This window comes from Musca domestica, unplaced genomic scaffold (assembly GCF_030504385.1).
Source record: "Musca domestica strain aabys unplaced genomic scaffold, Musca_domestica.polishedcontigs.V.1.1 1, whole genome shotgun sequence".
In the NCBI taxonomy this organism is placed as follows: Eukaryota; Metazoa; Arthropoda; class Insecta; order Diptera; family Muscidae; genus Musca; species Musca domestica.
Window position 1 is genome coordinate 44,604,275 of NW_026712114.1, and position 72,089 is coordinate 44,676,363.

At 34.6% G+C, this 72,089-nt stretch overlaps 1 protein-coding gene across 1 annotated transcript; it reads right to left on the bottom strand.

Moving 5' to 3' along the window:
• Positions 1-10,659: 10,659 nt before the first annotated feature.
• LOC101897136 (basic-leucine zipper transcription factor A-like) lies at positions 10,660-48,616 on the bottom strand. Its single transcript, XM_059132335.1, has 5 exons — positions 47,539-48,616; positions 18,342-19,339; positions 14,695-14,830; positions 13,339-13,472; positions 10,660-10,665 (listed from the first exon to the last, which is right to left on the bottom strand). Exons 1-5 carry the CDS (start codon positions 47,591-47,593, stop codon positions 10,660-10,662), a joined length of 1,329 nt encoding a protein of 442 aa, XP_058988318.1. The 5' UTR covers positions 47,594-48,616.
• Between the last annotated feature and the right edge of the window lie 23,473 nt (positions 48,617-72,089).

Below are 72,089 nucleotides of genomic sequence, written 5' to 3' on the forward strand. Positions count from 1 at the left end.
TCATACACTCCATCATTGACCCTTATTCCATATTTAAGAGTTCTAGCTCTATTGCTTTCTAAAATACAAAGAGTACCATATTTAGTACCATTTAATGTAAACCTAGCCTTATCTGACCCCTTCAAACCAAGTGTGACCCCCACTCAAAAAATTGAAGATTCTAGCTTAAGTCGTTTCGTCGTCAATTACTTTCCTCTTTTATTAATATATATATATATATATATATATATATATATATATATATATATATATATATATATATATATATATATATATATATATATATATATATATATATATATATATCGTCTCAAGAATTGTCATATTTTAAGGATGATGGCGGACCGATAACAACTTTAACCTAGTCGGTATTTAGGTTGTCTAACTTCATGTATATAATCTGATATATTGTGTTCCATTTTATCCGCCTCTTCTAAATTTTTAGCAAATTTTTCCATTTGGCAAATAATTTTTATATTTATTTACTACACTTGAAAGAACATCAAAACTGTATGAATTGAAGCAAATTAGTTCGTTTGTGAATAAATACAAAAGTTTTGGCCCACAATTCTATTCGTTATCTTTGAAAGCCAAACAATCGCTCAACTTTGTCTACTCAATGGCAAATATTTCGCATGGCATATTTGCAAGTCAAAAGTCAAATGGTCATAGACGGCCTTTGATTTGTTTGTTTTTGTTTTAAAAATAAAAACCACATTAAAAAGTTTCCTTCCGGTGACACAACCATTTTGTGGCTAGACCATTAATTAGATTGAGCAAAAGACTCATTTTTTTGTGTTTAAATTTAAGACACAAAGCAAATTTGAAAATGAACTATGTTTCTTTGTTTGGTATTTTGAAAGTCTTTGAAATTAGTGTGGGGGTCATCATCACATTTGCCAAAAAAAACGGCTCACTGAAAACAAATGGGGCGCAATATCAAAGCTAATGGTCTCTCGTGTTTTTAAGGATTTCAAGAAATGCAGACCTGGAGATGTGCCCCAACTCAAATCCTGAACTTACATTCGACATAGTGTCGAGTGGGCTTGAAAACCACAACATGCGAACTTTTGTGACAACTTTATGAAAACAAGCAATGATATGAAAGAAAACACGGTTGTAAATCAAAATATGCAACTGGCATGCGAAACACTATAAAATAATAAATAACACAAATAACCTGAAAAAACACTTCATAAGTCATATGCATAGACGGAGAGTTGCCAAAGGCATATGTGAAATAACAAAACAATTATGGGAATTATGCCCGCCATTTTCGGAAGAAATTGAAATAGAGTGCTCAAATTTGTACGCATGCGTTTTGGGTCTGAACTAAGACTACATAATTTCGACGATTGGCTACACATTTTTAACGGAATTTGGTATTTTAAGGTTATTACCACCTTGCAAAAAACAGTTAATATAGGTCCACATAACGGTACCGCCCAATTTTTTTCAATGGAACTGTCTGAATTTTCTGTTTGAATTTTTCTAACAGGTCTAACCAGTCTTAAAAAATGTTGATATAGATCATATTGACTTTTTATATATGACAGTGGTGGGTATCAAAAATTCGGCTCGGCTCTTGACTTAAGTAAAATTTGAATCGAAGTAAGAACTATCGGCAAATATATTTTCCGGAGGAAGAGACTGAGACAATTCCTATATAAATTCTATATATATATAAATTCTAATATAATTTAATCAATTTTACAACGGGACCAATTATTTTTATACCATACATCACATAGTGGTAAGGGTATTATGTCTTTGTGTATTTGTTTCTAACATGGGGGAGGAAGCGATATAGACCCATAGTTACTTTTGAGGATCTCAAAGAATAACTTTGATTTATGTATGTTAGTCCGTCCGTCCGTCTGTCCGTCCATGCTTTCTTGTGAACAAAAGCCCAAGAACGAACCCTATTGAAATTGGTGATAATCGGATCAGATTTAGATATAGCTCCCATATATCTTGAACCGATTTCGGGTTAATTGTGCATCCAAATTGCTAATATATGTCCAAATGACCTGTATTTTAGTACATCCCACCGAATTCAGTATAGAAGAAAGTAAATCAAATCGGCTTAGATATACCTATAGCTCCCATATATATGTTTCATCCGATTTGGGGTTTTAAGCCCCTAACATGCGTAATATGCACTCCAGAAGAATGATATTTGGTACCAGACTGCTCGAAAATACCTCTGTCAAATTTTATCGGGATCGGTTCAGATTATCTCAAATATATATCTTTATCCGATATCAGGTTTATTGTGCACCAAATGGCTAATATCAGCCCAAAGGGACTGAATTTTAACAACTACGACTGAAATCGACTGGAGTAAATCGGTTCAGATATAGCTATAGCTTCCATGTATATATATGTTTCATCTGATTTGGTGTTTAAGTCCCTCACATTCGTAATATGCATTCGACAACAATGATATTTGGACCAGTTATCAGAGACAGCCTAGATATACCCCTGGCAAATTTTATCAGCCCAAAAGTCCTGAATTTTGGTACATCCAACCAAATTTAGTCTAGAAGCAAGCACATCGAATTCGAAGAAAATCGGTTTAGATGTAGCTATTGCTCCCATATATATGTTTCATCCTCATATAAGTCCCTCACATATAATCCGATTTATAGATTATTGAGCAAATATTGGCTAATTTATTTATTTACTTGAAATTTATTATTTTATTTATTTGAAATAAACTCTTTTGTTACAGGAGCTCTACTAAATAGATATAGTGGTGTAGGGTATCATATAGTCGGCGCTGCCCAACTTTTGACTTGTCCTTACTGGTTTTTGATGAAACCTTAAACTGCATTATTCAACGGACCTAACTGGTATTCGGAGTTTAAATCCATTTATATGCTTACTCAAAGTGCTCAATTATGTATCTGTCTTTATTACAGGCTAAAATATTAATGTCTAATTATAAGGAAAAAAGGCACGTTTTGGTATAGCCCCCATATAATAGTATTCGGTATTTTTATGATTTTAGCTACATTATTCACCGATATTTTTATTAAGTTTCGCATTTAAATATTGTAATGTCTAATGATTAAAGATACCTATACGCGTCGACGTTAGACCCTAAAATAACGGCTACAATCGGTATTTTTTAGATTTTAACAGAATTTTTAACGGATTTTATTTTTTTGAAAATTGCCAAATTAGTTCTATATGGTAGAAGGGTATTCAAAGTTCGGCCCGGTCGAACTTACAGCTTTTTTTACTTGTTTTTTTGGTGGGAACCTTCTCACTGCATTTACAAACAACCGAAAGAAAAATTAAGACAAATCGGCCCCATTTAGTTCTCATTATTGACCAAAAAAAATGGAAAATACGCAGTCGATTTCGAGTGACTGCTTTCATTTTCGTTTGGTTTAGAGAAACTGGGTAGAATATTGGACTATTTAGAGTTGAACTAGAGCTAAATTTCAACGCAGCCTCAATATAGGTCCACTTTTCAGCCAATCAATTCAATTTGAATAATATTAAGTTTTTGGGATGCATTTAAGAAAATCAGAGGCATGTTTGCCTTTCAGATGCTATGTTCGGAACCACTGGCTAACGAAATTGACAGATCTAGGTCAGTCACATCTTTGAAACTCTTCTGGGGCTTGTGTTTATTTTTTGGTGGTGACCTACATAAATATCTTTACTGCATTTGTTGGTAATATGCAAAGGGAAACGTGATTGATCAATGGATCCATTTGGTAATCTCCATAGAATCCCATTCTGAGACCGATTTGAAGTTTTAACGCCCCAAACCCGTAATATACATTCCATAAAAATTATATTGGGTACAAGAATTCACATACAGAAATATCCTTCAAATGTTGTCGAGATTGGTTCAGATTTGCACGTAAATCTTAAAAACAGTTTCTCCAAATTTTATGTAAATAATAAATAATAAAATAGCTCTAAATTTGAATCATACGATCAAGTTCCGACTAGAATAAAATCTGCAAAGTCAGATAGTCAGTTATAGCTTCGATATATATGTCTCACGCGATTTCATATTTAAACATTTTCAAAGTCATACCATGCGCTATACATCAATGACAGAAAAAGAAAACAAGTAAGCAAAGGCTATAGTCGTGCGGGCCGACCATGTGATACCCTACAACACTACAATGTGTTGGAAGCTCTCCTATATCCAAATCTATTTTAGCAGATTTCGTTTATGAAATAATGTAATAAAATCCTACCCAGATTTTACCATTAGGTTTTTGACAGGTATTTTACGCACTCCGTCGTGTTGTAAAGGAGTTCAAAACAACTGCACACGACAGTTATTGTCCATTTTACCTGGTAAATAAAATCCAATGACCATACAAAATGTTAGACTTCGTTCCTGTACTCTCTTAACTCTCTTCGTATGCAAAATTCCGTGTCCATTGGTTTTCATCTAGCTAGTGTTACATACTTTTTGTCCCATCACATTTATAACACCCTCCAATACATAGTATGAAAAACATTCATTTGTTACGGGTAGCTCTAGAAAATATCGATAATGTATCTTACACCATTATCGATATTTTCTAGAGCTACCCGTGTTGTCAGCGGCGCACAACGTGTGTCTTTTTGTTACAAGTTACTTGTTCATTTACAATGAACAAACATATCCTTCATTATGTCCGAATTATGTGTTCATGAAGATCTGTGTTTAAATTATTTATGATTATAATTTTCGTAGAACTTCGGCAGAGAATTTGTGACTTTTATCTATGGACAGGTCAAACTGCCTTAGCAAACGGAGTTACACATCCTAACAGCAGTATTCAATATGTGCTTAAAAATCGCAGTTTTTGGGTATTTAAAACATCGACATTAAATACATATTATGCAATCTTTATCAACCAATCTTAACAATATGCATGAAATTTAGCAATATATTGAAATTGATTATTTTAAGCTTCTAATCACATCTAAAGCCAACTTTTTCGATGGCTTTTATTTAAGGTATCTCCCAAACAATGTATTCATAAGATGACAGATTTTGTATGCAAATCAAAATAATCTGAATAAAATATTTAACTTTTCCGCATAATTTTCCATGTATATTAAATAGTTCGAAACAAGCTTATGCGGTGCCGTTGTGGTGTCAGTAGAACTGAACCGAAATAATCAAAATAAAGTCACGTGGTTACCCTGAGTAAATTTATATGCATGTCACATAAAACTCTACAACAATCAAGAAATACGAAGCAAATCTGCTCTGGCATCAAAAAAGGAAGAGAAAGCAAAAGAAAAACGAGAAAAAGAAAAACACTACGGCATATTTGAAAGGCAAACTCAGCAGGCTGGCTGTCAGAAGCCACTGTAAAGGAAAAACAAAAACAAGCTAACATAAAAGACGGCAAATAAAATTGAAACTGAAAAGGAGAATGAACAGGACCAAGCGAGGTAGCGGGCGGGTGTTTGGTATTCCACGAACATGCACTTAAAAACAAAACACAAACGACTCAGCTCAACTCCTTCGCTGTCATAAACACTGTCACAAAAATAATGACGTATTCACATTCACAAACAACAAAAGACGGTCGCACACAATGTATTCTGAATAACAACGAAGTGACGAAGAGCGAAATAAATGAAGTATGGTAGTATGGTACATATATATATTTTGACGACATTTGCATGTAGATTTTATACTAAGGTGTTATGGTTTATTATGCACTTGAAAGGGGTAACGATTCAAAAAGGAGCATTAGGCGAACATAAAATGACGAAGTTTTAAATTTTAAATACCGAAAATATTCTCAAATGTGTGAATGAGAACATATATCTGTATTAAGTAGTTGAAAAAGTGCTAGTGTATATGGGCAAGAATATTTCTCAGAACCTATTGAAATATTTGCAAGTGAAAGCCGAAACAATAAATTTTTAGAAGCAAGTAATTTTTTCTTAAAAGTTTTCAGTTAATAAACTTGGTGATGTCATGGAAGAAGGGTAATGTAAACCAGTAAAGAAAGTCTTAAAGTTGGGCGGGGCCGACTTTATGTTACCCTACACCACTTTGCTAATTTAGTAGAGCTCCACATAACAATTAAAAGTTTTTATGGGAGAATTCAATCATACCGCTATGATTATATTTATAATTTAAAGTACAAAAGAATAAATATGCCGAAGCATTTGTATCTTTTAAATTCGGACTGTATTGCCCATTTGATATCAATAGGCGGTGGATTAGCCATTTGATATCAATAGGCGGTGGGAGCTATATCCAAATCTGAACCGATCCTGATAAAATTTGGCAAATATATTTCTGAGCTGTATTTCATATATTTCCCTGAATATCGTTGTTACGGAGTACATATTACGGCTGTGGGTAACAAATATAACAAATCGGATGAACAGTATATATGGGAGCTATATCTATATCTGAACTGATCTTCACCGAATTTGACATACTAGCTTCTAGACTCAATTCGGTCGTAAGTGCCAAATTCCATCCCACTTGGACAAATATTAGACGTTTGGTGCACAATAAAAAGTAAATCGGACGAAGTTATATATGGGAGCTATATCCAAATCTGAACCGATCTCGATAAAATTTAACAAATGTATTTCTGAGCTGTATTACTGCGTGCACGTTATGGCTGCGGAACAAAAAAATAATAAATCGGATGAACAATATATATGGGAGCTATAGCTATATCTGAACCGTTTTCGATCAAATTTGGCATACTTATTTTCAGGCCTAATTTGGTTGTATGTGCAAAATTCCATACCATTCGGGCTGATATTACACGTTTGGTGCACAATAAAATGCAAATCGGACGAAGATATATATGGGAACTAAATCTAAATTATGACCGATTATCTCCAATTTCAATAGGGTTCGTCCTTGGGCCAAATGATTTGTGTAAAATTCCATCTGGATCGGCTAATAAATGCGAACTGTACTTTGTTTATAAAAATACGTAGACAGACGGACGGACATGCATAAATCGACTCAGAATGTGATTCTATGCAGATCATCAAAAAGAACTATGGGTCTATCTCGTTTCCTTTTGCCTGTTACAAACAAATGCACAAAGACATAATACCCTGACCACCTTGTGGTGTAGGGTATAAAAACTACCCTCTCGATGGTAAATAAATTCAAGTCCTCGAAATGTACGAAAATCATGTCCCTTCACTCATTGATATAATAAACCCACCAAATTGGAATGCAGAGTCAATCTTCCCCTGGTAGAAGGCTATACCGAGTTAGTGAGAATTGTCAAAATCAATCCAGTGGTTATTTTCTTATAAGCGCAGTAACTATCATCAATATATTTTACTACTTTGTTGTATATCCGATATATTTGCTAAATATATCCCATATCTTGACTTTTAATGTATTTGCGATTTCTCCGGGATAAAAAAAGCGCTTCAATGGGAATCTCTCTCCTTAAAAGTTATGGTATATAAATAAATAAATAAATAAAAAGGTAGGCTTCTGCCAACCCCTTAACTCTAGGTCAATGCTAAGTGGATGATATTCTGCGATCATCTCCAAAAGCAATAGGCTTCTATTCTGACCGCCTAAAATTTCGTTAGGATCGGGCCATAATTGCAATCTGTAGCGTAATTACAAATTAATTTGAACAGACGGACACACATAGCCAGATCGATTCGGCTCGGCGAATCCTATGTGCAGTAACAATATTTTAAAGTATGACATACATTTTGGCCCAATCAAACTTATAATGCCCGCAACATATAGTGCTGTAGGGTATAAATATCTATCTTCAAAAAACTGTATGACATACCTTAAATGCATTTCAATTTAAACACACACAAACACACATCTTATCCAGTGTCTTGTCCTACTGGCTAAGAAAACTTCATCCGTTTTGTGTGGACCACTATCTTGATGAATGTAAATTTACGGTAGTTATTTCGTTTATTCCCAAGACTCCGAAGGGAAAACTTTTTGCAAAGAGTTTCTTTATTTTTTGTTTGGTTCTTGTTGCTGTTGTAGTTGTTGGATTTTCTTGAATATGTTCATTTCACTCATTTAATGGCATCTGAAATGGCTCGGGCACTTGTAGACCAATTGGAAATGTCATTTGTGAAATAAAAGAAGAAATGAAATGGATGGCACAAACAGTGGCGCTGACAAAGGCGACACAGATAAAGGCTGCTTCTACAACAACAAAGCCAAAGAACACAAAAGACCAACAGCAGACAGAAATGTTGCAATGCTTGCAGCCGCATTTCGCTGGCAATTCGCTTTTAAGAAACGTAAACAAAATAATCACTAGGATTATCACCACGGTGCACGACTCGAATGCTAAATGCCCGGAAAATAGCTTCGTCGCCCCTTGGCAGTTGTTAAATATTTAAATATTTTAGTAAGTGAAATTGTCGTCTGGTGTACTTGAGTCCGTGCCAATTTCATTTCAAAAGCTACCGTCACTGGCTTGTTTCTGTGTTTTTCTTTTTATTTTGTTTTGTTTTGTTTTTTGTTCTTCATTGTGTTTCATGTCAAAGAAAGAAACATTAAACACGCAAAAGATGTGGATGTTGTTGTTCTTAAGGAATTGATATAAAACACAAACAATGAATTACCTTTGTGTGAGTGTGTATAAGTAAGAATATATTTGCTTCGTGAATTATCCAATTAAAAGGAAGGAGCTCTTAAACTTTTTTTATTTATAAAGTTTGACTGAATTTTGAATGATTAAGGAAGTGTTACACTAGAACTTCTATTGTACAGTATACATGTATGAATATTGTCCAGAATTAAGCATGTTTCGAAATTCCGAAAGGGGTAGCATAAAATTTAAACATTTTTTGCTCATATAGTAGTTGTCTTAAAGTTTAGTCGGTGTTCCGACAATTGTTTTTGGGCACCGTTTTCGGGGGATCTAAATATCCCAACTTTACATTATATCTAATGTTAATAATATATTGAAGACAATCGTAAAATAATTTACATTTTATTATACCCTACAACACTATGTGTTGGAGGTATTATAAGTTTGATTGGGCCAGAATTTATGTAACACCTCGAAATATTGGTTTCCCATATAGGAAAGTATATATGGATCTTCCTAGCTCGCCGAGCTGAGTCGATCTAGCTATGTATGTCCGTCCGTCCGTCTGTCCGTCTGTCCATGTTAATTTGTAATCACCCTACAGGTCGCAATTATGGCCCGATCCTAACGAAATTTTGCACGAAGGTGAGGTTAGGGTCAGAATAGAAGCCTATTTCTTTTGGAGATGATCGCCAAATATTTAGGTGTTGAAATGGACCAAATACTGAAAAAATGTCGGATTTTGCAGTAGATATAAAGGTCGCAATTATAGACCAATCGACGCGGAATTTCGCATGTAGCTAGAGTTTAGGGCGGGGAAGAAGCCTACCAAATTGGGTGGTCATCGGATAATATTTAGCGGGTAAAATAGACCATATCTTTTGTGTTGAAAAAATTCAAATTTTTTCATTAAACCGCGAATATTTTAAATTCCGGCGAAATCACAAAGCCATGACAAGGTTACTTCTGATCTTTACATTGATGTTAACATCCAACAAATCGGATATATAGCAAAATATGTACGATATATATGTCTATCAAAGAAGATATGCTTGAAAGATCTCTTATATGTCGAGAACGGCTGAACTGATTTCGACAGTTCTCATTAATTCAGAATGGCCTCTTGGCAGGAAAGAAAAAACGTATAAAAAAATCGCATAAAAATATCTCTCTAAAGATTAAAATATTGGTTTTGTAAAATGTTCTCATATTTTTTCAATTTTGTCTTATTTTTGGCATATTTTCATTTTGAATTAAACATTTGGTAATATTTCTACAGCTAACAAAACTAAGTAGTTAGGATATCAGGATATCACATACAGGTCGCATTTATGGCCCGATCCTTACAAAATTTTGCATGGGGATAAGATGAGGTTCAGAATTGAAGCCTACTCTTTTTGGAGATGATCGCCATATATTTAGGGGTTGAAATGGACCAACAAAACTGCAAAATTGTCAGCAGGTCGTAATTATCGCCCGATCCTCACGCACATTTGAATGGGGGTTACCGGACATTGCAAAAGCCAAACAGTTTTGGATGGCCATCCAAACATATTCAATGTGTGAAATAGTTTGCCAACTTTTGCAGACAAAGTACGAAAATGTCCATTCCGGTGACTTTTTTGGAAATCTCAAATACGGGAAAGACTCACTTCTGACTATTTTGTTAACGCTGATTTCATTGAAGATTATAGTCAAATGTCTGTATCTCATATAGATGCGTTTCAGTCAAAAACCAATAATAAATGTTAATCTTTTGCCACTTCTGAGAGATTATAGGTCTTTGGCAAATATTGGTTCCAGATCTAGGAAGACCATTTACATGCAACATCTACCAATAAATTGGAAATGAGCAAATTAGTTTAAGTTGCTATTATTCGAAAATTAGAGAACGAAACCTGATGGTTTTCTTTTATTATTTGTCACAATATCTTGTGGAATTCTTTCGAGTATATCGCCTATATAAACTGTATCGTTTATTATAATGTTGTAGGGTATTCAACGGTCGGCCCCGCTTCCTTATCGAAATGAGAAATGTGGAAAAATCTTCGCTTAACAAAAATTAAATTTAGAAACTTGACGAAAAAATTATTTGTATATATTACTTCACTTAGTGCTAAGAACAATAATGTAATACAAACTTAAATAAATATATACCACTTCTATTGTTGTTGCCAGATTTAATAAATGTATCCCTGAAGAAGTTGAAAAATCTCAAAGAAACGTCGGATAGAAAAATGAAATAAATAGCTGTTATTTTCATTAAATAAACCCCAGACCTAAAAGCCCAATAATACAAAGTCATAAATCAATCATAAACCAGTAAGGAAAAGTCAAAAGTCGGGCGGGCCGACTATACGATACCCTACACCACTATGCATATTTTGTAGAGCACCCGTAACAAAGAATTTATTTCAAGTAGACCATACCACCTTTCAACATTTAGCTTTAGGGTAGTTATAGTTTGCTATAAAATGCATGATAATTTTAAACCAGTAAGCAAAGGCTATAGTCGTGCGGGGCCGACCATGTGATACCCTACAACACTACAATATGTTAGAAGTCCCTTTATGTCCAAATCCATTTTGGAAGATTTCGCTTTTGAAATTATGTCACGGAGCACTGACCAGATATTACCCTTAGCATTTTGAACAGGGACATTTGCCCAATATTTGCACACTCCGTCGTGCTGTTAGTTGTTATGGTCCATTTTATAGCTAAATATAATCCAGTGGTCATCCAAAATGCTACAATTCTTCCCTGTACTTAACTCTCTCTCTTGTTGGCTTTAATTGGCTCTCGCGTGTCGGTTGGCTTTAATTGTGTGATAAGAAAATCCATTTAACCAGCCAAATATATTGCAGACATCTTTGAAAACAAAAGGTCTAGCCCTTCTGAGCCAAACCCTACCCTTGTGAAAATTTTCGTGAGGATCAGACGATAATTGCCATCGGTATATAATATCACCAAACTGTGTTGTAAGGTGAAAAAATATTACAAAACAAACACTTCAATATTATAAGTCAAATTGAAAAAATCGCATGCGATGAAAAATGTGAACTGAAAAAATAAACAAGTAAGCAAAGGCTACAGTCGAGCGGGGCCGTCCGTTGAATACCCTACAACACTATAATAAGTGATACAGTTTATATAGACCAGATACTCGAAAGAATTCCCCCAGATCTTGTGACAAATAATAAAAGAAAACCATCAGGTTTCGTTCTCTAATTTTCGAATAATAGAAACTTGAACTAATTTGCTCATTTCCAATTTAGATGGTAGATGTTGCACGTAAATGGTCTTCCTAGATCTGGAACCAATATTTCCCAAAGACCTATAATCTCTCAGAAGTGGCAAAAGATTAACATTTATTATTGGTTTTTGACTAAAACGCATCTATATGAGATACAGACATTTGACTATATTCTTCAACGAAATCAGCCTTAACGAAATAGTCAGAAGTGCGTCTTTCCTGTATTTGTGAATTCTCCAAAAAGACACTGGAATGGATATTTTCGTATTTAGTCTACAAAAGTTGGTAAATTATTTCACACATTAAATGTTTTTGGATGGCCATCCATAACTATTTGGCTTTTGCAATGTCCGGTAACCTCCATTCAAATGCGCGTGAGGATCGGGCGATAATTACGACTTGCTGACAATTTTGCAGTTTTTTTTTGTCCATTTCAACCCCTAAATATATGGCGATTATCTCCAAAAAGAGTAGGCTTCTATTCTGACCCTCATGCAAAATTTCATAAAAATCGGGCCATAAATGCGATCTGTATATCCTATCCTATCATATTTATATCATAACTACTTAGTTTTGTTAGCTGTAGAAATATTACCAAATGTTTAATTCAAAATGAAAATATGCCAAAAATATGACAAAATTGAAAAAAATATGAGCAAATAGTACAAAATCAATATTTTCATCTTTAGAGAGATATTTTTATGCAATTTTTTAGACGTTTTTTCTTTCCTGCCAAGAGGCCATTTTGAATTAATGAGAACTGTCGAAATCAGTTCAGCCGTTCTCGACATATAAGAGATCTTTCAAGCATATCTTCTTTGATAGACATATATATCGCACATATTTTGCTATATATCCGATTTGTTGGATGTTAACATCAATGTAAAGGTCAGAAATAACCTTGTCATGGCTTTGTGATTTCGACGGGATTTAAAATATTCACGGTTTAATGAAAAATTTTGATTTTTTTCAACACAAAAGATATGGTCTATTTTACCCGCTAAATATTATCCGATGACCACCCAAATTGGTAGGCTTCTTCCCCGCCTAAACTCTAGCTACATGCGAAATTCCGCGTCGATTGGTCTATAATTGCGACCTGTATAGCTACTGCAAAATCCGACATTTTTTCAGTATTTGGTCCATTTCAACCCCTAAACATTTGGCGATCATCTCCAAAAGAAATAGGCTTCTATTCTGACCCTAACCCCACCTTCGTGCAAAATTTCGTTAGGATCGGACCATAATTGCGACCTGTAGAGTGATTACAAATTAACATGGACAGACGGACGGACGGACATACATAGCTAGATCGACTCAGCTCGGCGAGCTAGGAAGATCCATATATACTTTCCTATGTGGGAAATCAATTTTGTTTGTGGTGTTACATAATTTTTGGCCCAATCAAACTTATAATACCCCCATAGTGTTGTAGGGTATAAAAATCTCACCAATCCCTAGCTATTTTTCCCCATAATTTTAAAAATAAAATTAAAATGTAATTTTTAAAATTGTATTCCATATAAATCCACTTACCGGCTGATCATTGATGAACCATTGCAATTGTGATGCTGGATGTGATTTTCCCGATGAGCAATTTAAAATTAATAATTCACCAATTTGATATTGGAATTGCTGGCCCTTTATGTGCGGTCCATCACGTGGCAAGTCTGTGGAGGAAAAAGGGGGAAATGAAAACGTAACGTTAATTGAAAGGTTTTTCAATTTCATCTGCTTAATTTAACATTTACAAATTGACTTAATTTCCCTATTATAAAACAGTTTTTCATTTTGATTTTCAGTTTATTCACAACGAATAGATTTCCTATTGATGATATAACTAATGTTATACAATTCTCGGTGTTCTGATGGTTTGCTGTCGCTGTTGGCTGAATTGAGCGTTGACTTCGTTGCGATGAAAAAACGTGACTTGAATTCAATGGAATGTTTGTTTAGCTTTCTCAAAAAAAGGGAAATCGAGCAAAAAAAGAAGATTGTCCCATAATTTATCTACTCTGACTGATGTAAAAGTAGAACGTTCTAAAGGTGGAATTGTCTCCATGGCAAGACGCTGAGAATGTATGCAGGGAGGAAACATATTATATTTGCTTTCATTTTCATGGTAGGAAAACTTTTGCCCTTGAACTTTTTTTAAAACGTATTAAGTTATTTTTAAAAAGGATTTTACGCAAAAACCATATGCGATACGTGCAGTGCATTTTAGCAGGTTAGGTTATTTAAAGTTACTTTACAAAAGAAGGTAGTATTTGTTTTTTCTCTCATCAAACTGGGGGAAAATGGAGAAAATTGAGAGTGTAGAAGAAAAAAAAATGATATATCGACAAACGAGATGTATTATGAGTAATAGGTGACACAATTATTGTGTATTTAACCCCATAATTTTTTGGCATGAAATTTAATGTGGCGGATACTAAATTTGCACAGAAGACATGCTGCATGCTGAAGATAATAGAATTTGGGTTCTGTAGGGAAAATGGGAATTATACTAAGCGAAGATCATAGAATTTACAAAACAAAATCAATCCAGGTCGCAACTACAATTCAGTTGTCATGAATTTTTACACGAAAGTCGAACAAGAATAGATACAACATTTACAATCTCGTTTTTTTTTTTCTTTTTTAATTGAATCATCATTAGAATTTAAAGTTTTATATGTAATATGTGAGTTTGATATCGGTCTATGGTAAAGTTCGTCTTTTTCTAGTAAAACCCTTCATAATGCTACGACCCTAAATTCATTAACAAGTCGAGGCAGATCTATTTTTGTTCACTGCTGTCTGCCAATTTAGTTCTTATCTATGTTCAAATTTACCTTATCATTTCCAAATATAAACAAAATGTCATCGAATTTTTTTATAACAAATACTTACACACAACATCCATTTGTCCTTCACCCTGTACAGAGGCAAAGCTTGGCGCCTCCGCTGATATTTCGCAACGATACAGTCCTGTTGAATTGATTGTAAGCCCCCTTAAGAGAACCCTTGAGCTGTCTGAATGTTCTTCCTGGAATGAAAAAATAAATAAAATATTCAATTGATTTACATTGGGTTATATAAAAAATTATCCCTAATAAAAACAAATGAAAGAGGTTATTTCCGAATTATTGAGGGAAATTGATAAAAACAGATAAAATGTTAATTATGTCGAAAATAATGACTGAAATATATATTTCGGTAGGTTTCGAAAGCTTAAGGTGTAAAAGATAAATAAGTTGTTATAGTTAAGAAGCCACTTTGGAAATCACATTTTCAAAATAAATACTTTTTCAGGCATCTTAACTTTGGACTTTAGATTTACATTCCCTCGCTAAGCAGATATTTGACACCATTTGATCCTCCACCATACATAGTATGAAGGGTATATTAAGTTCCGTCCGTCTGTTGTAATCACGCTACAGTCAAAACGAATTAAGATAAGAAGCTAAAATTTTGCACAGATCTGTCTTTTGTCTGCAGGCAGGTCAAGTTCCAAGATAGGTTATATCGATCCACGGCTATAACGGTACCCCCCGATATTCGATATTTGTATGATTTTAGACACATTTTTTAATGGAATTGTCTGAAAATCCGCACAAGGAGTTCTTTCTTTGTACTTTATCCGCTGGAAGAGAATTATCTGTATAGGTCCACGATATCGCATAGCCCTCATATAACTGTACCCCCTGATATTCGGTATATTGATGATTTTAGACACATTTTTCAACGGAATTGTCTTAAAATTCACATAAGGTGTTCTTTGTGAGTACTTTACCCCATAAAATAGAATTATCTATATAGTTACACAATATCGTATATCCCCATATATCGGCACCTTCCGATATTCGGTGTTTTTTGAGATTTTAACAAAATTTTAAAAGGATTTTATTTATTTTTTTTTTTGAAAATTTCCCAATTCGTTCAAGGCAAAGGTGTTTCTAGGATATACCTGATATATTTTATATACAACCATTATTATCGAGGGGATATTGCTGCTTTGTAGCTTAGATATAACAACAGATGAAACATATATATGGGAGCTGTAATTACATTTTAATCTATTTTCGCCAACTTTGATATACTTGCTTCAACAAGGTTCTATTCTTCTTGTGGATTATTATATCCCACAATACTACGTTGGTAAGTTTGATTGGGCCAAAAATGATGTAACACCTCGAAATATTGGTTTCCCACATAGGAAAGTATATACGGATCTTCCTATATCGCCGAGCTGAGTCGATCTAGCTATCCGTTCGTCCATGTTAAATTCTAATCATGCTTTTGGCCCGATTCTCACGAAATTTTGCATGGAGACGGGGTTATCTTCAGAATATAAGACTACTGCTTTTAGTGAACGCATAATATTAAAAAGTTGATTTGGACCAAAAACTGAAAAATTTCCTGGTTTTGAATTTGCTCTACAGTTCGCAATTATAGACCAATCGTTCAGAAGCCTTCTAATTTGGATGGTCATCGGGTTATATATAGCGGGTGAAATAGAAAATAACGTTTGCGTTAAATAAAAGTAAAATTTACATAAAACCGTCAAGATTTTTAATCTCGACGAAATCCCAAATAGACGAAAAGGTCAATTCTGACCGTTACGTAGATGCCGATAGTAAATATATCGGATACATATATAGCGAGTGAGATGAAAAAACTGCAGCCAATTTGAGACTGTTGTAATTTCTAAGCCACTCGTCCGATAACTCTTAAAATTATTCGAGTGACAGCTCATTATATTGTTTACAAGCGTACAAAAGCATTTTGGTGAGAATTTTCCAGAAAAAAGTTATTCGTAATGAAATTTAAGCGTGATAGTGTGATTTCTTTATAGGTGCCTGGAAAACCACAAGTGGCGAAATATATACAATGTGTACAGAGTGAGATGAAAAAACTGCAGCCAATTTCAGACTCCTGTCATTTCTAAGCCCCTCGTCCGATAGCTGTTACAATTATCCGAGTGACAGCTCATTATATTGTTTACAAGCGTACAAAAGCATTTTGGTGAGAATTTTCCAGAAAAAAAGTTATTCGTGATGGAATTCAAGCGTGATAGTGCGATTTCTTTATAGGTGGCTGGAAAACCACAAGTGGCTATCGTTAGAGCACTCCAGCATTTAAATGTGAATAAATTTTTTGTGTCTCGTACCATCGCTCGTTACCGTGATAGTGTTCAAGGAAGTGGACGGAAGAAAACAGCTACATCACCAGAAAAGGTTCGAAAAGTAAAGAAGCGACTTGATCGAAACTCGCGTCACAATGGCCGAAAAATGGCTTGTGAGCTAAACATATCGCAATATTCCATTCGGCAAATATTGAAAAATGAGCTCGGAATAAAGCCACAGAAATTCCAAAATGCAAGAAATTACACCGCAACAGAAAGAAAATAGCAAATTGGTCACCTTTGCCACGAATTATGGCCTTCAGAAGGCCAATGAAACTGTCACACGCTGCCCGATTGCTCTGCGGTATTTTGGCTCATTCCCGGTGAAGCGCTTGTTTAAAGTGATCGACACTTTGGTATTTTTAGTGCCAATGTTGATTTCCAAAATACTTCAGACACAATAGTCCAACGGATTGGTATCCGGAGATTTTGGTGGCCATTGTGCGCTTTAAATGAAGCGAGGAACCTTATTTTGTAATAATGTGTGGAAATGTAATATGTTAGTCTAATCTTTCTAGTACATCTATCAATAAAGTTAAGCATGTAGCTGTCGATATCATTCAAACTTTGGACGTCATGCTTCGGCATCTTCCCCATACTGTGTCAATATTTGTATACCTATAACGCAAGTAGAAAAATAAATTTTCAAATAAAGGCACATATGCTGAATGGATGCGTCCACAGTTGTATCCCTGTTAATATTAATACCTAATTTATAGATATATCCACTTTATTCAAAAGTTCATAAATGAATGCATCGCTAGTTTGACCATTCCGTGGTCCACAATTTTGATGATTTATTGCGGAGAATTTGTATCGTATTTTTGTAAATAAATAATCACGCATCAAAAACACGAAAGACATTAATTTCGATTTTTTATTGTAGAATGACAACAATAATGAAATAGTTTTCCAGCAGAAGTGCACATTACTTTGTGTATGACAAGGGCGGAGGAAATATCTTATGGATTTTATGTAATGTTCTTTTGTATCTGCACTTACCAGTTCCCCTCAAAAAATATATATCATATAACTCCATGCTGTTGCCTAGTGGTTCTGACATGAACTTTCCCCTCTACCCCGAAGAGCACAATATCTCTCTCACTCTCTGTGGACACATACCGGAAGGTAAGATAAATAAAACTTTTGTAACAAAGGAACTTTGGAGGATGCATTGAGAGCAGGTGGTTTTGTTTGCATGTGCTGGAGTTAGCAAATCTCACAACTGCATGTAGGTGTGTGTGTGTGTGTGTGTGCGTATAAGTATCTGTTGGTAAGGGGATGTTCGTGCTTTATCTTGGAAATGTAATTTCCTTTCTTTCTAAAATACGAGTGTGCAACAACCATAAAAGCAATAATAATTCATACTTACAATAACTCGTACGCCATCAACTCTGTAACTCGTTTTTGGTGGATTCGCTTTTGGCACAAAACGATAGAATTCTTCATTATCCTTGTACCATTTAATGGCATACAAATCCTCGCCCTCCTCTTCGTCGTGCTCCTCCTCGTCGTCGGCATCGCTGTCTGCCTCGTTATCGAACTCATCCTCTTCGTTGGAGTTCTCGTCGTCAATGTGTTCTTTGCGTTCATTACTATCGGCAAAGTTATCATCGTGATGTCCATAACTACTGCTGCCGAAAACACCTGACCCTGTTCCGGGGTAGGATGACGATGATCTACCTGTGTAAGTGCTGGCTCCAACACGACCGCCATAATTGCTGGCGTGGCTGCCCGAGGAGGTTATAGAGGGGGAAGACTGTGACAAGGAGGAGGATGATGACGACGACAATGAATACGAGGTGGAGGACATTTGAGATCTCCCTCGATATACACTGTGACCATATGGCGAGGGCGGTAGTGTTGGATATTCTGGATTGTATTGGCGTTTTTGTTTCTGTGGCAAGAATGGATACTGGAGATGTTGCTGATGGTGAGAAGGTGCGCCATTACTACTTCTACTTCTAATGTTGTTCATATCCTGCCAAAGAGCTTTATGTGTCTGGATTTGTGCTTGAAAATAAGGTTGCCTGTGTTGATACTGATACTGTTGTTGTTGTTGCTGCTGCTGTTGTTGTCGCTGTTGCTTATACGTTTGTTGTGGATATGTGTGAGGTCGTCGGTATTGTGGCAAATCATCGTTATCATCATAATGTATACTGCTGCCTCCCCCTGTATGACCGCCATATTGCCGATATTGATGACGCTGTTGCTGGTATTGGCCGTGACTGTGATGATTCCGATTTCTGTGTAATCCACCATAGAGACTTTTCGATCTATTCAATTCATATTGGCATTCCATAAATGTTGATTCACCACGCATTTTATAACTGGGTATGGAAACTTTAATGAGTCGTAATCCAGCCAAGCCTAAAAGTTATCAAGAAAGCAAAGAGTGAAATGAAAATATGAAACAAGTTTATGGACTTATGAAAATATTTTATGGGAAAATACAAGGAGAACAAACAAAGATAGGCTATGTGTACAAAAAGTGAGTGGTAGGCGAAGTAAGTAATTCGAGGTAAGAGAATATTTTGTATTTTATAAACATACTAGCTGAACCCGGTGCGCTTCGCTACCCCTTTTGATTTTATATGCATTCAAAATTTTATTTACGAATATATGTTGGATAAAGAAAAACAAATTTAAAAATTAAAAAAAATATTGCACTAATTTAATGCGTAAATAACCAAAACCATTAGAAAAGCAGTAACATGACATACATACACGAAGGGTTTGTCCTTTGGATTTATTTATTTCATAGCAAATACCAAGCGTGCAGGAAACTGCAATTTTTTTAAGTAGAGTGGCATTTCTATTGCATGTAGTGAATTCGAGATAGCAACATACTTCGCCGTAATAAGCGTATTTCAAATAAATTGTTGTGTTGTTTTTAGTGTTAGCCTAAGGCGTTGTGGGTCAATGGTTCTTATTAAAATCATAATCATATCCCATATAATTTGGCAATTTTTTCAGGTGCCAGATTTTGTCTCTCTCGCTTTGGGTGCATCAAATATGTGAAATCGGCTGAGTATATATATGGGAGCTATAATCAAATTCAGCCACTCATGCCGAATTTCATTGGAATCGGAAATACGTATCGTGTTTTGTGCATCAAACATGTGAAATCGGCGGAAAATATATATGGGAGCTATATCCAAATCTGAACCGATTTTAATATAATTTGATTAATTTATTATCTAATCAAAATCCCGTTACATATTCCAAATTTCTTTGGAATCGAACATACATATCGTGTATGGTGCATTAAATACATGAAATCGGTCGAAAATATATATAGGAGCTATATCCAAATCTGAACCGATTTCAATATAATTTGACAAATTTATTTTCGGATTAAATCCCGTCACACATTCCAAATTTCAGTGGAATCGTACATTCATATTGTCATTGAAATTAGAGATACATAGCGTGTTTGGTGCATCAAATACATGAAATCGGTCGAAAATATATATGGGAGCTATATCCATATCTGAACCGATTTCAATTTAATTTGACAAATTCATTTTGGCTCCGTTACTTATTTTAAATTTCATTACAATTGGAAATACATATCGTGGAATTTCCACCAAATACATGAAATCGGCCGAAAATGTATATGGGAGCTATATCAAAATCTGAACCGATTTCAATATAATTTGGGAAATCAATTTTTTAAATAAAATCTATCACACGTTTCAAATTTCCTTGAAATTGGTGATACATAGCGTGTTTGGTGCATCAAATGCTTGAAATCGGCCGAAAATATATATGGGAGCTATATCCAAATCTGAACCGATTTCAATATAATTTGACAAATTTATTTTCGGATTAAATCCCGTCACACATTCCAAATTTCATTGGAATCTAACGTTCATATTGTGTTTGAGGCATCAAATAAAGGAAATCGGTCGAAAATATATATGGGAGCTATATCCAAATCTGAACCGATTACAATATAATTTGGCAAACTTATTTTTGTTCCAAATTCCGTTACGTATTCCAAATTTGAAGACTGTATCTTCAACCAATCAATAGATATGTGCATATAAATCTAAATTTTTGGGAGGTACCTCCGATTCTGATGCTATATCTCCAGTTTCAAGTGGAAATTCAAAAATGTATATAGCCTATGTTACTTTCAGGCGATGTTGCAGTATATACGGACATTTTCAGGAAAATCTATTCAGCGGTTTTCGAGTCCATAAATTACAAACAAACAAACAAACAAACAAACAAACATACAAACATTTTCCTCTTTTATAGATATAGAAGAAGAAGAAGAAGAAGAAGATAAGTTCGTTCGGAATTAGCATAGAAATAAGTTATGGCATTTTTGGAGAATACTATAGGGTATGAATTTACCAAAAGTTATTCAATAAGAAGACTTGCTGGCCTTTCCTATTCCAACATAAATAGATTTTTTTGGGGTCTTCTATTATAAGACCCTCATGTCTCCTATCACAAGACATGTGGTCTCCTTTGCAAATACTAATAATCGAAGACCTACTATTCTTCTTTAAGAAAACCTTCCAGTCTTCTATGAGAAGACTTTCTCGTCTTCTTGAGAAGACCTTTTTGTCTTCCAGTAGAAGACCTTCTCGTCTTCAACGAGAAGACCACTTATCAAATATGAGAAGACTTTCTCGTCTCCAACGAGAAGATCTCCTCGTCATCCACGGGGAGACTTTCTCGCTTACTATGAGAAGACTATCTTCTAGTCACTGAGAGACCTTCTGCCTTCAATGAAAGGACTCTCTGGCCTTCTATGAGAAAGCCTTCTGGCCCTCTATGAGAAAGCCTTTTGAGAAGACTTTCTGGCTTCCTATGATAAGAAATGTTGGTCTTCTATAAGAAGAACTTCTGGCCTTCTATATAAAAAACCGTATCGCCTTTTATAAGAAGACATTTTGGTGATCTTTGAAACCCCCTTTTGCTTTTCTATTCAATCTTATTTTAGTCTTTTATGAGAAGGTCTTTTGTTCTTCTATTGAAAGGCCTTTTTTTGACTTTCAATTAGAAGACCTTCAGGCCTTAAGTGAGAAGATTTTCTGGTCTTCGAGGAGAAGAGCTTCTGGCCTTTAATGGGAGGACCTGTCCTCAAAATAAAGACTCTGTCATCAGCCCTTTAGATCAATTCTATGTCTATGTAAACACAGATTCTGTCAAGAACGACTACTTTGGATTTCTTCATGCATATCTTTTGAATTTCTGCATAAAAAACTTCACATCTATATTATGGTTGTAAAATCAATTGTACAGTTGATTAATATTCGTTGCTCAAAGTTCATTAGAAACTTTGTAGAAATTCATATCGAAAATTTCACAAAACTTACTTTCTTTTAAACTAAAAATATAGTCTGCTATTAGCAGAGAGGAAATTGTAATAAACTAAACTAAGAATCCAAAAATAATTTCCTCAAGGTTAGACGCATACCAACATGTTCACTGAACTAAGAGCCTTTAAGAAATTTGACATGAAAAGGAAACATTAAAAACAGAAGAGGAAGGTTTTCCAATTTCTTGCTCCACCTTCCATTTTGGGAAAACGAAAATGCTTCGAAACTAGGCAGTTTATTCTGTTTTCATGCTATGCGGACATAAATTCTGGAAATAGGTCACGATGACTATTTAGCTGAGTTCATATTCGAATATGGCTTCATACTGAAGTGAATTTTATTGAATAGTTTTAAAAGGAAACAATTTTTTAATATTTGTTATTTAAGATATTAATTATACCCTACAACACTATATGTTGGGGGTATTATAAGTTTGATTGGGCCAAAAATTATGTAACACCACGAAATATTGATTTCCCACATAGGAAAGTATATATGGATCTTCCTAGCTCGCCGAGCTCAGTCGATCTAGCTATGTATGTCCGTCCGTCCGTCTGTCTGTCTGCCCATGTTAATTTGTAATCACTCTACAGGTCGCAATTATGGTCCGATCCTCATGAAATTGAAAATGGAGGTGGGGTTAATGTCAGAATAGTACCCTATTTCTTTTGGTGATGATCCCATAATATTTAGGGGTTGAAATGGACCAAAAACTGAAAAATTTCCTGATTTTGCAGTTGCTCTACAGGTCACAATTATAGACCAATCGAAGCGAGAGTTAGCATGGGGCTAGAGCTTTGGGCTGGGCAGAAGCCTTTTGATGGTCATCGGATAACATTTAGTGGTTGAAATAGACCATAGCATTTGTGATAAATAAAAGTAAAATTTTCCATTAAACCGCGAATATTCTTAATCCCAGCGAAATCACAAATAGACGAACAGGTCAATTCTGACCATTACGTAGATACCGATAGTAAAAATATCGGATAAATATAGCGAAATATATACAATGTATATATACAAAGGAAGGGGATGTTAGCTAGAATGCTTATATCTCCAGAATGGCTGGAGCGATTTTGACAAATTTTGTCAATTCAGAATGCCCTCTTGGCATAAAAGTATAAAATCTAAAAAAATCGCATAAAAAGATACCAATAATGATGTTAATATAGATTTTGTAGTATTTTGTGACATTTTTTCCATTTTTTCATATTTTTTATCGCATGCGATTTTTTCAATTTGACTTATAATATTTTGTTATATTTTTTTCACCTTAAACAGAGGTTGGGGATATTAAATGCATATTGCAATTATCGTCCGATCCTCACGAAAATTTTCACAAGAGTAGGGTTGGGCTCAGATGGGCTAGGCCTACTGTTTTCAAAGTTGTCCGCAATATATTAGAGGTTGAAATGGACCAACAACTAAAATTTTTCCTGATTGCAGCCGTTATCAAGGTCACACATAGAAACCAAAGGACACGAAATCTCGCATAAAGTTAGAGTTTCGGACAGCGGGTACAATATACCACTAATTTTGTGTGAAAAAATGCCAGCATTACTTGCAGGCGATATCTGAAATACACAAAAGGCGAACTTCTGGCTTTTAATGCTGATTTCATTGACGCTGATAGATGAGTCTAAATTTGGATATACAGAGGGACTACTTGCTTTTGGAGATGATCCCAAAATATTTAAGAGTTCAAATTAACTAAAAACAGAAATGCTTTTCCGATCACACAATTTAAGCCAATCGACACGCCAGTGAAGAGAGTTAAGGACAGGGAAGAATTCTAGCATTTTGGATGACTATTGTATTATATTTAGCTGTAAAATGGACTACAACAACTAACAGCCCGACGGAGCGTATAAATGTTGGGCAAATGTCCCTAGTCAAAATCTTAATTTCAAAAGAGAAATCTTCCAATATGGATTTGGACATAAGGGGGCTTCTAACATATGTAGGGTTGTAGGGTATAACATAGTCGGCCCCGCACGACTTTAACCTTTGCTTACTTGTTTTTTTATTAACATAATATTAAAAATAGATAAAATACATAATAGTTGTTTAAATGGAGAAAATATAATAAAATTGTGTATCACGTTCATTGCCTCATTTTTAGTAAGTAGCAGCATGATTTATCTTTCGAAGAAAAAAAATTCTTGACTTCCCTGAAAAATAAATGGTCTTACAGGTTCTTCTATAGCTAATTTTTTAAACATTCTGGTGGTCATGAAACATGTATTTGTTGTTTGATAAAACTACGTATTTGTATCAGATCGCTTTCATTGTAGTCAAAAAAAAAAAAATATTAAAATAAATTTGTATAATTTCTTTATTCGGCATCATGCACCTGTTTAGTTAACCTATTTCTATTTCTCTGCATTTCTTCCTTTTCAAATACCAACAACTTATTTTTTGTACATTTCGTGGTGTGCTCGCCAAACCAACTACACTTGTCCGCAATCCGCAACAACATCATATATCAATCAGACGGACTTTGTAAAGTGGAAAAAACCTTCATCTGCATTGGCATAATCTACACCCACAGATTTAGGTCTCGCTGTTTAAACATAGACACACACACATACACACGATCACACATTTAAACCACTTGTTTCAATGCTCGCTCCCACACACACACACTTATTCGCTGATATTTCAACTAGAAATCATCCTTTTTGGTAGTAGCTGGTATTTGTATGAGTTTTTAATACAACCGCAATAGCAATGTTAAATATCGTGTGGTGTTTTGCTGGTGTTCTTGTTGTTGCAACAGGTTCAACACTAATCCTGTGGTGTAGTTTTATAATACTTTTTTTTGGTTTAGAAAATTTACAGTAGAATATTTGAGTACTGCGGGTGGAACGTGCCTCGAAGTTTTCGTTAAGCCTGTTTTCTTCTCGCATGGAAATATTCATGGACACGGTTTTAAGTTTCGTTTTATTGGAAATATCAGGGAATTTTTTGTATACACATATATATCGACATGGAGATAGTGGTAAATTTTGCGGAATGTTAAGCTTTGATAAAAAGCGCCGGATCTATTTCGAGGTCATAAAATATGTACGATATGGGGAATGGGATGTAAAAAGTATTCAAGTGTATAATATCCTACATAGTAAAGTGTTTGTTGGAAACGCGACTAATCTTGTCCATCTACACGATTTACACTGTGCAACAAATTTAGGGTCTAGTGTGGGGGTAGGTAATTTCAAGTGGAGTCGATTCTGCTACATCGTCAGAGTTGAGGATACCTAAATCACAGACATATGGTCCTCAGTAGTTTGCGCTATACTTCGTATTTATTTTTTTAGAAAGAACTTAGGCTATAGTCGTGCGGGGACGACCATGTGATACTCTACAACACTACAATATGTTAGAAGCCCCCTTATTTACAAATCAATTTTGGAAGCTTTCGCTTTTGAAATTATGTCATAGAGCACTGCCCAGATAGTACCCTTAGCGTCTTGACCAGGGGACAAATCAATGGTCATCCAAAATGCTAGAAATCTTCCCTGTCCTTAACTCTGTTCTCAGCGTGTCGATTGGCTTCAATTGTGTGATCAGGAATGTTTTTTTATATTTTTCGATCATCTCCAAAATCAAGAGGACCCTTTGTATCTCCAGATTTCTCATCTATATGATATGCTTGTCTACGATATTTGGCTATATTCGTCAACGAAATCAGCATAATAAAGCCAGAAGTTCGCCTTTTGTGTACTTCGGATATCGCCTGTAAGTAATGCTGGTATTTTTTCACACAAAAATAGTGGTCTATTCTACCCGCTGTCCTTTGGTTTATATTTGTGCTGCAAAATCAGGAACATTTTTAGTTGTTGGTCCATTTCAACCCATAAATATATTGCGGACATCTTTGAAAACAATTACCCAGCCCTTCTGAGTCTAACCCTACCCTTGTGAGAGCTTTCGTGAGGATCGGACGATAATTGCAATCTATCCCCAACCTGTGTTGTAAGGTGAAAAATTATTACAAAATATACACTTCAATATTATAAATAAAATTGAAAAATCGCATGCGATAAAAAATATGAAAAAAAAAATGTCACAAAATAATACAAAATCTATGTTAACTTATTTATTGGCCTCTTTTTATGATTTTTTTTACTTTTATGCCAAAAGGGAATTCTAAATTGACAAATGTTGTCAAAATCGGTCCAGCCATTCCAGAGATATAAGCTTTGTACCTAAAATCCCCTTTTTTTGTATATACCCATTGTATATATTTCGCTATATCCAATATATTTACTATCGGCATCTACGTAACGGTCAGAATTTACCTGTTTGTCTATTGTGTTTTCGCGGGGATTAAAAATATTCGCGGTTTATTAGAAAATTTAATTTTTATTTAACACAATTGTTATGGTCTATTTCACCTACTAAATATTACCCGATGACCATCAAAATTGTATGATTTCTGCCCAGCCCTAGCCTCTAGCCCCATGCTAACTTCCGCGTCGATTGGTCTATAATATTTCCATTTCAATTTCAACCCCTAAATGTTATGCGATCATCTCCAAAAGCAATAGGCTTCTATTCTGGCCCTAGTCCCTCCTACATTCTAAATTTCGTGCCATAATTGTGACCTGTAGAGTGATTACAAATTAACATGGACAGACGGACGGACATACATAGCTAGATCGACTCAGGTCGGCGAGATAGGATGATCCATATATACTTTCCTACGTGGGAAATCAATATTTAGAGGTGTTCATAATTTTTGGCCCAATCAAAATTGTAATACCCCCAACACATAGTGTTGTAGGGTATAAAAATTCGATTTCAACTATATTTTTTTTCTAGAAACATTTTCCACAGATTTTGCCGAGTTTTGAATATTCTGTAGGTAAATACAGGGTATGTCATAAAACATTTTTTTTTTCTTTTTTGAAAATGCTATAAAAAGACTGATAACTTTGTCAAATGCCTTTTTTAATATTTTAATTCAATTGTCTGTCTCGGCTGACCATGCAGTAGCATACACGATCGGTCCAATTTTATGCAGTTTATCAATTGTGTGCAGTCGTATTTTATCAATGGATTCACGAGTATTGTCCTTTAAAGCATCAACATTGTCTATGGACAATTATGCCTTTGGACCAAACCAAATAGTGACTCGGTTTGGGTATATCGGAACCGCAACCATGCAGGTTTCCTGTGCCCCAAATGCAACAATTTTGCTTATTTACATATGAATCTTACTGTCCCTTCTTCCAAAATCCGTATAAAATTTTCTCCAATGTTTCAGACCAATATGTTTAAATCGTAAACAAATTACGCTGATTCGATTAGTTAAAAATAGAATGTCAAACTTGATATTACCTCAATACTATGTATGGTGGAGGGTATAAAGAGTTATGTAAATGTCTTTATCAATTCAAAGGATACATCGTTTTTATACCCTCCACCACAACATGGAGGTTATATAAAATTGATCATTCCGTTTGTAATCGAAGCAAAATTTTAATCTGAATTAGTCATGCCCGTCCGTCTGTTGAAATCACGCTTTCTTCCGAAAGAATTGGGATAGAGTGCTGATACTTGTTACACAAGCGTACCGTACCTCTTCCTTTTAAGCTTTTCGACGATTTTCAGCACATTTTTCAATGGAATTGTCTGGAACTTGGTGTTTTAAATTGGTTTAGGTTTCTAACCCATTACAGAAAATAGTTAATATAAGTCCATATTGTGTTATAGCTTCCATATGAGGGCATCTTCCAATATTCGGTATTCTGATGGCTTTCCCCAATTTTTTCAACGGAATTTTCTTTAATTTGGTAGTTTAAATTTATAATGGGTAACTAACAGATTAATCTAAGAGTCTAACAGTTAACAAAGAATTGTTTATATAGGTCCTAATTCCTTATGACCCTAAAAAACGGTTTTGATTCAACACTGGAGATATGACTGTTTTCTGTTTTTTCTTGGAACCCTGAAATAAAGACCAATTCCATTGCCTCTTAATTAATGGTATCAAACGATCAAAGAGAAGTAATTGCGGATCGAGCTGTATCTGGGAAAATCGCACTCTGCCATATTTTTCGGCTCTTTTAGTCTTTTTGGCATATGTTTTAAAGCATAATAAATCATAGATCTGACTTATGTAAGTTACACAATTTTTATTATAAGTAATGGCTCTATAGTATTTTCTAAATAGAAATAAATATTCATGGCACAAATTATAATAGATGTTCACATATCGTCGGTTTCAAATATTTTGAATAGCCTAATCTACATCCATAGACTTTAATTTGATTGTTAAAATGCTTTATGATATAGAACATCTATTATAGCCTCAGGTGAAAACCCAGCTTAATTTTTGGTATTGTAAAGAGCTTAGAAACATTTTCTATTTAAATTAGCTGTAATTTGAAATTTGTATTTCCAACACTTACAATGTCGTGCTTCGTGGTACTAAGTTTTGTCCATCTCATAATTAGGGTCAGAGTGATTTCGGAATAGCCAAAGAAAATTACTCTTTTACACCCATTACCGTAAGAATGGAAATAATTTTTTTGTAATTTAAATTGTTCGTTGGAGTCCATTTTTATACCCTACAACACTTTGTGTTGGGGGTATTATAAGTTTGATTGGGCCAAAAATTATGTAACACCACGAAATATTGGTTTCCCACATAGGAAAGTATATATGGATCTTCCTATCTCGAAGAGCTGAGTCGATCTAGCTATGTACGTCCGTCTGTTCATGTCAATTTGTAATCACGCTACAGGTCGCAATTATGGTCCGATCTTCACGAAATTGAAAATGGAGGTGGGGATAGGATCAGAATAGAACCCTATTTTTTTTGGAGATGATTGCATAATATTTAGGGGTTGAAATAGACCAAACCTGATATTGAAGTTGCTCTACAGGTCGCAATTATAGACCAATCGACGCGGAAGTTTGCATGGGGCTAGAGCTTAGAGCTGGGCAGAAGCGTTCCAATTTTGATGGTCATCGGGTAATATTTAGTGGGTAAAATAGGCCATAACATTTGTGTAAAATAAAAGTCAAATTTCCATTAAACCGCGAATATTTTTCATCCCGGCAAATTTATAAAAAGAGAACAGGTCAATTCTGACCGTTACGTAGATGCCGATAGTAAATATATCGGTTATATATAGCGACAATGCTTATACCTCAAGAATGGCTGGGCCGATTTTGACAAATTTAGTCAATTCAGAATGCCCTCTTGGCGTAAAAGAATAAAATCAAAAAAATTGCATAAAAAGGTGTCAATAATGATGTTAATATGGATTTTGTAGTATTTTGTGACATTTTTTTTTTATTTTTTCATATTTTTTATCGCATGCGATTTTTTCATTTTGACTTATAACATTGAAGAATACATTTTATAATATTTTTTCATTTTACAACACAAGTTGGGTTTATTATATATAGATTGCAATTATCCTCACGAAAAAAGGTAGGGTTAGGCTCAGAAGGGTTAGGCCTATTGTTTTCAAAGATGTCCGCAATATATTTAGGGGTTGAAATGGACCAACAACTAAAAATGTTCCTGATTCTGTAGCCGTTATAAAGGTCACAAATAGAATCCAAAGGACACGAAGTCTCGCATGAAGTTAGAGTTTAGAACAGCGGGTAGAATGGACCACTACTTTTGTGTGAAAAAATACCATACAAATATCGTAGACAAGCAAATCATGTAGATGAGTCTAAATTTGGAGATACAGAGGGGCCTCTTGCTTTTGGAGATGATCGCAAAATAGTTAGGGGTTCAAATGAACCAAAAACAGAAAAAAAATTCCTGATTACACAATTGAAGCCAATCGACATGCCTGAGAAGAATGTTAAGGACATCGAAGAAGTCTAGTATTTTGGTTGACCATTAGATTAAATTTATCCGTGACATAATTTCAAAGGCGAAATCTTCCAAAATGGATTTAGACATAAGGGGGCTTTTAACATATTGTAGTGTTGTAGGGTATCACATAGTCGGCCCCGCACGTCTATAGCTTTTGCTTACTTGTTTTGTAATTTAAATTGTGCGTTGGAGTCCATATTTTTCATTATAGTATAATTCAATGACGATTAAATAAATGTTCGGTCCCGTGCTATTTTCTAATATTCTATTGGGGATTACAATTTTTTCTTTTCTAACCATATATTGGTTGGGTAGTGGTCTTGGGGGTACACTAATGTGGGGACTATACTCAAATAAATGCCTATGTGGATTGTTATCTGTAAAATGGTTCTCTTCCCTAGGGTAGCTTAAATACAATTGTTTATAAAAAATCAATTGATGAATGTGGTAAAACATATAATGGTGATACCAAAATGATCACCATTTTTTGCATAAATGGTTTTTTCTCAAATTACCAATGTAAAATATACTTGTACAAAACTCAGATCTTATACAATCTTATACTGTACAAAACTCAGATCTTATACCATCTTCCTGATCATAGCTGTTGGTGGTTTTAATTCGATTTTGTTATCAAACCACCGATTATCCGTTATATGTGTTTTTAACCTATTATACCTATCTGAATGCATCCTACCTCAAAATGACTTGGTAGCCTGTGGCAAAGTATCCAAGGCAATTTGCCAGTAATCTGACGACTATGGATTTATTCCCTTATAAATAAGTTATATGTAAGAATGGTGTTGTCACACTAAGAAAGAAGATATTATGGGGACGATCAAACAGAGATTATGCAGTATTCTGTGCTGTTGAAGTAAAAACCAGTAAAGAAAGGCCAAAGTCGGGCTGGGCCGACTTTATGATACCCCACCCACTTCGCATATATAGTAGAGCTACATATAACAAATAAGCTTTTTATGAGAATTAAAACATAACACATATTATCGTTAAAGAATATATTACCCTAAGCAGCGAAAGGAAGTAAATTATGGCATAATTCTATCGTATTCTACTAAACTTGACGAAGGCATTAGTATCTATACTGATATTCTTAAAATTCCACCTTGTTTGAGCTGATATTACACTTTTAAGGCGCAATGAACAGAATCGGGAGTTAATTTCGCGCTTTATGAGCTTCATGGATATTTAAAATGTTGACTCTTTATAGGGGAGGTACCAAAAGAAGTGGAAAGATTTATCCCATCTCCGCAACAGATCTTGTGTTAGTAGAAAAATTTGGATTTGTGAAGTATGAAGAGGACATCATGCTTCTTTCGGATTTTATAATCGTTTTGGTTATTAAAAACGTTTACCCTTTGTGGTTGAGGTACCAGAAAGAATGGTCCGATTTCTACCATTTTTATACCCTACACCACAAGGTGGTCAGGGTATTATGTCTTTGTGCATTTGTTTGTAACAGGCAAAAAGAAACGAGATAGACCCATAGTTCCTTTTGATGATCTGCATAGAATCACTTTCTGAATTGATTTATGCATGGCAGTCCGTCTGTCCGCCCGTCCGTCCATGTATTCTTGTGAACAAAATGCAGGTCGCATTTATTATCCGATTGAGATGAAATTTTGCAAACAACATTTGTTTGGCCCAAGGACGAACCCTATTGAAATTGGAGATAATCGGTAAAAATTTAGATATAGCTCCCATGTATATCTTCGTCCGATTTGCCTTTTATTGTGCACCAAACGTGTAATATCAGCCCGAATAGTATGGAATTTTGCACATATAACCAAATTGGGCCTGAAAGTAAGTATGCCAAAATTTATCGAAATCGGTTCAGATATAGCTATAGCTCCCATATATATTTTTCATCCGATTTGTTATTTTTGTCCTCCGCAGCCGTAATATGCACTCTGTAACAACAATATTTGGGGAAATATATCAAATGCAGCTCAGAAATACCTTTGCTAAATTTTATCGAGATCGGTTCAGATTTGGATATATCTCCCATATATAACTTCGTCCGATTTACCATTTATTGTGCACCAAACGTCTAATATTTATCCAAATGGGATGGAATTTGGTACATACGACCGAATTTAGTATAGAAGATAGTATGCATTTGGTGAAGATCGGTTCAGATATAGTTATAGCTCCCATATATATTGTTCATCCGATTTATTGTAATTGTTACCCACAGCCGTAATATGCACTCCGTAACAACGATATTCAGGGAAATATATCAAATATAGCTCAGAAATATCTTTGCCAAATTTTATCGAGATCGGTTCAGATTAAGATATAGTTCCCATATATATTTTTATCCGATTTCCAGTTAATTTCGCACCAAATGGGCAATACAAGTCCGAATTTAAAGGATACAAATGCTTCGGCATATTTAGTCCTTTGAATTTTAAATTATAATTATAATCATAGCGTGTATGATTGAATTCTCCCATAAAAACTTTTAATTATTAAGTGGAGCTCAACTAAATTAGCAAAGTGGTGTAGGGTATCATAAAATCGGCCCGTCCGACTTTAGGACTTTCTTTACTGGTTATAACAGATTTGTGTTGATAGAAATATTGTGTTGCGCCAAGTCTGACTGGAATCGTAAGTTAATTTCACTTTATATCAGCTTCTTGGATATTCAAAATTTTGACACGTTTTGGCCGTATCAAATGATATATACCCTTCTAGCTATATAGCTAGCTATAAGGCTAAGTGTATAAAAATGTATGTACATTTCATTATATAGTAAAACACACGAGGTAATATTGTTGCTTGTAGGTAGGAATTTCGTTAATCGTCATTTGTTTTCTAATCATTTGTTTAAGGGGCTATTCAAAATAGTGAGGATAATCTTCTAGATAATCATTTGAAGAATACTTAAGATTATTTGGAAGACTTTTAGACCACATTTTTGATGGTTTATCTGAACCATAATCTAGAATTTTTAGGAAAACTTGATTCACCAATTTAAGAGTTTCAAGATTTTAGACATATTGTCATCAGTCAACTTGACCTAATTTAGGTTAATAAGACCAACAAGCCATAAAGGCAAATAAGCATAATCTTGACGAAATCAATGACAAAATGGAAATGAAATGTTTATAATTTTCAAAATAATATTCATATGCTCATCACATGACCACCTAGAAGGATTATAAATAAATCATAAAAAACTAAATTGACCCTTCTTTGCTATGTACAATAAATATGAATTGCCAACATTAGCTATTCGAACGTAACAGGATTAGACCACAACTAAAATTGGTACTCTGCTGGCATCTACTGGAAGTGGTGCAAAAAAAACTATAGTTTTATGTATTCAAGCATGACTGCATCGCAAGCGGTGGAAGAGGGGAGTGCAAACACGATGACTATGCAGTCGTTAGAAGTTGGTTTTGGGAGGACCCAACTAAGCCTTACAATACAAACAAACGAAAAAAGGAAAAACTGCATTTGGACTAAATGCTTTTTTTTTCCATTTGACAAATATGAAATCGCACCTAAAGTGAACAAAAACACTCTCGCATCAGCACTCACAAACACACTTGCATACTACCGACTACTGCATCTATGCATGAGATTACATTATGACCACACAAGGCAAAAAGTACACACATACACACACAACGGACAGACATGACAAGATGACAACAGCATTCTGTTACATATTTTATTGCATGCATTTGAACGTGTTCTACGTGTTTTATGTGGGCATGTGTATGGGTCTATGTGGGTGAGGTATTGCACACAACATATTTAGGTATGCCGATACCGATGGACTTTCGAAAATTTGCGAATTAGGAATTTTTTGATTTCAAGAGTTCTGTTTTCTGAAACAAGAAAAAAATTTAAGGGATTAATTCCGGCTATCTATATGTTGTCGAACTAATTATTGGTCCAAAATTGCATTTCTTTCCAGCAGTCACAAATTTCCGAATTGACATCCCTATCACTGCTATTGTATGATTACATATTCATATGATTGTAGATTTGTAATCTATTGCACGGCACAATGATGACTGAACACTGGTGACCTGGCGGAAAATCCCTTTGGGAATCCATATATGAATGCAATTTATCTTTGAGTCGATTCTCTCTTGTTTTCTATTCTTTTAATGGTGTACTGAATAAAATAGATGTAAAATATATAATTGTATAACAGGTCATCCTTTGTGACCTGCCATTTTCTTTTGAATATGGGTAAACTACTGCTAGTCATGGCGTATGCTTACTATTATATATTTATGTGAATGGTTCTGCAGTCTTAGTTATGAGACATTGATTCAGATGTACACCTTCGCATGCATATAATTTAATAATTCCGAAGCAGATTCCAAAAGTTCATATGAAATGACAAGTAGCACCTATTGGGTCATTATTTTAATTATTTAATGTAATGGAAAGAGGTATTTTACAGGGTCAGGTAATAGTTAAATGCATTTTATATAAAGTTACCACTCTCATTTTATACCCTCCACCATTAGTAGTATGGAGGGTATGTAAAGCTCGTCATTCTGTTTGTAACTAAGCGAACTCTAAGTATATATATTCTTGATCAGCGTAAATTTCTAAGTCGAACGAATTGAGAAGAAGGCTACAATTTTGAACACACGTGTGCTTTGTCAATAGACAGGTTAAGTTTGTAAATGGGTCATATTGGTCCACGTTTTCGTATATACCCCATACAACTGTACCTCCCGATATTTGGTATTTTGACGATTAAAGTTACATTTTCAAACAGGATTCTTTAAAATTTGATAGTTAGAGTTTGTAAAGGATTCCATATCCTCGGGAAGAACATTGTCAATATACCTCCCCATATTTGGTATTTTATTGATGCTAGCAGCATTTTTAACAGAATTCTTCAAACTTCGGTACTAAGAGTTCATAATGGGTTCTACCTTCTGAGGCAGAGCATTGCATATATATAGATCCACGACTTCATGTAGCTCGCATTAACGTTACTGCCTGATATTTGATATTTTGACTGTTTAAGCCACATTTTCTAACGTAATTGTTTAAAATTGTGTGCTTAAATTTTGTAATGGATTCTGCCTCCTATGACTCTTACGATTTTTGCTAAAAATTTTTAGTGCAACCTTTTAAAATTCAGCATGTAAAGTTTGTAATGCATTTCGCTGGAATAGGTCCCTGATTCACCCACATAGCGGTACCTCCGAATATTTAGTTTTCTTTTTTTTGAGCCTTTAGCCGCATTTTTTATAGTTTTTTTTTTCAAAATTGTTAATTAGAGCAGAAAGATGGCACCACACTATATGATGTCTTGTAATAAATGCGCCGAATTCTATCATTATTTCATGCCCGCAAAATATTTAGGAGTTGAAATAGACCGACAACTAAAAATGTTCCTGATTTTGCAGCCGTTATAAAGGTCACAAATAGAAACCAAAAGACAGGAAATCTCGCATTTGAGTTTAGGACAGCGGGTAGAATGGACCACTACTTTTGTGTAAAGAAATATCAACATTTTCATTCTACCGAAACGCGGAAAATAAATTTAAAATACACAAAAGGTGAACTTCTGGCTTTTTATACCCTACAACACTATGTGTAACACCACGAGATATTGGTTTCCCACATAGGAAAGTATATATGGATCTTCCTATCTCGCCGAGCTGAGTCGATCTAGCTATGTATGTCCGTCCGTCCGTCCGTCTGTCCGTCTGTCCATGTTAATTTGTAATCACTCTACAGGTCGCAATTAGGGTCCGATCTTCACGAAATTTAGAATGGAGGTGGGGCAAGGGTCAGAATAGAACCTCTCTTTTGGAGATGATCGCATAATATTTAGAGGTTAAAATGGACCAAAAACTAAAAAAAACCTTATTTTGCAGTTGCTCTACAAGTCGCAATTATAGACCAATCAAAACGGAAGTTAGCATGAGCCTCGACCTTAGGGCTGGGCAGAAGCCTTCCAATTTTGACGGTCATCGGATATTATTTAGTGGGTGAAATAGGCCACAATATTTGTGTTAAATAAAAGTCATATTTTCCATTAAACCGCGAATATTTTTAATCCTGGCGAAATCAGAAATAGACGAACGGGTCAATTCTGACCGTTACGTAGATGCCGATAGTAAGTATATTGGTTATATATAGGGAAATATATACAATGTGTATATACAAAGGACGGGAATGTTAGTTAGAATGCTTATATCTCTAGAATGGCTGGACGGATTTTGACAAGTTTTGTCAATTCAGAATGCCCTCTTGACATAAAAGTATAAAATCTAAAAAAAATCGCAGAAAAATATGCCAATCATGATGTTAATATAGATTTTGTAGCATTTTGTGACATATTTTTATTTTTTATATTTTTTATCGCATGCGATTTTTTCAATTTGACTTTTAATATTTTGTAATATTTTTTTACCTTACAACACAGGTTGGGATATTATATAAGTATTGCAAATATCGTCCGATCCTCACGAAAATGTTCACAAGGGTAGGGTTGGGCTCAAAACGGCAAGGCATATTGTTTTCAAAGATGTCCGCAATATATTTAGGGGTTGAAATGGGCCAACAACTAAAAATGTTCCTGATTTTGCAGCCGTTATCAAGGTCACAAATAGAAACCGAAGGACACGAAATCTGGCATGAAGTTAGAGTTTAGGGAAGCGGGTAGAATGGACCACTACTTTTGTATGAAAAAATACCAGCATTACTTACAGGCGATATCCGAAATACACAAAAGGCGAACTTCTGGCTTTTTATGCTAATTTTGTTAACGACTATAGCCAAATATCGTAGACAAGCAAATCATATAGATGAGTCGAAATTTGGAGATACAGAGGGGCTTCTTGCTTTTGGAGATGATCGCAAAATATTTAGCGGTTCAAATGAACCAAAAACGGAGAAAAATTGCATATCACACAATTGAAGCCAATCGACAGGCCAGGCAAAGGTAAGAAGTCTAGCATTTTGGATAAAGTTTGGATTATACTTAGCTGTAAAATGAACCAAAATGGATTTGGGCATAAGGGGGCTTCTAACATATTGTAGTGTTGTAGGGTATCACATGGTCGGCCCCGTGCGACCATAGCCTTTGCTTACTTGTTTATGCTGATTTCGTTGACGAATATACCTAAATATCGTAGACAAGCAAATCATATAGATAAGTCTAAATTTGGAGATATAGTGGGGCCTCTTACAAAATATTTAGGGGTTCAAAAACAGAAAGATTTTCCTGATCCACAATTGATATCAATCGGTACGGAATTTTGCATGAGGAGAGAGTTAAGGACAGGGGAGAATTCTAGCATTTTGGATGACACGACTAAGTTCGTAAATATTGGGCAAATGTCCCTAGTCAAACAAGCTAGGGGTAATATTTGGGCAGTACTCTATGACATAATTTCAAAGCGAAATCTTCCAATCCATATTGCAGTGTTGCATGGTAACACATAGTCGGCCGCGCACGACTATAGCTTTTGCTTACTTGTTTTTTAAATTCATAGGAATCCTAAATATAGTCCGATATTTAATAAAATCAAGACCAAAAATAATAAGATGCTTAATTTTTTATGCAATTTTTAGACGATATCATCCTTATTCTTAGGCAATATCATTCTGCCGCAGGGCTTGTTTTCTATTACGAAGCTCAAATATCACATTTCAATCACTGTCATTGAAAGTATCCGGAGGTACCGTTGTATGAAGGCTATACAAAATCGTTGGCCAATATAGAGAGTTTCCATTCCCAGAAATACAACTCATCATCGAATTTGGAAAACATTTCATTAAGCTCGTCTCAAATGATAAATAAATGTTTACAAAAGGATATTGTCCTCTAAAGCAAGCCAAACATTACATTTCTGCGTATAACTTTTGACATTCTATTTCAAAATACACCTCAATGTAAACTAGTCAAGTACTGAGCAGTAGTTGGCAAATATATACACACATAAAAAAATTATACACTTTATATTTCTCCCACTACATCCTGTTCAAATGAGATAAGAGCTTCCTTTTCTACGCAAAGCAACGAACAACAAAAAAACGTATTATGTCATATTTCCGTTCAAATGGTGAATGGTGTTAAATTAATCATTTCCCTTCGACCATTATTAACTTAAGTAGATGACAAATTTAACAAATGCTGTCATAAATTTAACCGCACTTCGTACTCACCATTCAACGCTCACATGTGCACATCAACTTAGCCAGATATGACACACATACACAAACAAATCATTCCTTCAGCAGGTTATGGTGTTTGCTGAGCAGTTGTACAAGTGTGTATTTATGGACTAACGTCACTGTTGCAGTGCCAGGAAAACGAAAAGGGAGGAAGTGAATGATGCACATGATGATTCCACACACACACACACACACACACATACTTAAGTATGCGGTCTCTTAAGTACACAAGCATTCGTCGTCCTCGTCCCCCCACAATTCGAATTGTTGTGGAAGTTATGTTTTCTCTTATCATTCTAAGCGCACCAGCGAGGACAAGGTTTCGCAAATACGTATTGCACAAGTATTTGTTTGTTGTCGACTTTTTCTGTTCGTGATTTGTGGTTGCACCGAAGTTCAGTCAACTTTACCTTTATCAAAAACGAGGAGAAACGAGTGAATGATTCCACAAGAGTAGTAGCAAAGTGTGTGCGCTGGTGTGTTTTTTAAGAAAAGGGGACAAACAAACATAGTTTGAATAAGAAATGTGTGTTTTTACTATCAAAGCAATATCTGTTAATTGGAAAATTATTGAGAAAATAATGGAGGGTTGAAATCACCGGGTGTCTGAGTTATTGTAACTAGAGATATGTGGAAAAAAGTTACATGAAATTATGTAGGTTTACAATCTCGTATTATAATAAGTTTACCCCGAAAACCTCCGATTTGTGTGATGTATGTTTATAATTGTTTCATGCCTTAACCCATTTCGTTCCGATATTTAATTTGTATACCTTATTTAATTTGACCAATTCTTGTCACATTTCTACACTAGATTGTAATATTATTTGACATTTTACGTTCTATGGAGTTAAAAAATAATCTTACTGAAGATTATTTGGAACACCCCGCCTTCAGGTAGAGTCCCCCTGTAAAGGTACCTCCAAAAATAGAAGCATTTTTTATACAAATCAAGTCCAAATTTGATTATTTTTTGTAAACAAAATAAAATAAAAATTTAATGTAAAATTAAATCAAAGTTGCATTTTGCACAAATAATTTGTTTGACTTAAGGCCCTATTGAAATTGGAGATACTCGGTCAAAATTTAGGTATACCTCCCATATATATTCATCCAATTGCCTTATATTGCGCACTAAACTTGTAATATCAGCCCAAATAGTATGATTTTTGGACCTGAAAATAAGTATGCCAAATTTGATCGAAATCGGTTCAGATTATATATAGCTCCCATATATATTCATCCGATTTGTTATTTTTGTCCTTCGCAGCCGTAATATGTACTCTGTAAAAACAATATTTGGGGAAATATATCAAATATAACTCAGAAATACCCGCCCGACTTTAAGACTTTCTTTACTGGTTATTGTTTGGTAACGTTCGCTGTCCCGTCATAAAAGGGTCAGAGCTCAGAAGAAGACGGTTAATAAGGTCTGTGTTTGTTGAAACACGAGATTTTTTCGGGTATGATTTAGTCGAAACTTTTTATATCTTTGTTTCTAGACTCCACGGCCTCCTCCTAAAATTATCTAATCGATATAATGACAAATTTATAATGTCGGGTGCATGTATTAAAATTTTATGAACTGTGGGTGGAAGATAGTTCCATGGATGTATATTCTGTGTCACTATCACCATATAACTGACAAAATTGCAGCGAAGTCACTTCAGTATATTGGGCATAACGTACACATCTGACAAAATCTGAAAGTTAAATTAGCACTTTTAGAATCTTAGGGCCATTACTAATGGCGTGAAAAAAAATCACATTGGAGGATTCAGGGGGGAAAACAATTAAAACTTTAACTGAAATGTCATTTAATTTTCAAAATTAATCTTAAAGGCAACTCAGAACACTCACATCGTCTATATTATACACAACTACTAAACACACAAATTACTGCACTAAAAATAAGTCAATACCTTGCTTTTCAATTATTATGCCAAGAATTGTCGTTTTAAAATGTATTTAATTTTGTAATACAGATCTATTTTTACTCCACTTTTTCTCTGATCCCACTGAAAAAAAGCAACTAACTACATTTTCTCTTTTTTGGTGCTATTTTTGAAGTGGGCCGTTAAAATGAAGCCAAGATTATTATGTTTTCTAAAAAGCTTAACCCCTTAAGAGTTAATTTGTAAACATTTGACAATAAATATCTGATTTTCATTTTTTGAATTTTGGCCAATGGCAGCGACCTCTGTGCAATGGTCCAATGAGACTTAGCTGAAGCACATTTTGGCCATATCAAATGATATATACACTCAGTAGCCAAATGGCTAAGGGTATACAAACCCCCCCTTTATAATCCTACCAGTTTGGTTTGGTTATAAAGCGAGTGAAATAGAAAAATACCAAAATTTCCATTCAGTAGTGAATCTTGCGAATCTGATATATAAAATCCAACATAGTCCACTTACAGAAGGTTTTGGAAAATATTGTAAATAAATCTGCTTTTAAATTTTAACAAGAAGCAGTAAATTCTCTCGGACAGAACAACTTTTGCCATAGGCTGGTGAATTCTGGTGAATAATGTAGCTAAAATAATCAAAATGCTTACCATAGGGAGGTACCGACAAATGGAGGCTAAACCTGGACCTGCGTAGCCAATTTTCTATCACAGGCTGTACTGCCCATTATTAACTTTAAATATGAATTTTGAAATAATTCCAGTCAATAAAGTCCCTAAAATAATAAAAAAACAACCCGAATGTAGGGAGGTACCGTTATATTAAAGCTAGACGTAAACCTAGATCGCGTAGATTTTCAAACACGAAATTTTGATGTATATTGTCGGTAAAATCATCAAAATACCGAATATAGGGAGGTACCGTTATGTGGGGGCAATTTTTTGTCATGGGCTGTAGTACTCATTGGGAACTCTAAATACGAAATTTGAAACAATTCCAGTGAATAATGTCACAAAAATCATCAAAATACTGAATATCGGGGGGTGGTTACCGTTGAATGGGTGCTATATAATATTGTGGACCTATAAATACAATTCTCTTCCAGGGGGTAAAATACTTAGAAATAACTACTTGTTTGGATTTTCAGATAATTCCAATAAAAAAGGGAGCTAAAATCATTAAAATTGGGAATATAGGGATGTACCCCTATATAGGGCATATATGATATCGTGGACCTATATAGACAATACTTGAAAATCATGAAAATACCGAAAATCGGGAGTGCCGTTATATGGGGGATATATAATATCGTGGAAGAATATAGCCAATTTTCGAACTTGCCTGCAGACAAAAACTGATCTGCTTTAGCTTCCTATCTGAATTTAGCTTCCTATCTGAATTCGCTTTGACTCTAGTGTGATAACAACAGACGGACGGATGGAGGGCATAAAAAGATCTATAAACAGAGCTAATCGAACATTGGAGAACGACCCTTGATGATTGGAATGATTTTTTAAATAGTCAAATTATGTATCGTAAATTCTATTCTAACGGTATCGCATCTACAGGAACTTCACGGTAAGTTATAGTGTTATAGAGCAGTTATCGTGTTATAGAGCATATCGGATCGGCCCGAGCGGCTGCTCATTATACCCTACACCACAAGGTGGTCAGGGTATTATGTCTTTGTGCATTTGTTTGTAACAGGCAGCAGGAAACGAGATAGACCCATAGTTCCTTTTGATGATCTGCATAGAATCACTTTCTGAGTCGATTTATGCATGTCCGTCCGTCCGTCTGTCCGTCCGTCCGTCTGTCCATGTATTTTTGTAAACAAAGTACAGGTCGCATTTATTGCCCGATCCATATGAAATTTTGCAAAGTCCTTTTGTTTGGCCCAAGGACGAACCCTATTGAAATTGGAGATAATCGGTCAAAATTTAGATATAGCTCCCATATATATCTTTGTCCGATTTGCCTTTTATTGTGCACCAAACGTGTAATATCAGCCCGAATTTTATGGAATTTTGCATATACACCCAAATTAGGCCTGAAAATATGTATGCCAAATTTGATCGAAATCGGTTCAGATATAGCTATAGCTCCCATATATACTGTTCATCCGATTTGTTATTTTTGTCCACCGCCGCCGTAATATGCACTATGCAACAACAATATTTGGGGAAATATATCAAATACAGCTCAGAAATACATTTCCTAAATTTTGTCGAGATCGGTTCAGATTTGGATATAGCTCCCATATATAACTTCGTCCGATTTAACTTTTATTGTGCACCAAACGTCTAATATTTGTCCAAATGGGATGGAATTTGGCACTTACGACCGAATTGAGTCTAGAAGCTAGTATGTCAAATTTGGTGAAGATCGGTTCAGATATAGCTATAGCTTCCATATATATTATTCATCCGATTTGTTATTTGTTACCCACAGCCGTTATAAGCACTCCGTAACAACGATATTCAGGGAAATATCAAATACAGCTCAGAAATATCTTTGCCAAATTTTATCGAGATCGGTTCCGATTTGGATATAGCTCCCATATATATTTTTATCCGATTTCAAATTAATTGTGCACCAAATTGGCAATACAAGTCCGAATTTAAAAGATACAAATGCTTCGGCATATTTAGTCCTTGGAACTTTTAATTATAATTATAATCATAGCGTGTATGATTGAATTCTCCCATAAAAACTTTTAATTGTTTTGCGGAGCTCTACTAAATTAGCAATGTGGTGTAGGGTATCATGTATTTATTGTACAGGTCGCAATTATCGTCCGATCGTCACGAAATTGTACATGTGGGTAGGGTTAGGGTCAGAATAGAAGTAGGTTGATGCATCATTTGTAATTGTATTATTCAGATAATTAGCAAAAAAATTGTCAACTTATAAGGAAAAGCTAAAGTCGGGAGAAGTCGACCCTGTAGGGATAGCATTTGTTTTTGAGGATGATTGCAAAATATTTGGGGACCAATTCTAGAGGTAACAATTAATGAATAATCCACCCAGAATTTTGTATGAGATTAGAGATTTGGATTATTATTTGAATGAATATATCCTATAAAATATTATAGTATTGTAGGGTATCACATTGTCGGCCCTGTCCGACTATAGCCTTTACTTACTTGTGCTCCTTATACTCCTCATTTTCAAAAATTAAACATTCCTCCAAGTTATTAAATAAGAATGGTCCACCACTAACAATTACTACCAATTGACAGCAATTTGTTTAATTTTGTATATTACACAGAAAAGAAGTTATTTTAAGAATAGTGGTCTTATGAATATAACATAACACTTCCCATTGAGGTTTAATCCTTTCTCTTTCCCAGAATAATTTTTTTCAATTTTTATTTAATTTAGTTTACGAGAAAAATATTCACTTCTACCTTTTCACATCGCATCGCTTTAAATATCCATTTGAAAGGATTATAATAACAATTTGAACCGTTTTTAAGTACGGCCATAACAATCACCCACAGTAATTTCCGGCATAATGGTATTGACGTTATCTCCATTTCTTGGGTTTCCGTTTTCTGAATGATATTCAACAAGCGAGCGAGCTAGCGAACGAGCAATAGCAAGCAAACAAACAAGCGTATCAACACGGAATGTGTAAAAATGCGTATAGATGTTTTCTAAACATGTTACCATTTCGTATACAACAGATCCGTACCGAGAATAATGGTGTGACACACTCAACCATACTCACTTGCCGTTGGCAAGAATGCAAATGTAATATATATGAGTGTGTGTGTGTGTGTTTATGTCAGAGCAAATGATAATGCTGCCATACAACTTTATTTCTATGGCTTTTTGTTGTAATATGGGGAAGCCGTATAGCTCACATTTTATGCGAAGGATGCTACCGTGCGAACGGAGAGTGAGTACGCGCAGAGTAAAGATGCTTAGCGTTAATATGCATAGAATTTGGAAGGAACATAAAAAGCGTTCAAACGAACTTAAGTTTAACATAAAACTACATAATACAGCTGCAAACGCAGGGGTATGCGTAGAAAAAGAAATTTCAAAAAAGGTGTGCAATTAAAATCAGATATGCAGCACTGTAGATCAGGCATGCACAAATTGAGAAATCGTATTGGTAAATAAATAATTATGAAATCTAAAATAATTGCTCTCCTAATTTAATTACAATTTCTGCAGATCTTAAACCCTTTTGACTGCAATGACTGGAATATCTAGTACATAATAAAATCAAATGAAGAAACTTATTGCTCCTCTTTTTGAATAATCATCATAAATCTAAAACTAATATTTTCCTAAAACATATGATCTCTCACAAAGCATCTGTATTTCTCGTCAAATGCTGAATTTGCTCGTTCGGAAACAACAGAAATTTAATATTAATTTTTTCCATGCATATTCATTATATTACTTTCTTGAAATAATGTCACACTGACTGCTCTTGACCCAAACCACTTGGTCATGTGTTTGAGGTATTGGCCCTATATTTACGTATACCACACTAATGTTAAAAAATCTATATGATTTCCTGTATCTCCGATATTTGGCTATATTCGTCAAAGAAATCAGCACCAATGTAAAGGTCAGAGGGGCGCCGTTAATGTATTTGTGATTTCGTTAATTTTGGCATTTTTCGCAACAAATTCTGGTCCGGTTCACAAGCTAACTATTATCTGATTCCAAAATGTCAGTCTTCTGCGCTGTTCTAATCCCTATAACACTACAATATGTTGGAAGTCTTTTTATGTTCAAATTAATTTCGATTTTGAAATAATGTCATGGAGCCCTGACCAGATGTTACTCTATTTACGCACTCCACCTTGTTGTGTGTGATTTCGTTAATTTAGGAATTTTTCGCAAAAAATTCTGGTCCGGTTTACAAGCTAACTATTATCTGATTCCAAAATGTCAGTCTTCTGCGCTGTTCTAATCCCTATAACACTACAATATGTTGGAAGTCCAAATTAATTTCGATTTTGAAATAATGTCATGGAGCCCTGACCAGATGTTACACTTATATTTACGCACTCCACCTTGTTGTTATGTATGTAGGATTAGACAATAACTGCGACCTGAATATAAAACTTTCCACACATAGTGTTGGGGGGTGTAGAAAAAAACCTTAGAAAAGGTACTATTCAAAATTGTAAGTCAAACTGAAAAAAAAAATCGGCAAGAGACCATTCCGAATTGATGAGAATTGTGAAAATCAGTTCAGCTGTTCTTGACTTATAAGCGGTCTAACTAACATCCCCTTCATTGATATTTGAGATTGTATATATTTTACTATATATGCAATATTTTAGATATGAGCATCAATTTAACGATCAGAAGTGACGAACCTTTTACGCCCCAGGTTGGAAATTGTGACAGAAACTTTGAAAATGGCGTAAATCGGCTATACCAATTAGTGTACCTGAAAGGAACATTTTTTGCAAAGAAAAACCAGTAAAGAAAGTCTTAAAGTCTGGCGGGGCCGACTTTATGATACCCTACACCACTTTGCTAATTTAGTAGAGCTCCGCATAACAATTAAAAGTTTTTACGGGAGAATTCAATCATACATTTTAATTATAACTTAAAGTTCAAAGGACTAAATATGCCGAAGCATTTATATCTTTTTAATTCGGACTTGTATTGCCCATTTGGTGCACAATTAATTTGAAATCGGATAAAAATATATTTGGGAGCTATATCCAAATCGGAACCGATCTCGATAAAATTTGGCAAAGATACTTCTGAGCTGTATTTGACATATTTCCCTGAATATCGTTGATACGGAGTGCATATTACGGCTGTGGGTAACAAATATAACAAATCGGATGAACAGTATATATGGGAGCTATAGCTATATCGGAACCGATCTTCACCAAATTTGACATACTGGCTTCTAGACTAAATTCGGTCGTATGTGCCAAATTTCATCCCATTTGGGCAAATATTAGACGTTTGGTGCACAATCAAAGGTAAATCGGACGAAGATATATATGGGAGCTATATCTAAATTTTGACCGATTATCTCCAATTTCAATAGCGTTCCTGTCCTTGGGCCAAACAAATGATTTATGCAAAATTTCATCTGGATAGGGCAATAAATGCGAACTGTACTTTGTTTACAAAAATACATGGAAAGACGGACAGACGGACGGACGGACATGCATAAATCGACTCAGAATGTGATTCTATGCAGATCATCAAAAGGAACTATCGGTCTATCTCGTTTCCTTTTGCCTGTTACAAACAAATGCACAAAGGCCTTGTGGTGTAGGGTATAAACAGTCCTACCGAGAACCCCAATTGTCAAGTTTCATCTAATTTGGTTGAAAACTGTGGCAGAAACCTTTAAAATACCGAAAATCGTGAGGTACCGTTGTATGGTACGTGAGGTACCGTCATCAGTAGGTAACTTTATGAGAGTTCTATACCAATTAGTGGACCTGTATCGAATTTTTTTTGCAAGTATAGAACATATCTACCAAGTACCCCAAATGTAAAGTTTCATCTTATTTGAATAGAAATTGTGGCATAAAACGTCGAAATGCCGAAAATCTAGAGGTACCGATATATGGGGGCTAAACGTGAACCCGTGTAGCCCTTTTTCAATTCGAATTCAAAGCTCTATATTGAATAATGTGATTTTAAAAGACAGTCATACGGACGGACATCGATAAATCGATCAAGAATCTATATAAACTTTTTGCGGTCGATGGAGGAGGGTATAAATATATCCGAAAATATTTACATTTTTAATAGCGATTTTTCCAGATTTTATTCGATACTGCCAAAAGGTCATTCACGCAAACACACATAGCTAGATCGCCTCAACTCGGCGAGTTTGAATGATCCATATGTGACATCCTATGTCTTTGAGCAGTATTTCTATGTCTTTTATAATAGTTGGCCCAATAAAATTTATAATAGCCCCACCCAATAGTATTGTGGAGTATAAAAACTAATTTTTGACTAAATGAGCAATATGACCTAATTTGAAAAATGTTTAATTTTGACAACAATATCGGATATAAGGAAATCTGAAAATTTAAAATATATAAACAAATTTTAAATTTCCTGCGTAAGAGAAATATACAAACAACAATCGTTAAGCCCTTGACTGATGCTGGTAGAACATTTTTAAACTCCAAATCGTTGCACATGCACACACATAAACTTACATCTATGCTTTTTTGCTACTATTTCAAAGAAAACGGAAGTTTAAAATATATCTCTCTATGTATGTATATAAGTGTGGATGAGGTTTATTGAGTAAAGTGAGTTACTTACCTTGCAGCAAACAACAAATAAGTACGAAAACTCGTGTATCAAAGGAGAGATTCATTTTCTCAGCATAATCCTTGTGCAAAGTGTTATTTCTGCTGTTGACGTTGTTCGGAGAGTTTTTCGGGTAAGTAGCCCAGCTGCAATTGTGTCTATGGTTCCCTATTTCTGTTGCTGTTCTTTCGTTAAGTTTAAAATGGTTTTACGTTCAATGTTACTGGGGGAAATAAAATTGCAGGGAGGAACACTTGATTTGATATTCTATATATATCTTGATTGGTTGTTATGTGTTCGAATCTGCAATTATTGAATCGCATTGGTTTATCCTAGTTTTATATAAATTTAGCAATTCTCTTGTGTGGGTGTGTTTTGTTATCCTTTGTGGTTAATAGTTATTTCATTAAACCAATCCATTGACTTCCACAACCAAACATGACTTATTTTTCACAAAGCCATGCAAATAGTAGTCGATGGTTTTTGAATGGGTGGTAGAGGTGGTTAACGAATTGATTTCTTCTCTGTTTTCTTTAGTTCGATAGGTAAACATATTCTTTTCTATTTTATTGTGCGTAAAATTACAAATTGATATGTTGAATACTGATATGACAGTCTTTTGCTTACTTAAAATATCTGCCTGCTCAGAATGCCTGCCACTAGCAAGGAAAGCAGATTTGATTTTTATTATTTCTCAAAGGCAGCTCTTTGCCGATACAGAAATGCTGACTTAAACAAATTTAGAATCTTCTTCACCTGTTTATTGCTGGTATGCATGGATTCTCTTTTATTCGGAGCTTTGTGTGCTGTGCGACCGCCCTCAAGGCTTATGAAGCTTGGTAGTCCGTCCTATTGTTCATTCATTCTGGTTTCATTCTCAATTGGTTTTTGTTGTTATTCTTTTATAACCATAAATCTCATCTAGATTTTGTTGCAGATCTTCTACTCCTTTTCATTCTGCACACACACTTGCTTACGCACACACAAATACATATGTGATTGGTTTATTTTGTTTCATTTGTATTCAAAGACTTGAACAGAATTTCGTTTTTTTGTTATTCTGGCCTGTGGCATTCGTTTATTTGCCATTGTTTAGCAAATTTTCATTTGCTATGTTTCATTGATATGTTATTGTTGTTCTTGTCCTGTACTAATTCTGTGTGCGAGACCAGGTGACCGACGACCGCTGTGATATGACAATCATTCACGTTCACTTGTATTTATTTTTAATCTGAAAATAAATTGATTTTTTGTTGGTATTAAATATTAATGAATACAAAAATAGCTTTGGGATAGGAAAAAAAATGTTCTCTATATTCTTATTTTGTTTTATAATATTCATGACATTTGTACTAATTGATTTATAGTGAGATTTAAATTTTGTATCTGAAATACATAGCGTTGCTATTTCAATATTTCAATAAATTTATATAGAATATTAACATTTCCAATTAAATGAAATCAATGAAATGCACATAAAACAACAACTCACGATATAATAAACGGATTTGGCATAAAACTTTGAAATTATAGACGAAATGACATGATTGAATTCAATGGAATTGAATTATAAAAAAAATTAAAATAATTTTGATGGTATTTGGAGGCATGCATTCATTATTAAGACAAGAAATTATTGATTATTCGATATTGAACATTACAGATTCAATGGCAATTGTCACAACTCAAAAAAAGTAGTTTTTGCTCAAAAAACTGTGTAGTGTTGAAATTATGATTTCCGACACCTGGGATGTATTTTAGAATTACTGAAAAGCTTAAATATTTGAAAAGGAACAACTAATAAAGCTATAAGTTTGAACTTTGAATACCTTCACCATTTGCAACGAATTTGACAATTTTCAAAAAATAAAATGCGAATGTAGCCGTTATATAAGGCATATACGACGACGTGGACCTTCATTCGCAACTTTTGTCATAAGCCATTACAATATGCAAATGCGAAACTTGAAAAATATCGATGAATAATGTAGCTAAAATCATAAAAATACCAAATGTAGGGAGGTACCATTATATGAGGGCTATACGAAGATGTGGACCTGCACAGAAAATTTTCTATCACAGATATTCATTACGAACTTCAAATACCAAATTTAAAACAATTCCAGTGAATAATGTCGCTAAAATCATCAAAATACTGAATGTGAATTTAGGTATATGGGGGCTATGCGAAGGCGTGGACCTGCACAGACAATTTTCTGTCATAGGCTGCAGTATCCATTACGAAATTACCAAATTTGAAACAAATCCGGTAAATAATGTCGCTATTGGGAGGTACCGTTATATGGGGGCTATACGAAGACGTGGACCTACATGGCCCATTTTCAATACCAAAAGTCCTGCAGACATAATACACATTTGAGTTAAATTTTATCAATCTACTTTATTTCGTTCGGAAGCCAGAGTGACATCGCTAAATCGACTTAGAATTTTATGCTGATCAAGAATATATATACTTTGTGGGGTCTGAAATGTATATATAGACTTGTTACTAACGGAATGACGAACTTATTATACCCTTTATACCATGGTGGAGGGTATAAAAACACAAGTCAAAAAGTTTTAGTCGGTTTGGTCGATAATAATATTACTAAGTTCCAAGTTTGCTACTTTCTGTCTCTTCCTTTCTTGTGTTCACAAACAGATTGATGGACAGATGGACGGATAGCGCTAGATCGATTTATATATAGCTGTAAATTCCTAGTAAAATATTCACAAATCTTAGTCAGAAAATTTGTGAAAAATATGTCAAAAATAAAGACTATAACTATTTTTGACCACAATATACTTAAATATCGTACCACCTGTTCAGGGTTTGAAGAACATTTGCAAAAGAGCAAGAGGTGATTAGGATTTGTGAGATTTCTTACCTTTTTTAGGGAGGTGCCAGACCTAAGTTTGACATACATAATATCACAGATGAAATTCGGGTACTAGATTCATTGGAAATGAGACTATTCGAGACTAGATCCGTTCCGCGTTGCCGCATTGAATTAAATATTGCATAGACGTTTGCATCGCTTAAGCTATATTTGTTAGTATATTTTTCGGTTCATTGAAGGATTAGTCCATCAAATCTGTAGTAATTTCTAAATATAGGAGATTCAATATAGGTTAGCGTATATGTCTGCTTTTAGAGTTTTAAATTTTCTGACCATACTTTCCAGGTAACATGGCATATTGATGCAATTTTGGTCACTTATACTGAAATTTGATGGGGATTTTTTGGCTTTGACGTCATTCTACTAGTATTACTGTTTGTTAGAGATTTTTGTATAAACCCACATAAAGTACGAATTTAACCCTAAAATGGTTTTTTTTGATATGTATTTGACGTTTCCTAGGATAAACATATAGTAGAATTTTATGAGAAATAATATTATAGAAATTGTATACGATTCCGTTTAAAGGGAAATCGGATTCAGGATATGTATGGGAGCTGTAGCTATATCTGAGGATGAATTTAGTCGTAATTTCCAAAATTCAGTCCCTTTGGAATGATATTAGCCAGTATCTGTTGTCCGATACCAAATATCATTCTTTTGGAGTGCATATTATGCATGTGAGGGACTTTAAACCCCAAATCAGATGAAACATATATATGGGAGCTATAGCTATATCTGAACCAATTTTCTCCAAATTTGATTTATTTGCTTCTAGACTGAATTCGGTGGGATGTACCAAATTACAAGTCATTTGGACTTATATTAGCCATTTTGTGCACAATTAACGCGAAATCGGTTGAAGATATATGGAAGCAATATCTAAATCTGATCCGATTATCACAAATGTCAATAGGGTTTGTCCTTGGGCCAAACAAATATTGCTTGCAAAATATCATCTCAATAGGATAATAAATGGGACCTGCATTTTGTTCACAAGGATACATGGACGTATACATAGGCGGAATGAAATACACAAATAGACTCAGAAAGTGATTATATGAAGATCCATGGAAAGACTAGCGGAAACACGTAGTTTCAATTCAAAAAGGAATAAAATGGTTATGCTAATACTGGATCTCCTACTGCTTAATATATAAGCAGGTTTTTAGCATATGGATATCCGTAATACAAAAATCACCATTGGTTGGTTTAGTGTGGTATGTATTGAACAGACGTTAATTCGAGCCTTCCTCAGTAAGCGAAACTTCAGTTTTGGGCAAGTGCACACTTTGAATTTAATGTACAGCCTATGTTCGAAATAAGTAATAACAAGTAACAAGTATTTCGGCTAGGCCAAACTTTGAATACCCTGCATCATTTGGTACAAATTTAGCAATTTTCAAAACAATAAAATCCGTTAAAATCTTAAAAATACCGAATGTAGCCGTATATTAGGGTCTATACGACGAAGGGGACGTGTATACACAACTTTTGCCACAAGCTATTACAATATTCAAATGCAAAACTTGAAAAGAAATCTATTTATAATTTAGCTAAAATCATCAAAATACCGAATATCGGGAGGTACCATGGGGGTTATAAAACGTCAAATACAAAATGTGAAATAATTCCGGTAAAAAATGTCGCTAAAATCATCAAAATACCGCATAACGGGAGGTACCGTTATATGGGGGCTATACGAAGACGTGGACCTACATGGCCCATTTTCAATACCAAAAGTCCTGCAGACAGAATACACATTTGAGTTAAATTTTATCAGCCTACTTTATTTCGTTCGGAAGCTAGAGTGATTTCCAAAGACGGACGGACACTCCTAAATCGACATAGAATTTTATGCTGATCAAGAGTATATACAGGGTTGCCCATATTCGACGGAGCCCATTCCAATTGACGAGGCTTGTCCGCAGGCAACATTCTTTGCGTCAATTGAATTTTGTACGGGAACAAATGCAAATCAATGCGAATAATCCGTTGTAAAGTGGACCGAGCCATGGCCAACTGCTGAGAACGGCGTTTTTGGGATGTTCTTGGCGACCTCTCAACACTGGCTCGTACGGCAGCGATATTCTCGGCCGATCGCCTTGGTCGACTTTTATATGGCCTCTTCGGATTAGAAAGAGCCTTATCAGTCGAAAATTTTTCGTATAAACGCTTAATGGTGTTCTTAGAAGGCGCACTTCTCACAGTTTTTAATGTTTTAAAAGCACCTTGAGTTTTCACAATTGACTTCTTCTGTTGAATGTAAATTTCAACTATTTCGCGTGACGTGTATTGGTTCATGTTAAAAATCTGCTTGGACTGACGCTTCAAACGCGGTATGTCATTGAGCGATGTGACATCTCTGTCAAAAGTTATGGCGTTGCCAGATGGGTCCGTCGAATATGGACAATCCTGTAAAGTGTCTAAAGTGCATATTTCGAGGTGTTACAAACGGAATGATAAACTAAATATACCCTCCATGCTATGGTGGAGGGCATAAAAAGAAACATGAATATCATTGCTTTGAATACATTGCATTTTATTGTCATGTGTTTAATCAGGTATATTATTGCTTTATTAGAGAACACAAAAAAAATACACATATGTATATGACCACTAAAAATTAAATGGATCATATATGAAAGTAATCACAATAGCGTCATTCTGTTTCATATGTTTAGTGCAGCCTGGATATATTGTGGCGTATACATAATACAAACAACTGTTTGCACACACAATATACATACGTCACACATTACCTGTACACAGGAAGTTTCAATTTTAAAATGTAAAAAAAAAACACAACATCCTGTTATATACTTCCGTCCTTCACAAAACCATTTAAACCTACACCAGCATTATTCTTAGAATCACCTATTTATATATTATTTTTCAGTGTTTGTTTACTTGATATTGTTGTTGTTGTTGGATTATTTTTTATAACCATGGTTATATATATGAAATATTGAAAGGAAATATGTTGTTATTTATGGTGGAATTTAAGCCGCTATATTTCTACTGGTTTTCAATATTAAATTACCATTGTGTGCTGGGAATTTTTTCTAGCATAGAAAATGATGATATATTTGGTTAACTGCACATTGTTCTTGTGTAAAACTTCGTACTCATATTGGGTCAGCTCTATTTTAATAATTCCAATTTTGATGTTTTTTTTTATTAGCCTAGTCCTTAAAATGTATACTTTTGTTTATGGTTGTTTTCTATATTGTTGGCCATTTGTGTTGTTAGTACATTTAGTTATGTCCAAGTTTGATTCATAGTTTTATAAATATAAAGTCGGTGCATTGGGGTGGATTATTGTGTGTATCAATAATTTTGTAATTTTTCGAAAGTGTAGTATTTTTCAAAGCTTTCCTTGGCAAAAATCCATGAACCACAGATGTAGCCTTTCGTATGATTTTGAAATCATTTAGGGACCCCACAAGAAAAACTAAAATTTTCAAGGAAATTGTTCTAAAAATATTTATAAGTACCTGATTTTTCAGATAAGAAAATTCTGATGCACGAAATTGGAATCAATCAATATTCACATTAGATTACCTTTTTCTCTCTTGCTACCAGATTCAGCGGCTGATCATCGATAGATCGGTTCGGTAAGCCCTGGAATGGGTTTCATATAAAAGGAGCTTTGGCCTAAACATGTAAGCCAAGCGAAACATAACATGTAAAAAAGCAAAAAAGTTCACATGGGCCGAACTTTGAATACCCTCCACCATTTGGAACAAATTTAGAAATTTTCAAAAAAATAAGATCCACGTTGACTTGCTTGTTCGGGATATCATAGTATTTTGTTGTTGCAAAATGGTCAGGCTTAATCCCTTTATTATTGTTTTTATAATAATCTAGGTATTCCCAGCCTTACCCCTTGGTAAATATTACCATTGTTCTCCACTAATAAACAAACTTTGTTTTTATAAAAACAACAATATAGAGATTAAGCCTGACCATTTTGCAACAACAAAAAATAAGATCCTTTAAAAATTATGTTAAAATCTTAAAAATATCGAATGTAGCCATTATATGAAGGCTATACGAAGGCATGGGCCTGAATAAACATTCTTTTTCTAGATACGAAATTTGAAAAAAAAACTCCAGTGAATAATGTCCCTAAAATCGTCAAAATATCGAACATCGGCGGGTACCGTTGTGAAAGTGTCGGGGTGATCGACACACTGCTGAGTCTTGTTGGAATGTTCAAGGACTGCGGCCAAAATACATCCTACAGAATATTTTCGCGATAATATTGGGCATTTATTCTGATGCCACGTCGATTAATAAGAGTGACCATCGGTTGTAATGGCGGCCCACGCCATCACAATGGCTGTCGCTTGAGTTCTGGCGGCCAACCGAAGGTGTACATTTTCAGCTGACCTGTTGTTTGTTTACAAAGTCCTGGCCAACGAATGTTTTCTCTTCGGAGAAAACCAAATTCGGCAGTTCACCACTTTCGGCCAAGCGTAGAAACTCTTTAGCTCTTTTGGGCCTATTTTCTTTCTGTCGCGGTGTAAGTTCGTGCAAGTTCGTGCTCATTTTTCAATAACTGCCGAATAGGATATTGCAATATTTTCAGTTCACGAGCCATTTTTCGGCCACTGCGACGCGGGTTTCGATCCAGTCGCTTCTCTACTTTTCGAACCATTTCTGCTGATATTGATGTTTTCTTCCGTCCACTTCCTTGACATCGAGCTACGCTACCAGTATCACGGTAACGAGATATGGTACGAGACACAAAAGATTTATTCACATTTAAATGCTGGAGTGCTCTAACGATAGTCACTTGTGGTTTTTCAGCCAAATATAAAGAAATCACACTATAACGATTGAATTTCAAAATTCTTCTCACCATAATTCTTTTGTACGCTTGTAAACAATATAATCACCTGTCACTGGAATAATTTTAACACCTGTCCGAAGAGTGGCTTAGAAATGACAGCAGTCTGAACTTTCTTGAAGTTTTTTCATCTCACCCTGTATAGACAATTCTCTTCTAGGGGGTAAGGTACTGAAAATGAACTCCTTATGTTTCATTTAAATATTTGGCTACAATCATTAAAATACCAAATATCGGGTGTATGGAGGCTATACGATATCGTGGACCGATATAGCCCATCTTCGTGGACCGATATAGCCCATCTGTAGTCCAAAGACTGATCTGTGCAAAATTTTAGCCTACTATCTTTATTCGTTTCGACTTCAGCGTGATTACAACAGACGGACAGCCGGATGGGGCTAAATCGTCTTAGAATCTTATCTTGTTAAGCCTAAAATTATTATTTCGATAAGTTACAAACGGAGTTACGAATTTAATATACCCTCCATACTATATATGGTAGAGGGTATAAAAAGGAAACATCCAAGTGTTAATAAACAGCTATAGCGATAATTCCTCACTCAGGTAAAGTCTTTTCTATTTAAAACGTAGTCGTAGAAAATATGACGACAAGGCTGATTCATCTCAAATGGAATCTTAAGATTTCACTAATTTTAAGCTATATAAAACTGCTGGGTATAATTATTTTTATTTTGGTAAAAAAAAAAACATGTTTTAGGGCAATGTCAACACCTTAATCGGTTTCAATCTTCAGTAAAGCCAATAGCAACTGCCAGTTCTACAGTATCAGTTCTAAAAAATAGCCTTTATAAGAGGTGTAAATTGAAATAATTGATATCACAAATTTTATCCGCCCTAACGTGCATATGAAACATAAAAAATGTTTATTGGTTGGCACATAGGAGTTTGTACATACATACATATATATGTATTTGATAAATATAAACAATTCAGCTATTTATGGCATACTATGTCAGTATGCTGGTGGGTGTTTGGCTAACAAAATTTACTTTTCAATGGAAATATTTTTTCCTCTCATAAAATGAATACACGCCCATACATACATATAGTTATTTACATTTAATTTTAGTTCGAAATTCCACCAATACGTGTATAATAAATATCATACCGAATCCATACATGTACATAAGCGATGGAACCTTTGAACACAAACATTCGTATGTAATTGTGATTTATTAAATTTTTATTAGACCGGAATTAAAGGAAAAACTCAAAAACAACATTGGTGAAAAACAAAGTTTTGTGGAAAAAAAACAACATGAAAATTGTACTTTAATGGATTTCCTGTAGATTTATAGGTTATAAAATTGTAAATGCCACAGAAAATATGAGTTATGAAAGAGAGAGCGGGCACAGTGATTTACAATGGACGAGTTGTGAAATATTATGCTTTTCAATAATGATTGGAAAGAAATTACTAAATCTTTAGGTTAAAATATGGGCAGCAAAATGGCTTAAAAATAGTTGGCCGTACTTACAACGTTAGAATAAATATTTTATTGCTCAAAATTAATGTTATGTATGCAATTATTTTTATTAAACCATGTAAACTGAGTCAGTTAACAGTAAAGAAACTGTTGAGTGGAGTCCCCTGTTAAATCATTACTTAGTTTAGAGAAATATCAATGGATCACAGGCTTATTCCAAAAACCCTCATTGCCAAGATAGCCCTCATCCACATACTTGGCGCTCTACCTCACCTGTCAGCCGCCAGACCGCCAGAAACCCGACGAAATAAAATCCACCACATGGCTTCAAAGCATGAATGGGACCATATTGTAACCACCAAGTCTTAACCACAAAGATAATCTATATCTATAAGAGAGGAAAATGTTTGTATGTTTGTTTGTTTGTAATTTATGGACTCAAAAACCGCTGAATAGATTTTCCTGAAAATTTTCATATATACTGCAACATCGCCTGAAAGTAACATAGGCTATGAAAGGTGTGGCGGAATTTGGTGTAAAAGTATTTTTTTTTTTTTAATTATATTTAAATCGGATCAGATTGGGATATGATTTTAATAAGAACCATTGACCCACAACGCCTTAGGCTAACACTAAAAAACAACACAACAATTAATTTGAAATACGCTTATTACGGCGAAGTATGTTGCTATCTCGAATTCACTAATTGCAATAGAAATGCCACTCAACTTCAAAAGATTGCAGTTTACTGCACACTTGGTATTTGCTATGAAATAAATAAATCCGAAGGACAAACCCTTCGTGTATGTATGTCATGTTACTGCTTTTCTAATGTTTTTGTTTATTCACGCATTAAAGTAGTGCAATAATTTTTTTTTTTTAATTTTTAAATTTGATTTTTTTAACCATCATATATTCGTAAATAAAATTTTGAATGCATATAAAATCAAAAGGGCTAGCCAAGCGCACCGGGTTCAACTAGTAAGGTATAAAGCGTAAAATAATTATCAATGTTAAAAGTAGCACAAATCAATTTGTATAACACTCTAATATTCTTATGTTTTTTCACGTTTTCATATCATTTGAAGGTTATAAAAGTCAGTATCACTATTGTCATGTTTTCTGAGAAATTTAATTATTACGCAGGAACTTATAAATTATTTTTTAAGAGATTGTTTTTTTAATTAAAAAGTTTTTTTTTTTTTAACGAAAATTCATCATAGCAGCCATTATGCGTAAATAAAGTTAATTTTTGTTTATTTGAAAAATAATTGTTTGATGGAGCATGGCATTTATGAACGTACGTACATCCACCTACATATAATAGGAAATAACGTTATTTTACTTCAATTGTAGCTTGTATATCTTTCCTTTATAAATGTATGTAATTCATCATCATCGTGATGCCTGGCATTTTTATGTGGGCAAACACAACAACATTCTGATGATGAAAACACATTTTTACCTAATTTAAGACTCTGAGAGCAAAAGAGAATATTTTCGTAAAAATCGTTATTAGCATATTCAATTTTTTAGGCATACATTTAAATCTAATAACTTCAATAACATGTTTTATAAATTTTACAGAATTTAAAAATTTGTATGTTGTATATTTCACCAGATCTTGGTGAAACAAATATTTAAACGTATTTTATACCAATAGCCTATATGTGGAGAATAGTATTAGTTGTTATACCCTATACCACTCAGTGGGGTTTGTATTTTGTACCATACCGAACTAATGGTGCAAACCCATACTTATGTATATATATCAAAATTCATGTCAATGTCGATACAGCTAATCGTGTCCGTCCGTCTACATACGTTTTGTACTTTTGTAGCTTGTTGGTCCCACCATACAGAAAGCCTATTAATTTAGGTAAAAAACTATTTCTGGGCAATTGAGTAGATCTCTTTAGTTTGCGAATGTCTTTGCTTAAAAGGTAGATTTACAAGGAGAACGCATGATATGGTATGACACAAAAAAACATGTGTCAAAATATGTCATTTTCGGACAACGTTTTATGAATTGACTTGGATTTATTAAATGAATGATTGCTATTTTGTACAATGATTAATACAAATCACCAGCGTACAGAATCATTTATTTAATTTTTATCTTCACAAAAATAGAATCTGTGATTTGTGAGTAATTTTAGGACGATTCTGAAGTTTTGATTGTTTGACATACCCTCAGCAGTTAAATAGTGTATATATCTTTTGATACGACGGAAATGGTTATATGTCGGTACGCAGGATAACTCTTGATGAAAATAGTCAATATATTCCAAATTTGCTATACGAACTTATATTGAACTGTGAAATGGGTAGTGGGTGAAATAGGCCACAACATTTGTGTTAAATAAAAGTCAAATTTTCCATTAAACCGCGAATATTTTTAATCCCGGCGAAATCACAAATAGACGAACAGGTCAATTCTGACCGTTACGTAGATGTCGATAGGAAATATATCAGATATATATAGCGCAATATATACAATGTATATATACAAAGGAAGGTGATGTTAGTTAGAATGCTTATATCTCAAGAATGGATGGACCGATTTTGACAAACTTTGTCAATTCAGAATGCCCTCTTGACATAAAATTATTTTGTGACATTTTTTATTTTTTCATATTTTTTTATCGCATGCGATTTTTCAATTTGACTTATAATATTTTGTAATATTTTTTCACCTTACAAAACAGGTTGGGAATATTATATAAGTATTGCAAATATCGTCCAATCCTCACGAAAATTTTCACAAGGGTGGGGTTGGACTTACAAGGTCTAGGCCTATTGTTGAAATGGTTATTGTGAAATGGTTGAAATGGACCAACAACTAAAATTTTCCTGATTTTGCAGCCGTTATTAATGTCACAAACATAAACCAAAGGACACGAAATCTTCCATAAAGTTAGAGTTTAGGACAGCGGGTAGAATGGACCACTAATTTTGTGTGAAAAAATATATTTTGATTTCGTTGACGAATATAGCCAAATATCGTAGATAAGCAAATCATATAGATGAGTCTAAATTTGGAGATACAGAGGGGCTTCTTGCTTTTGGAGATGATTGCAAAATATTTAGGGGTTCAAATTAACCAAAAACATAAATGTTTTCCGATCACACAATTGAAGCCAATCGACACGCCTGTGAAGAGAGTCAAGTACAGGGAAGAATTCTAGCATTTTGGATGACCATTGGATTATATTTTTCTGTAAAATGCACTACAGCAACTAACAGCCCGACGGAGTTCATAAATGTTGGGCAATTGTCCCTAGAAAAAATCCTAATTTCAGAAGCGAAATCTTCCAATATGGATTTGGACATAAGGGGGCTTCTAACATATTGTAGTATTGTAGGGTATAACATAGTCGGCCCCGCACGACTATAGCCTTTGCTTACTTGTTTTTTTTAAAGTTTACCGAAGAGGATATTAGTAATTTGCAAAATGAGCCTACATCTTATGAATCTGTCCAAAACTATTTCAACATCTCCTTATTAAAACCATAACAACCAATACTGACCACAATATCAAATTTCAGAATATCAGATTTATCCCTTCGAGGACCTTCAAACGTAATGACAAAGTTAATATACCCTCCATAGAATGGTGGAGGGTGTAAAAAAGTAGTACATACTTGGTCCGTAATAATATTTCTATAAATATTATAGAACAGAAATAAAATAGACTTAAAGGAGCTAAAGAGTTGCTTCGTTTGGCCGATAGTGGTGAACTGTCGAATTTGGTTTTCTCCAATGAGAAAACATTCGTTGTCTAGCAGTTTGTAAACAAACAAAATGATCGTGTTTATTTGCCAAAGAGGTCAGCTGAAAATGTGCACCTTCGGTTGGCCACCAGAACTCAAGCGCCGGCCAATATCCGAAGGTCACTCTCCGCTCGTATTAATTGACCGTGGCATCAGAATAAATGTCGAATATCATCGCGCAAGTATTCTGGAGGGCGTATTAAAGCCTTCGACCCGCAAACATTTTGGAGACCGACCTTGGATATTCCAACAGGACTCAGCACCATCGCACTCAGCCCGCGCCACCAAAATACCCCAGAACAACATTCGGGCAGCGTGTGACGGATTTATTAGTGTGAAACCAATTGGTGACCAATTCGAAAAATTCTAAACTTATTCTAAAATTTGATGCTATTTCCGACATTTCTTGCTTTCACTCAATAAAATTAAAAAAAAAATTGAATTAACTTCGTTGCAGTTTTTTTATCTCACCCGTAGACTTTTAACACAAGGTAATAATCGGCCTTCTAACCTGAATAGAATTTTAAATTTGTCCGTTCGCCCCCGTAAAAAATCATTTGTGTAAGTTTTTTTATAATTAAAAATATTCTCCAAATACCGTGAAAGAACTTAATATTTTTTAAAATGAATTTCATTAGCCGGCACAACATTATTAATTTGCAGACATTATTACTTAAGTACTTAAATATTTAAGAGCTTCTTATTCAAATTCGTTCATTAATGTTTTTCTTTTGCTTTTTATACTTTTTCTTTATCATTTTCCCATTTCAAGCGTAGAACATAGCTAGCTATGCAGCCATTTTACTGCTTAATTGCAAAAAAAAAAAAAAAAAATTATTTCCGTCACAGACAAAAATTGACTAAGTCTATTAAATTGGCGTCTTATTTCCGCTACTTTTCAGATGTTATTTCTTAAAAGTGAAAGAGAATTAACTTGTCGCAAAAGTCATAGAAGCATAACATGCCTGCAGGACACTTAAAGTACTTAAATATTAATAACACAAAAAGACTGGCAAGTTTTATTATTTGAACGACATTAAAAAAAACAATTAAAGATGAAAGTACTACACGGGATTAATTTTAAAAAAACTTACTGTTTTTGTACATAGGGATAATGGAAAAACAATAAGAGGTTCAATATAAACAAGTAAGGAAAAATCAAAAGCCGGACGGGGCCGACTATGATACCATATACTGCTATATATATTTAGTAGAGCCACCTATTAATATTTGGCTTCAGAGTAGTAATAGTTTGGTTTCAGAGGGAACTAATATATGGAAGGCAAATTAAATTTTCACTAAATTTGACGGAGACATTTTAATCTTTATGCCAAATAAAATTTATATAGAGTGCGCTATATCACTTCGAGAAGGATTATATTAAACAAGTAAGCAAAGGCTATAGTCGTGCGGGGCCGACTATGTTATACCCTACAACACTACAATATGTTAGAAGCCCCCTTATGTCCAAATCCATATTGGAAGATTTCGCTTTTGAAATTAGGATTTTGACTAGGGACATTTGCCCAATATTTATGCACTCCGTCTGGCTGTTTTTTAGACTCATCTATATGATTTGCTTGTCTACGATATTTGGCTATATTCGTCAACGAAATCAGCATAAAAAGCCAGAAGTTCGCCTTTTGTTTATTTCGGATATAGCCTGTAAGTAATGCTGGTATTTTTTCACACAAAATTAGTGGTCCATTGTACCCGCTGTCCTAAACTCTAACTTTATGCGAGATTTCGTGTCCTTTGGTTTCTATTTGTGACCTTTATAACGGCTGCAAAATCAGGAAAATTTTTAGTTGTTGGTCCATTTCATATTGCATTATATTGCAGACATCTTTGAAAACAATAGGCCTAGCCCTTCTGAGCCCAATCCTACCCTTGTGAAAATTTTCGTGAGGATCGGACGATATCCGCAATATTTATATAATATTCCCAACCTGTGTTGTAAGGTGCAAAAATATTACAAAATATTAAAAGTCAAATTGAAAAAATCGCATGCGATAAAAAATATGAAAAAATAAAAAAAAATTGTCACAAAATACTACAAAATCTATATTAGCATCATTATTGGCATATTTGTATGGTTTTTTTTTAAGATTTTATACTTTTATGTCAAGAGGGCATTCTGAATTGACAAGTTTTCTTGAGATATTAGCATTCTAACTAACATCTCCTTCCTTTGTATATACACATTGTATATATGTCGCTATATGTAACCGATATAAGTACTATCGGCATCTACGTAACGGTCAGAATTGACCTGTTCATCTATTTGTGATTTCGCAGGGATTCAAAATATTCGCGGTTAAATGAAAAATTTGACTTTTATTTAACACAAATGTTGTGGCCTATTTCACCCACTAAATATTACGCGATGACCATCAAAATTGGAAGGCTTCTGCCCAGCCCTAAGCTCTAGCCCCATGCTAACTTCCGCTTTGATTGGTCTATAATTGCGACCTGTAGAGCAACTGCAAAATAAGGATTTTTTCAGTTTTTGGTCCATTTCAACCATTTTCAATATTATGCGATTATCTCCAAAAGAAATAGGGTTCTATTCTGGCTCTATCCCCACCTCCATTCTGAATTTCGTGAAGATCGGACCATAATTGCGACCTGTAGAGTGATTACAAATTAACATGGACAGACGAACAGACGGACGGACGGACATACATAGCTAGATCGACTCAGCTCGGCGAGCTAGGAAGATCCATACATACTTTCCTATGTGGGAAACCAATATTTCGTGGTGTTACAACACATAGTGTTGTAGGGTATAAAAAGGTCATTTGGACTGATATTGGTCATTTGGTGCACAATTAACCCGGTTGAAAATATATTGGAGCTATATCTAAATCTGATCCGATTATTACCAAATTCCATAGGGTTCATTAAATATTGTTTGGAAAATTTCATCTCAATCGGATAGTAATTGCGACCTGCATTTTGTTCATAAGAATACATGGACAGACGGAGGGACTGATATGTATAAATAGACTCAGAAAGAGATTCTATGAAGATCCTCAAAAGTAAGTATGGATCTATCTCGCTTCCTTCTCCTTCCTTTGAAACAAATGCACAAAAACATAATACCCTCATAACTATGTGGTGTAGGATTTAATAATTAGATATACATGAAAACATGTTTATAGGAATAAGGTCAGTCGGCAATGAAACAATAACATACTTTTATCGATTGCATTTCACTGCCCCAATGCACATGGATCTAAAAGGCAACATAATATTGAGTCCATTTTAATCGAAAATATTTCTAAGCAATTAACAACACTGAAAATTGCCTCTTTAAAAATTCAATACTAGCGTTAGATTGGCCTAAACATTTCACGCTCCTTTCCTTTTTTAAATATCATTAAAAACTTTCTTCAAATTGAATCCTGGAAAGATAAAATATTCTACGTCACAAAATTCTTCAATTACAAACATTTGGATATGGAAAATATCCCTAAAAGCAACAAAATACTTGAAATCAGGGTTTACCATATGTAGGGATTATACCAAAAAGTTGTCCGACATAACCGCTTTTTCACTAACGTTTCTTAAAGAAATCTTAAGCTTTCCAAAAAAAAAAGAAAAAAAAAATTAAAGCTCTACATAAAATTTCCAAAAAATTGTTCAAAATATTAAGGTCGCTTTTATAATGTTAAGGTTATGTAAGGACCATAAATAGTTTGGCATAAGAAACCGGAACTATTTTAGCAGAAGTATAAGCAGTAAAATAATAAGGAACTTTGCAGCCGTTTCCTTTACTCATAGATTGCATATAGTTTGATATATATACCACATCGTGGCAGTGATGCTGACTGTAATGCTCACAAGTGACATTTTAATGTATTTGTGATTTGGCTGGCACTAAAAATATTCGCTGTTTAGTGAAAATTTTCGTATTTTCTTATATAAAAGTTATTGTTTATTTTACCCTCTAAATATTGTCTCATGTCAGGCTTCTGCATATCCCTGAACTCTAACTCCATCCAAAATTCCGTCGTTTATTTTATAATTGTGGCTTCTAGAGCAACAGCAAATACAGGATTATTTTGTTTTTTTTTTGGGTCCATTTCAACGCCTTAATATTTTGCGATCGTCTCCAAAAACAGTAGGGCTCTATTCTGACCCTAACCCACCACCATTTTCAATTTTGTGAGAATTGGGCCATAATTGCGACCTGTAGCTTGATTACAAATTAGCACGGAGAGACGGACGGACGGACGTGCATAGTTAGATCGACTCAGCTCGGCGAGAAAGGAAGATCCATATATAGTTTCCTATGTTGGGGACCAATATTTCGAGGTGTTACATAATACTTTGGCCCAAACAGACTCATAATACCCCCAACACATAGTGTTAGAATATAGATCTGAAAATTTCAAAAAATGTGGTAGAGGGGGAAACTTTTTATACCATCCACCATACTATGGAGGGTATATTAACTTTGTCATTCCGTTTGTAACTCCTCGAAATACTCATGTCAGACCCAACAAAGTATATATATTCTTGATCAGCGTAAAATAAGTCTAAGTCGATTTAGCCATGTCCGTCTGTCTGTCTGTCTGTTGTAATCATCTTTGGAACGAATTGAGATAGAAGGCTAAAATTTTGCACACGTGTTTATTTTTCCAGTACGCAGGTTAAGTTCGTAAATGGGCCATGTAGATCCACGTTTTCATTTAGCCCCCATATATAAGTACCTCCCGATATTCAATATTTTGATGATTTTAGCGACATTATTCACCGAAATTGTTTCAACTTTGGTATTTGAAGTTCGAAATTGATACTACTATTGGTCCACGTCTTCGATTTTTGATTTTAGCGTCATTATTTAACGGAATTGTTTTAAATTACGTATTTAGAATTCGTAATGCAAACTACAGTCTGTGACAGAAAATTGTCTATGCTGGTCCAGGTCTTCGCACAGCTCCGATATAACGGTACCTCCCTATATACGATATTTTGATGATTTTAGCTACATTATTCATCGTTTACTTCATGTTTCGAATTTGAATATGGTAATGGCTTATGACAAACAAGGCCTATGTAGGTCCAGATCGTATAGATAACGGCTATATTCGGTATTTTTAAAATTTTAACAGAATTTTTAAGGATTTTATTTTTAGAACAGTGTGGCTTGTTTGTTCGGGATACCGTAGTATTTTGTTGTTGCAAAATGGTCAGGCTTTATCCCTTTATTGTTGTTTTTATAAAAACAACGTTTGTTTATTAGTGGAGAACGATGGTAATGTTTACCAGGGGGTAAGGCAGGGAATACCTAGGTTTCGGAAGGAGCCACCAATCCTCATCAGTTCCCTTGTTTTTGTCTGTTTTTTTTTTTTTAATTTCCAAATTCGTTACAAATGGTGGAGGGTATACCGCTTTTCAACTTGTTTTCTATTTAAGTTAGCTTGCGATGCATTTTTGTACGCCGATAGATATGTCTTCCATTCTTGTTTTACTGTTAAAAATAATAAATAATGAAACAAGTAAGCAATGGCTATAGTCGAGCTGGGCCGACCATGTGATACCCTACAACACTACAATATGTTAGAAGCTTCCTTATGCCCAAATCCTTTATTTAAGATTCCGTTTTGAAATTATGTCACGGAACACTGCCAATATATTACCCATAGCATTTTGACCAGGGACATTTGGCCAATATTTTCGCACTCCGTCTTGCTGTTAGTTGTTGTGGTCCATTTTACAGCTAAATAAAATTCAATGGTCATCCAAAATGCTAGAACTCTTCCCTGTCCTTAACTCTCTTCTCAGGCGTGTCGATTGGCTTCAATTGTGTGATCAGGAAATTCTTTCTGTTTGAGTAATTTTTTTGCTGTTTTTGAGTCACTTGAACCCCTAAACATTCCTCCTCTGTATCTCTAAATTTAGACTCATCTATATGATTTGCTTGTCTACCATATTCGGCTTTATTCGTCAACAAAATCATCATAAAAAAGCAACAAGTTCGCATTTTCTGTATACCTAATATCGTCTGTAAGTTATTTTCATCGCTTCTGTAGAATGAAAATGTTTGTATTTTTCACACAAAAGTACTGGCCCATTCTGCCCGCTGTCCTAAACTCTTACTTCATGCGAGATTTCGTGTCCTTTGGTTTCTATTTGTGACCTTTATAATGGCTGCAAACTCAGGGAAATTTTTAGTTGTTGGTCCATTTCAACTCCTATATATATTGCGGACATCTTTGAAATCAATAAGATCAGCCCTTCTAAGCCAACACTACCCTTGTGAAATTGTTCGCGAGGATTGGGCGATAATTTCAACCTGTATATAATAACCGCAATCTTTGTTGTAAGGTGAAGAAATATTACAAAATATAAACTTCAAATTGAAACAAGTAAGCAAAGGCTACAGTCGAGCGGGGCCGACCGTTGAATACCCTACAACACTATAATAAACAACACTATAAATACCGAGGGGAGATACTCGAAAGAATTCCATAAGATATTGTGACAAATTATAAAAAAAAAACCATCAGGTTTCAGGTTTGGTTTTGACTGAAACGCATCTATATGAGATACAGACATTTGACTATATTCTTCCACGAAATCAGCGTTAACGAAATATTCAGAAGTGCGTCTTTCCTGTATTTGTGAATTCTCCAAAAAGTCACTGGAATGGATATTTTCGTATTTTGTATACAAAAGTTGGCAAACTACTTCACACATTGAATATTTTTGGAGTGCCATCCAAAACTATTTGGCTTTTGCAATGTCCGGTAACATCCGATAATTACGACCTGCTGACAATTTTGCAGTTTTTTTTGTCCATTTCAACCCTAAATATATGGCGATTATCTCCAGAAAGAGTAGGCTTCTATTCTGACCCTCATCTTATCTCCATGCAAAATTTCATAAAGATCGGGCCATAAATGCGATCTGTATATGATATCCTGATATCCTAACTACTTAGTTTTGTTAGCTGTAGAAATATTACCAAATGTTTAGTTCAAAATAAAAATATGCCAAAAATATGACAAAATTTAAAAAATATGAGAAAATATTACAAAATCAATATTTTCATCTTTATAGAGATATTTTTATGCATTTTTTTAGACGTTTTTTCTTTCCTGCCAAGAGGCCATTTTGAATTAATGAGAACTGTCGATATCAGTTCAGCCGTTCTCGACATATAAGAGATCATTCAAGCATATCTTCTTTGATAGACATATATATCGCACATATTTTGCTATATATCCGATTTGATGGATGTTAACATCAATGTAAAGATCAGAAGTAACCTTGTCATGGCTTTGTGATTTCGCCGGGATTTAAAATATTCGCGGTTTAATGAAAAATTTTGAGTTTTTTCAACACAAATAATATGGTCTATTTTACCCGCTAAATATTATCCGATGACCACCCAAATTGGTAGGCTTCTTTCCCGCCCTAAACTCTAGCTACATGCGAATTCCGAAATTGCGTCGATTGGTCTATAATTGCGACCTGTATAGCTACTGCAAAATCCGACATTTTTTCAGTATTTGGTCCATTTGGTCCTAAACATTTGGCGATCATCTCCAAAAGAAATAGGCTTCTATTCTGGCCCCACCTCCATTCTAAATTTCTTGAAGATCGGGCCATAATTGCGACCTGTAGAGTGATTACAAATTAACATGGACCGACGGACATAGATTAGCTAGATCGACTCAGCTCGGCGAGCTAGGAAGATCCATATATACTTTCCTATATGGGAAATCAATATTCATGGTGTTACATAATTTTTGGCCCAATTAAACTTATAATACCCCAACACATAGTGTTGTAGGGTATAATTAGAACGTTAATATTTGGAAAAAATATTCAGCTATTTATATCTCTTTAACCAAATTAGGCCGATTGATCAGCACAAAGTTCGCTTCAACGAATAGTGTGTGGTGTGGTGTAGATCTGTTAAAAAATTTCTTAATATCCACTTCCGATTTTGAAAACTTCTAGTAAATTGGGACAATTAGTTTTCTATTTAATTGCTTAAATGCGTTACTTGATGCCAGTACCAATGATAAAACATCTCATCTACAGTGTGACATGGACACATTTATTATGGTAATGCAATTACAAAAACCAAAAACGAAAACTATACAAAATATAATTTCTGTTGATATTGGCCAGATGGGAACTGCAACAGTAAACAGTGGCTCTGTTGTTATTCCAAAGAGTTGAAAGCAAAAAATCAAAAACATGGATTCGTACATGGAAAGGGAAAACACAACTTTTTATAAAAAAGAACAAACAAATCCAAAAACTTATACAAAACTCTATTTTCTTATTCGAATTCTCCACCAGACATGCCAACACTTTCAAACATACGCGACACCAAAGCCATTGAGAATGATTTTCCACAAACACACTCGGAATGTAGAAAACTTTTCCAATTATGATATTTCCTCTGCAGTTACTTCAACTTTCTTTTTTATCGCCAATTTTATTTGGAGCACACGAAAACATATAGATTATGGTTACAGCGAGCGAACAGCAAAAGTAACAAAGCCAAAACTAGTCATGGAAGGCATTTCCAATGCTATCCGCACAAACAATTGCAAAGAAATTACAGAAAAAAGATTCGGCGAAGAAGAGAAAGCATTGACAACTTATGGTTCAACCCATTCTTTGCACAGAGATAGAATAGGTTCGTGCCTGTTTCGTCTGTAACATTTATATTTATGACAACTCTATTACTTTGTTCATTTGGATTTCGTTTGCATGACATGCCAAGGCGTGAAATCAATGGGAAATTGAAATGTGACTTATTTTAATCCGATGGAAGTTTGTTATTGACTTGTATATATTCAAATAAAGATAACCTTGATAATATATGGATACGAATAGGAAAACGTAGACTTATACATACTATGTTCCGCCAGAAACTATGGCGAACAAAAAATACCAATTTTTGAACAAATCCAAGGAAAATGCGGCAAAAATCATCAAATAGCCACTGTCGAGGGATACCGATATATAGGGGCTATACCAAAACGTGTCTGATTTTATCTTGATAAAATTTGGCAGAGGTTTCTCTGGGCTGTATCTGATATCTGGTACCAAATATCATTGTTGAATGCATATTACGCATGTGAGGGACTTAAACCCCCAAAAATTGGATGAAACATATATATGGGAGCTATAGAGCTATTGTAGTTGGTGATAATGGGTTTAAATTGAGATATAGCTCCCATATTATATATTCAATCTATTTCGTGTTAATTGTGCACCAAATGGCCAATTCGAGTCCAAATGACCTGAATTTTGGCACATCCGACCGTATTCAGTCTAGAAGCAAGTTATCAAAATTTGTGAAAATCGGTTCAGATATAGCTATAGCGCTGATATATATGTTTCATCCGATTTGATTATACCCTACACCACAAGGTGGTCAGGGTATTATGTCTTTGTGCATTTGTTTGTAACAGGCAGAAGGAAACGAGATAGACCCATAGTTCCTTTTGACGATCTGCATAGAATCACATTCTGAGTCGATTTATGCATGTCCGTCCGTCCGTCTGTCCATGTATTTTTGTAAACAAAGTACAGGTCGCATTTATTGCCCGATCCAGATGAAATTTTGCAAAGATCTTTTGTTTGACCCAAGGACGAACCCTATTGAAATTGGAGATAATCGGTCAAAATTTAGACATAGCTCCCATATATATCTTCGTCCGATTGGCCTTTTATTGTGCACCAAACGGTAATATCAGCCCGAATTTTATGGAATTTTGCATATACACCTAAATTAGGCCTGAAAATATGTATGCCAAATTTGATCGAAATCGGTTCAGATATAGCTATAACTCCCATATATATTTTTCATCCGATTTGTTATTTTTGTCCACCGCCGCCGTAATATGCACTCTGTAACAACAATATTTGGGGAAACATATCAAATACAGCTCAGAAATACCTTTGCAAAATCTTATCGAGATCGGTTCAGATTTGGATATAGCTCCCATATATAACTTCGTCCGATTTACGTTTGATTGTGCACCAAACGTCTAATATTTGTCCAAATGGGATGGAATTTGGCACTTACGACCGAATTGAGTCTAGAAGCTAGTATGTCATATTTGGTGAAGATCGGTTCAGATACAGCTATAGCTCCCATATATACTGTTCATCTGATTCGTCATATTTGTTACCCACAGCCGTAGTATGCACTCCGTAACAACGATATTCAAGGAAATATATCAAATACAGCTCAGAAATACCTTTGCAAAATCTTATCGAGATCGGTTCAGATTTGAATATAGCTCCCATATATAACTTCGTCCGATTTACGTTTGATTGTGCACCAAACGTCTAATATTTGTCCAAATGGGATGGAATTTGGCACATACGACCGAATGAGTCTAGAAGCTAGTACGTCATATTTGGTGAAGATCGGTTCAGATATAGCTATAGCTCCCATATATACTGTTCATCTGATTTGTCATATTTGTTACCCACAGCCGTAGTATGCACTCCGTAACAACGATATTCAGGGAAATATATCAAATATCTTTGCCAAATTTTATCGAGATCGGTTCAGATTTGGATATAGCTCCCATATATATCTTTATCCGATTTCAAATTAATTGTGCACCAAATGGGCAATACAATTCCGAATTTAAAAGATAATACAATTTTAATCGTTATTAAATCATAGCGTGTATGATTGAATTCTCCCATAAAAACTTTTAATTGTTATGTGGAGCTCTACTTAATTAGCAAAGTGGTGTAGGGTATCATAAAGTCGGCCCCGCCCGTCCAGAAATTAAGATGGGTTCAGATTTGTATTTATTTCCCATTTATACTTTTATCCGTTTCAGGCTTATTGTGCACCAAATGGCTAATATCAGCCCACATGTAGTTTATTCAGCCTAGAAATAAGTACATCAAATTTGTTTGATCCGTACAAATGTTTTATCCAATTTGATTTTTAAATTACACAATTTCTTATATACACTCTACAACAATGGTATTTAGAACCAGATGACCAATGAAGCTCAAAAATTCCTCTGTCTGTAGCTCTCATATATATCTTCGTCCGATTTTGGGGTAATTGTGCACCAAATATGTAATATTCGACCAAATACGATGGTTTCACAACATTCGACCAAATTCAGCCCAGAAACTTTAAATTTGGAGAAAATCGTTTCAGATATAGCTATAGCTTCCTGATATATGTTTCATCCGATTTGAGGTTTTAAATGCCTCACATGCCTAATATCAACTCCACAAGAATTATCTTTGGTACCGTATAACTTATGGAGCTCAAAAGTACCTCTTTCAAATTTTATCGAGATCGGATCGGATTTGGTTTTGTGGTTATTGTTCACCATATATATATCTCAGCCCAAATTGTATAGATATTTTCATATTCAACCGAATTTTTCCATTTGGTGAAACTCGGTCCCTATTGCTCCAATAAATAGTTTTTATATAATCTTTATCGAAGTCATATCATGCGCTATACAGCAATGTTATTTAGTACTAGCGTACAATAGCCTCCGTCAAATTTGTAGAAAATCAACTCAGAGTTAAATATAGTTCCCGATTTGACTTCTCGAAAACC

What these genes read in the sequence shown, in the direction of transcription:
- LOC101897136 (XM_059132335.1), bottom strand. Translation starts at nt 47,593, where the DNA reads ATGAATCTCTCCTTTGATACACGAGTTTTCGTACTTATTTGTTGTTTG. An exon ending in TTGATGGCGTACGAGTTATT is followed by an intron (nt 14,831 to 18,341) that starts GTAAGTATGAAT and finishes TTTTCATTCCAG; the next exon opens with GAAGAACATTCAGACAGCTC. An exon ending in AGGACAAATGGATGTTGTGT is followed by an intron (nt 13,473 to 14,694) that starts GTAAGTATTTGT and finishes TTTCCTCCACAG; the next exon opens with ACTTGCCACGTGATGGACCG.